Source organism: Oncorhynchus tshawytscha, linkage group LG34 (genome assembly GCF_018296145.1).
Source record: "Oncorhynchus tshawytscha isolate Ot180627B linkage group LG34, Otsh_v2.0, whole genome shotgun sequence".
NCBI classification, from domain to species: Eukaryota; Metazoa; Chordata; class Actinopteri; order Salmoniformes; family Salmonidae; genus Oncorhynchus; species Oncorhynchus tshawytscha.
The window spans coordinates 6,061-78,149 of record NC_056462.1 but is presented as its reverse complement, the minus strand read 5'-3'; the positions used below and the strand labels follow the sequence as shown (position 1 = coordinate 78,149).

Here is a 72,089-nt window from a genome sequence, read left to right as displayed (position 1 = left end):
ACCTGGAGCTAAATTGCAAATAGCACTGCTGGGTGATTTGAAAAGTCCTAGTCAATCGATCAATAATATAATAATAATCTTAGTAAAAAATGTTATCTTTCATTTACAATCTTTAGAAACTATGAGAATAGAAGGGTTCAGAACTTTTCTGAAACGTCACAGCACAGTTGAAAAATATATGGCAAACAAAAATCCAATATGGATGGTTCAGAGATAGATGGGAGGGGTTGGGTGGAGCTGAAGGGTGGGACTAAAAATAACAACATAACTAATGTCAAATATACTGTGTCCGTAAAATATATATAGGTTCAGAACAGCACACTGTCAAACAGTATTCAGACCTCTTTACTTTTCCCCCTCAAAAATACGTTAGTGTTATTTTAAAATGTATTCCCCCCCAAATTTCCCTCATCAATCTACACACAATACACCATAATGACAATGCTAAAACAGGTTTTTAGAAAATGTTGCTAATTTATTAAAAATAAATAATTGAAATACCTTATTACCTTAAGGTCCCCAAGAAAACAGTGGCCTCCATTCTTAAATGGAAGTAGTTTGGAACGACCAAGACTCATCCTAGAGCTGGCCGCCCGGCAAAACTGAGCAATTGTGGAGAAGGGTCTTGGTCAGGGAGGTGACCAAGAACCCGATGGTCACTCTGTGGAGATGGGAGAAACTTCCAGAAGCGCAACCATCTCTCTCCAGCATTCCACCAATCAGGCCTTTATGGTAGAGTGGCCAGTCGGAAGCCAGTCCTCAGTAAAAGGCACTTGGAGTTTGCCAAAAGGCACCTAAAGATTCTCTGTTCTGATGAAACCAAGATTGAACTCTTTGGCCTAAATGCGAAGCGTCTCATCTAGAGGAAACATGGCACCATCCCTAAGGTGAAGCATGATGGGGGAAGGACTTTCAGCAGAATGAACTGGATTTTTATTTAACTAGGCAAGTCATTTAAGAACAAATTCTTATTTACAATGACGGCCTACCAGGGAACAGTGGGTTCAGGGGCTGAATGACAGATTATTACCTAGTCAGCTCTGGGATTAGATCCAGCAACCTTTCGGTTACTGACCCAACGCTCTAACCACTAGGCTACCTGCAGCCTCACTGTTCCCTGGAAGGCCGTTATTGTAAATAAGAATTTGTTCTTAACGGACTTGCCAGGATTGAGGGAAAGATGAACTGAGCAAAGTACAGAGAGATCCTTGATGAAAACCCGCTCCAGAGCACTCAGGACCTCAGACGAGGGTGAAGGTTCACCTTCCAACAGAACAATGACCCTAAGCACACAGCCAACACAATGCAGGAGTGGGTTCGGGATAAGTCTCTGAATGACCTTGAGTGGCCCCACCAGAGCCCAGAATTGAGTCCAATCGAACATCTCTGGAGAGACCTGAAAATAGCTGTGTAACAAAGCTCCCCATGCAACCTGACAGAACTTGAGAGGATCAGCAGAGAAGAATGGGAGAAACTCCCCAAATACAGGTGTGTCAAGCTTGTAGCATCATACCCAAGAAGACTCAAGGCTGTAATCGCTTCAACAAAATACTGAGAAGAGGGTCTAAATACATAAATAGTTGAAGTCGGAAGTTTACACCTTAGCCAATTACAGTTTTTCACAATTCCTGACATTTAATCCTTGTAAAAATTCCCTGTCATTTAGGATCACCACTTTATTTTAAGAATGTGAAATGTCAGAATAATAGTAGAGAGAATTATTTAATTCAGCTTTTATTTCTTTCCTCACATTCCCAGTGAGTCAGAAATTTACATACACTCAATTAGTATTTAGTAGCAATGCCTTCACATGTTTTTATTTGGGTCAAATGTTTTGGGTAGCCTTCCACAATAAGTTGGGGGAATTTTGGCCCATTCCTCCTGACAGAGCTGGTGTAACTGAGTCAGGTTCATAGGCCTCCTTGCTCGCACACGCTTCTTCAGTTTTGCCCACAAATGTTCTATAGGCTTGAGGTCAGGGCTTTGGGATGGCCACTCCAATACCTTGACTTTGTCGTCCTTAAGCCATTTTGCCACACTTTGGAAGCATGCTTGGGGTCATTGTCCATTTGGAAGACCCATTTGCGACCAAGCTTTAACTTCCTGACTGATGTCTTGAGATGTTGCTTCAATATATCCACATAATTTTCCTGCCTCATAATGCCATCTATTTTGTGAAGTGCACCAGTCCCTCCTGCAGCAAAGCACCCCAACAACATGATGCTGCCACCCCTGTGCTCCAAGGTTGGGATGGTGTTCTTCGGCTTGCAAGCCTCCCCCTTTTTCCTCCAAACATAACGGTGGTCATTAACAGTCCTATTTTTGTTTCAGACCAGAGGACATTTCTCCAAAAAGTACCATCTTTGTCCCCATTTGCAGTTGCAAACCATAGTCTGACTTTTTTTATAGAGGTTTTGTAGCAGTGGCTATTTCCTTGCTGAGCGGCCTTTCAGGTTATGCCGATATAGGACTCGTGTTGGTGTGGATATTGTCACGATCGTCGTAAAGAGGAGACCAAGGCGCAGCGTGATATGAATACATGTTCTATATTTAATGAAGAAAGAACACTAAAACAAACGTACAAAACAACAAATGAACGTGACGCTCTATATAAACAGTGCAGACACAGGCAACTAGACATAGACAATAACATACAAAATACCCAAAGAAGATGGCTGCCTAAATATGGGTCCCAATCAGAGACGATACACACCTGCCTCTTAATTGAGAACCAATCTAGGCAACCATAGACATACAGTATATAAACACCTAGATAGTAAACAACCCCAAAACCTACAAAACCCCTAGACAGTACAAAAAACACACACATCACCCATGTCACACCCTGACCTAACCAAAACAATAAAGAAAACAAAGAATACTCAGGTCAGGGCGTGACAGATATATTTTTGTACATGTTTCCTTCAGCATCTTCACAAGGTCCTTTGCTGTTGTTCTGGGATTGATTTGCACTTTTCGCATCAAAATACGTTCATCCACAGGAGACCGAACACGTCTCCTTCCTGAGCGGTATGACGGCTGCGTGGTCCCATGGTGTTTTTACTTGTGTACTATTGTTTGCACAGATGGTACTTTCAGGCGTTTGGAAATTGCTCCCAAGGATGAACCAGACTTGTGGAGGTCTACAATTTTTTTCAAGCGGTCTTGGCAGATTTATTTAGATTTCCCCATGATGTCAAGCAAAGAGGCACTGAGTTTGATGGTAGGTCTTGAAATACATCCACAGGTACACCTCCAATTGACTCAAATTATGTCAATTAGCCTATCAGAAGCTTCTAAAGCAATGACATTTTCTGGAATTTACCAAGCTGTTTAAAGGCACAGTCAACTTAGTGTACATAAACTTCTGACCCACTGGAATTGTGATACAGTGAATTACAAGTGAAACAATCTTTCTGTAAACAATTGTTGTAAAAATTACTTTTGTCATGCACAAAGTAGATGTCCTCACCGACATCTACTTTGTGGTTGAAAAACTAGTTTTAGTGGTTGAAAAACTAGTTTTAATGACTCCAACCTAAGTGTATGTAACTTCCTACTTCAACTGTATGTAAATGTGATTTGTTTTTTATTTTTTATTCATTTGCAAAATTTTCTGAAAACCAGTTTTTGCTCCCGAGTGGCTCATCGATCTAAGGCACTTAATCTCAGTGCAAGAGGCGTCACTATAGTACCTGGTTCAAATCCAGTTTGTATCACATCCGGTCGTGATTGGGAGTCCCATAGGGAGGCACACAATCATTGTAATTAAGAATTTGTTCTTAACTGACTTGCCAAGTTAACCTCTCTGGGATATGGCCAAAAGCCAGGGAAAATGCAGAGCACCAAATTCAAATAAATTACTATAAAAATCAAACTTTCATTAAATCACACATGCAAGATAGCAAATTAAAGCTACACTTGTTGTGAATCCAGCCAACATGTCAGATTTCAAAAAGGCTTTTCGGCGAAAGCAAACGATGCTATTATCTGAGGATAGCACCATAGTAAATAAAGAGAGAAAAGTATTTTTCAACCCTGCAGGCACGACACAAAGCGCAGAAATAAATTATAATTCATGTCTTACCTTTAACGAGCTTCTTTTGTTGGCACTCCAATAGTCACATAAACATCACAAATGGTCCTTTTGTTCGATTAATTCTGTCGATATATATCCAAAATGTCCATTAATTTGGCACGTTTGATCCAGAAAAACACCGGTTCCAACTTGCTCAACATGACTACAAAATATCTCAAAGGTTACCTGTAAACTACTTTTGTAATACAACTTTAGGTATTTTTTTTAACGTAAATAATCAATAAAATTGAAGACGGGATGATCTGTGTTCAATACAGGAAGAAAACAAACTGAAGCATGCTTTCTGGTCACACGCCTCTGTCTAACAGTACACTTCAAGTGACCCTCGTTCAAGATGGCCGTACTTCTTCATTACACAAAGGAATAACCTCAACCAATTTCTAAAAACTGTTGACATCCAGTGGAAGTGATAGGAACTGCAAGAAGGTCCCTTAGAAATCTGGATTCCCAATGAAAACCCATTGAAAAGAAAGTGACCTCAAAAAAAAAATCTGAATGGTTTGTTTTTGGGGTTTCGCCTGCAAAATAAGTTCTGTTATACTCACAGACATGATTCAAGCAGCTTTAGAAACTTCAGTGTGTTTTCGATCCAAATCTACTAATAATATGCATATCTTAACTTCTGGGGATGAGTAGCAGGCAGTTGAATTTGGGCATATATTATATCCGGACGTGAAAATACTGCCCCCTGTCACCAAGAAGTTAAATAAAGGTTAAATCAATTTTAGAATAAGTCTGTAACCTAACAAAATGTTGAAAAAGTCAAGGGGTCTGAAAACTTCCCAAGACACGGTATCTGATCACGGTCTGATACCCCTAGAGTCAATGTCCACTCCCCTGCGGAAATCTAATTAGTATTAAAAAAAAATCCCCATAAAAAAGCATCTGTTTAAGATAGAGATATTTGAATGGTCTATGTCTCAATTACAGGAGGTTGGTGGCACCTTAATTGGGGAGAATGGATAGAGCACTTTTGAGGTGGACAAGTTCATCCAGACTACATTTTACAGATCCTTTATTATTGAGTCCACCTTTCATTTATTTTTAATGTATTTCATGAAATTGGACAGTACCGGTCAAAAGTTTTAGAACACCTACTCATTCAAGGTTTTTATTTAATTTTTTACTATTTTCTACAATGTAGAATAATAGTGAAGACATCAAAACTATGAAATGACACATATGGACACATGTAGAAACCAAAAAAGTGTGGCCCACCAAATCAAGGTCATCTGATACAGCACTCCACCACTCTCCTTCTTTGTAAAATAGCCCTTACACAGCCTGGGGGTGTATTTTGGGTCATTGTCCTGTTGAAAAACAAATGATAGTCCCACTAAGCCCAAACCAGATGGGATGGCGTATCGCTGCATAATGCTGTGGAAGCCATGCTGGTTAAGTGTGCCTTGAATTCTAAATAAATCACAGACAGTGTCACCTGCAAAGCCACCCCACACCATAACACCACCACCTCCATGCATTACGATGGGAAATACACAAGCAGAGATCATCCGATCATCCAAAGATACGGCGGGTGAAACCAAAAATCTCTCCTTTCTTGGCCCAAGCAAGTCTCTTCTTATTGGTGTCCTTTAGTAGTGGTTTCTTTGCAGAAATTTGACAATGAAGGCCTGATTCACAGTCTCCTCTGAACAGTTGATGTTGAGATGTGTCTGATACTTGAACTCTGTGAAGCATTTATTTGGGATGAAATTTCTGAGGCTATTAACTTTAATGAACTTAACCTCTGCAGCTGAGGTAACTCTGGGTCTTCCATTCCTGTGGCGGTCCTCATGAGAGCCAGTATAATCATAGTGCTTGATGGTTTTTGCGACTGCACTTGAAATGTTCAAAGTTCTTGACATTTTACGGATTGACTGACCTTCATGTCATAAAGTAATGATGGACTGTCATTTCTCTTTGCTTGAGCTGTTCTTGCCATAATATGAACTTAATATGAACTATTTGGTCTTTTACCAAATAGGGCTATCTTCTGTATACCTACCTTGTGTTGGTAAAGTAGGGGAATAGCCTTAAAACACTGAAGTGCATTTTGTGTAACATAATAAGGTAACTTTTGGTTTTGATGCAATTGTGTGTGACTGTAGCTGAACTGTGAGCCACGCTCTTTTTGCTCCGTTAGCCCTCTATTTTATTTTGTCATTCGGAACACCATAATGATGTACAATTTGTAATAAAAGTTAACTACTTCAGTGAAATTCCAGACTAACTCGTCATTAGCAGCGGATAAGATCCCCAAATGTGAGAATTACCCCAGAACATCCCTAAGTTGCTCTGGCCATGGAGCTAGCAAGTGAAGGCTCCTCTGAGCCACCCCGACTACAATCTGGAGGACAGCCAGGAAAGGTAACATTGGGGATTAATCCGGGATTTATCCTGACTGCATCGGTGAGTTATTTACATTCTTCCGGAATATCAAAGAGAAATCAAAATGAAAAAAAAAAAAAACACAAAATAAATTGAATTTGACTTTCACGAGACAACGGCTAATAAAGTTAATCATCATTGTCTGAGTGGTTGCTGATGTTCTAGCTAAAGCTGTAAAATGGTGACTTCACACAGGAAATGTATTATTACGAGAGATAAATCGCCTGAGGATTCAATGTGCTACTCAAACCCATTCATGTCGCTAAATACAGCGACTGATGAAAGGCAATCACAAATCTCATTAGCCGACTGGATGAACGAATGATGTTGCAAATGCTAACAGTAACTGCAATCCATGTATGCCAAGTTCAGATGTAGCTAATATGCAGCTCACCGCAGCTAATATGGCTGACTCATGCTATGAGTCAAAGACGTCAGCTAAACAGCCAAGGAGTGAAACGAATCCCTTCAAGTCTCATGTGAAAAACGGAATTGGGGGTGACAGTGGAAGTTAGAACCAAAACTATGCCAGCTGGCATGATAGATGCTCACCGAAAAATGCTATCTCTGGAAATGTGTTTCATCCAATTACTGAAATGCTGTATGCACTAACCCTTTCAACTCTGCCAACCATATACTCTATGCAGCGAGTACCCCGTAGATGCTGTTTACTCCCATTACCCACACAGGATGCCAGGAGCACTGCCCTCCTCTCCAGTCATGCCTCCTGTGGAAAACCACCGCTCAAAGTCGCAGGACAGCCATGGATGTATCCGTAGTGATGCTCTGCACACTGAAGGTAATGATGAAAACAGTCTCGCCCCAAGTGAGCAAGATCCAGTTCACGTGGTAGGCAGCCCAGGCGTGTACATTAAGATATCTCATCTGACAGTGAAGACGAATAAGCTACTCAGAAGGAGCAGTCATGGGCATGCCTTGATTTCGGGAGCCAGAGGACTGTGCTGTTTGGTGAATAGGTGCCCTACTTCAACGCAAAGAACAGACCAAAGGTGCATGTCATAAGAATAGCACGCGCAGCCGTTCACTAATCAGGGTGTGAGTACATTGTGTCCGGGAACGCACACTTCCGTGAACCTGTCAGAGGCGACGTGGTACTAAACCCAACTAAAGGATTAATTGAAAAGCATTGTCTACTGGTGGCACGGGTTGTGGTTGACGAACAGACCAATAATCAAATCCCCAATCAGGCTCTACAACAGAGTCAGTGAAAGTAAAAAAGGGCAGTATCAAATCAAATTTGATTGGTCACATACACATGGTTAGAAGATGTTAATGCGATTGTAGCGAAATGCTTGCGCTTCTAATTCCGACTGTGCAGTAATATCTAACCATTTCACAACAACTACCTTATACACACACAAGTGTAAAGGAATGAATAAGAATATGTAGTGGGGCAAAAAAGTATTTAGTCAGCCACCAATTGTGCAAGTTCTCCCACTTAAAAAGATGAGAGAGGCCTGTAATTTTCATCATAGGTACACTTCAACTATGACAGAAAAAATGAGAAAAGAAAATCCAGAAAATCACGTTGTAGGAATTTTTATGAATTTATTTGCAAATTATGGTGGAAAATAAGTATTTGGTCACCTACAAACAAGCAAGATTTCTGGCTCTCACAGACCTGTAACTTCTTCTTTAAGAGGTTCCTGTCCTCCACTCATTACATGTATTAATGGCACCTGTTTGAACTTGTTATCAGTATTTTTTATTTTTTTATTTCACCTTTATTTAACCAGGTAGGCTAGTTGAGAACAAGTTCTCATTTGCAACTGCGACCTGGCCAAGATAAAGCATAGCAGTGTGAACAGACAACACAGATTTACACATGGAGTAAACAATTAAGTCAATAACACAGTAGAAAAAAAAGAGAGTCTATATACATTGTGTGCAAAAGGCATGAGGAGGTAGGCAAATAATTACAATTTTGCAGATTAACACTGGAGTGATAAATGATCAGATGGTCATGTACAGGTAGAGATATTGGTGTGCAAAAGAGCAGAAAAGTAAATAAATAAAAACAGTATGGGGATGAGGTAGGTAAAAATGGGTGGGCTATTTACCGATAGACTATGTACAGCTGCAGCGATCGGTTAGCTGCTCAGATAGCAGATGTTTGAAGTTGGTGACGGAGATAAAAGTCTCCAACTTCAGCGATTTTTGCAATTCGTTCCAGTCACAGGCAGCAGAGAACTGGAACGAAAGGCGGCCAAATGAGGTGTTTGCTTTAGGGATGATCAGTGAGATACACCTGCTGGAGCGCGTGCTACGGGTGGGTGTTGCCATCGTGACCAGTGAACTGAGATAAGGCGGAGCTTTACCTAGCATGGACTTGTAGATGACCTGGAGCCAGTGGGTCTGGCGACGAATATGTAGCGAGGGCCAGCCGACTAGAGCATACAGGTCGCAGTGGTGGGTGGTATAAGGTGCTTTAGTGACAAAACGGATGGCACTGTGATAAACTGCATCCAGTTTGCTGAGTAGAGTGTTGGAAGCTATTTTGTAGATGACATCGCCGAAGTCGAGGATCAGTAGGATAGTCAGTTTTACTAGGGTAAGTTTGGAGGCGTGAGTGAAGGAGGCTTTGTTGCGGAATAGAAAGCCGACTCTAGATTTGATTTTCGATTGGAGATGTTTGATATGAGTCTGGAAGGAGAGTTTACAGTCTAGCCAGACACCTAGGTACTTATAGATGTCCACATATTCAAGGTCGGAACCATCCAGGGTGGTGATGCTAGTCAGGCGTGCGGGTGCAGGCAGCGAACGGTTGAAAAGCATGCATTTGTTTTTACTAGCGTTTAAGAGCAGCTGGAGGCCACGGAAGGAGTGTTGTATGGCATTGAAGCTCGTTTGGAGGTTAGATAGCAGTGTCCAAGGACGGGCCGGAAGTATATAGAATGGTGTCGTCTGCGTAGAGGTGGATCAGGGAATCGCCCGCAGCAAGAGCAACATCATTGATATATACAGAGAAAAGAGTCAGCCCGAGAATTGAACCCTGTGGCACCCCCATAGAGACTGCCAGAGGACCGGACAGTATGCCCTCCGATTTGACACACTGAACTCTGTCTGCAAAGTAGTTGGTGAACCAGGCACGGCAGTCATCAGAAAAACCGAGGCTACTGAGTCTGCCGATAAGAATATGGTGATAGACAGAGTTGAAAGCCTTGGCAAGGTTGATGAAGACGGCTGCACAGTAGTCTTTTATCGATGGCGGTTATGATATCGTTTAAAGTATAAAAGACCCTGGATCTGGGTGGCTGACTAAATACTTTTTTGCCCCACTGTACATGTGAGATGAGTGATGTAGGGTACGTTTAAAGTGACTAGTGATACATTTATTACATCCAATTTTTTTATTATTAAAGTGGCTAGATTAGAGTCAGTATGTTGGCAGCAGCCACTCAATGTTAGTGATGGCTGTTTAACAGTCTGATAGCCAAGAGATAGAAGCTGTTTTTCAGTCTCTCGGTCCCAGCTTTGATGCACCTGTACTGACCTCGCCTTCTGGATGATAGCGGGGTGAACAGGAAGTGGCACAAAGAACGCACCCTTATGGGGCCCCAGTGTTGAGGATCAGCGGGGTGGAGATGTTGTTTCCTACCCTCACCACCTGGGGGCGGCCCGTCAGAAATTCCAGGACCCAGTTGCACAGGGTGGGGTCGAGACCCAGGGTCTCACACTTAATGACGAGTTTGGAGGGTACTATGGAGTTAAATGCTGAGCTCTAATCGATGAACAGCATTCTTACATAGCTATTCCCCTTGTCCAGATGGGTTAGGGCAGTGTACAGTGTGATTGCGAGTTGCTTCGTCTGTGGACCTATTGGGGCAGTAAGCAAATTGGAGTGGGTCTAGGGCAGTGCTTCTCAATTATTTTCTGTTACGCCCCCCAGGAGGAACATTTCGCACCCCCAACTCTCCGCCACGACTGTAAATAGTATAATTTGTCTATAAAATTGTTATAAGTACACCTCTGCATAACATTGTATCCTTATTAGCATTAAACAAAACAAAAAAACAAAAAAGAAAGAAATAAAGATCAACTTACAACAAAGAATAACTTTATAAACATTGTTTTTTAGTATGTAACAGAAAAGACTTAAAGTGCATCAATTTGCCTGAAAAAAATAATTTAAAAAATCAAATGAAATATAATCAATAAATAATAATAAATTCAAATTGATCAGCAACATTAACTCAGGAGCAAAATATATGAAACACTGACCTATAAAATAAAAATGAATAAAACAATTTGTGCTGATTTTTTAAAATCAAAATGAGGAAGTCAGGATTAATGGCTACAATGAGCACGTTTTGCAGAGCACAGCTTTTCGAAGCGGGGTTTGAAGCATGATACTGCAACTCTCAGCTCCTGCTCACTGTATAGCTAGGACCTGTACTTGGTCTTCAGTGCAGCAACAGCAGAGAAGCCAGTCTCACAAAGATAAGATGTTGCAAAAGGAAGAAGAATGCCCATGGCCCTCTGCCCTAAGAGTGGATACTGCCTCTCTACACTCAGCCAGAATTCACTCAGTGTCTATGATGTGAACCTCAGTCTCAATGTGGAGTCAGACGTCATATCAATGAACCGGTCCTCCTCTGCAGAGCTGAAACCAGTTGGAGCTGGTGCATTGAAAGGATCTCTCACCCAGTCATATTGGGAACTGTTTTCAGGGAAGTACTTTTTAAAGAATCCCATCAGTGATGAAATATGCTCCTTAATATATGGAATCACTGAGGTGGCATCATAGTCAGTAGTGTCAACAAATTCATGCAGGTTCTCGAATTAATCAGTATTTCCTTCATCAAGTTGCCTGCCCCACATTGCAAGCTTTCGAGTGAAAGAGCTGATCTTGTTTGTGACCTGAGGGAGGTGTTTATCTTTCCTTTAAAGCTGTATATTTAATTAATTTAGCTTTCCAAATATGTCACTCAGATAGGCCAGTTTTTCCAGAAAGTTCTCATCACTAAATTTTTCTGCAAGGTCGTGCTCCTGCTCCGAAAACATTATCTGCTCTCTGAGCTCAAAAACGAGACAAGACTTTTGCTCGTGACAGCCACCTTGCTTCACTGTGATACAGCACAGCTTGATGTTCAGCTCCCATCTCCTCACAGATAGCAGAGAAGACTCTTGTTTTTCTTTTAGTGGTCTGATCTTTATAAAATTGACTACACCTACAATGTCAATCATAACCTCACTTAATTCAGAGGAAAGGTGCCTTGATGCCAGTGCTTCTCTGTGTATAACACAGTGTGTCCACTCAGCATTCGGTGAGGCCTTCTTGATGAGTGCCCGAAGTCCTTTTCTCATCCCTGCCTTGGTCTGTGCACCATCACTGCAAACACCAATGGAGTTCTTCCACTTTAGCCCATTCTCAGTCAGGAAGCAGTCCAGCATTTTGAATAGCTCTTCAGCTGTGGCTCTGTCTCTGACATATTTACAAAAAAGTAGATCCTCATACAGGGAGTTTGTCATGTCAAAACGTATATAAGCGATAAACAGTCTTTGTTGCTGTCAGTTGCTTCAAACTTTAAGGCAAAACATTTGTCTTTGAGTTAATCTACCAGCTGTTCTTTAAGATCGTTAGCAATGTAATTTATACGTCTGGCGACAGTGTCATTGGACAGAGGGATGGTTTTTTATTTTTGCAGCACTTGCGTCATTCAGCAGTTTAAATGTTTTACTCACATTGGCTGCAGTGAAGGAGAGCCCTTGGTTTTGGAAGCGGGCCGTGTCAGTGGCACTGTATTGTCCTCAAAGCGAGCAAAGAAAATAAGTTGTTTACTTTGTCTGGGAGCACGACGTCGGTGTCCGCGACGGGGCTGGTTTTCTTTTTGCAATCCGTGATTGACTGTAGACCCTGCAACATACGTCTCGTGTCTGAGCCGTTGAATTACGACTCTACTTTGTCTCTACACTGACGCTTAGCTTGTCTGATTGCCTTGCGGAGGGAATAGCTACACTCTTTGTATTCGGTTATGTTGTTTTCGGTCGCCTTGCCATGATTAAAAGCAATGGGTTCGCGCTTTCAGTTCTGTGCGAATGCTGCCATCAAAATAAACTCGCTCACCAAATCAGCGTATACATCAATGTCTGAGGCTATCTGGAACATATCCCAGTCCACGTAATCGAAACAATCTTGAAGCGTGGAATCAGATTGGTTGGACCAGCGTTGAACAGACATGAGCACGGGCGTTTCCCGTTTTAGTTTCTGTCTATAGGCTGGGAGCAACAAAAATGGAGTCGTGGTCAGATTTGCCGAAAGGAGGGCGAGGGAGGGCTTTGTATGCATCGTGGAAGTTAGAGTAACAATGATCCAGAAATGCTGCCAGCCCGGGTCGCGCATTTGATATGCTGATCAAATTTAGGGAGCCTTGTTTTCAGATTAGCTTTGTTAAAATCCCCAGCTACAATAAATGCAGCCTCAGGATGTGGTTTCCAGTTTGCATAGAGTCCAATGAAGTTCTTTCAGGGCCGTCGAGGGAGCTGCTTGGGGGGGGGGGATATACACGGCTGTGATTATGATCAACGATAATTCTCTTGGTAGATAATGCGGCCGGCATTTGATTGTAAGGAATTCTAGGTCAGGTGAACAAAATGACTTGAGTTCCTGTATGTTGTTATGATCACACCACGACTCGTTAATCATAAGGCATATGAGAAGACCACCAGAAGACCGCTCCGTCTGCGGCGCCTTTGTTTTGGGTCGCCTACTGGGATCCGATCCATTGTTCTGGGTGGTGGTCCAAACAGAGGATCTGCTTCGGGAAAGTCGTATTCCCGGTCGTAATGTTGGTAAATTGACATTGTTCTTATATCCAATAGTTCTTCCCGGCTGTATGTAATAAGACTTTAGATTTCCTGGGGTAACAGTGTAAGAAATAATAAAACATAAAAAAACAAAATACTGCATCGTTTCCTAAGAACGTGAAGCGAGGCAACCATCTCTGCCGGATTCCTCCACTGATATTTCTTCCATGCCACCACAAACTAGTCTCGTCTCCCCAGCAGTTCCTGATCACTTACAGTCGGTGTAAACAGAAAACTCTACTGCGCTAAGTGCAGACAAAGTTGTGGGCTGGCTCAACTCCTTAGTATCTACGGGGATTTCTTCTTCTTCCCACTGATATTGGTCGCACTAGTCTTGTACAGCATGACATTTAGACATTTCCTGGGTTACCCCTGTGATGCAGTAACTGACCAGTAGATCCAGCAAAGTCTTGAAACTGGAGTAGCCTCTCCAAGCCACAAAAGGACCAGACATACCGTCTATGTGTGGACTTTTAGGGCTCTAAATGAGTGTACCGTTAACTTCTTGCATCGAGCAATCCCGTATCCGGGAGCGTAATCGTAGCCTCAAGCTCATTACCATAACGCAACATTAACTATTCATGAAAATCGCAAATGAAATGAAATAAATATATTGGCTCACAAGCTTAGCCTTTTGTTAACAACACTGTCATCTCAGATTTTCAAAATATGCTTTTCAACCATAGCTACACAAGCATTTGTGTAAGAGTATTGATAGCTAGCATAGCATTAAGCCTAGCATTCAGCAGGCAACATTTTCACAAAAACAAGAAAAGCATTCAAATAAAATAATTTACCTTTGAAGAACTTCGGATGTTTTCAATGAGGAGACTCAGTTAGATAGGAAATGTTCAGTTTTTCCAAAAATATTATTTGTGTAGGAGAAATCGCTCCATTTTGTTCATCACGTTTGATTAAGAAAAAACCCCGAAAATTCAGTCATTACAACGCCAAACCTTTTTCCAAATTAACTCCATAATATCGACAGAAACATGGCAAACGTTGTTTAGAATCAATCCTCAAGGTGTTTTTCACATATCTATTCGATGATAAATCATTCGTGGCAGTTTGGTTTCTCCTCTGAACCAAATGGAAAAATGCACGCAGCTGGAGATTACGCAATAATTTCGACGAAGGACACCAAGCGGGCACCTGGTAAATGTAGTCTCTTATGGTCAATCTTCCAATGATATGCCTACAAATACGTCACAATGCTGCAGACACCTTGGGGAAACGACAGAAAGTGTAGGCTCATTCCTGGCGCATTCACAGCCATATAAGGAGACATTGGAACACAGCGCCTTCAAAATCTGGGTCATTTCCTGTTTGAAATTTCATCTTGGCTTCGCCTGTAGCATCAGTTCTGTGGCACTCACAGATAATATTTTTGCAGTTTTGGAATCGTCAGAGCTGTCAATTATATGCAATATTCAAGCATCTTTTCGTGACAAAATATCTTGTTTAAAACGGGAACGTTTTTTTTATCCAAAAATTAAAAGAGCGCCCCCTATATCGAAGAAGTTAAGGATGTATATCCTCTTCCTCGTATCCTCGATACCCTGTCAACGGCCAAATGGATTAGCACATTGGACCTAGCGTCAGGCTATTGGCAGGTAGAGCTTACCCCCAGGTTCCGTAAGGCAGCCGCTTTCTGCAGCAGGAAGGGCCTCTGAGTGGAATGTGATGCCTTTTGGGCTCTGCAACGCACCAGCGACGTTTCAACATCTAATTGAGGGCATCCTGGCTAGAATGCAATGGGAGACCTGCCTTGTATATGTAGATGACATCATCATCCTGGGAAGGGATGTCCCGGAGATGCTCCAATGCCTGGCACAAGTGGTTGATCGGTGACGCCAAGCCAGCCTGAAATTGAAACCCTCCAAGTGGGTTCCGACAGGTTACCTACCTTGGACACATAGTTTCTGAACATGTTATCGCCACAGATCACCAGAAAAATCTGAAAGTCCAAGAATGCCCCCAGCCTACCTGTGTTTCAGTAGTCCGTCAGTTCGTAGCCTGGCCTCGTACTGCCGACAATTTGTCAAAAACTTTGCTGCTGTAGACAAGCCCCTTCATGAGCTTACAAAGAGACATGCTCGTTTCCAGTGGACGCGAGAGTGCACGGAGGCGTTCAAAGAATTAAAGAAGCTACTCACCACCGCGCCCAATTTGGGCTATCCACTCAACAGCGGCGACCTCATACTCTATACAGACGCCAGCAACTTCGGTATTGGAGCCGTCTTGTCCCAAATGCAGGACAGTGAGGAACGTGTACTAGCTTATGGGAGCCGGCGGTCATCAATACCTGCTCAGAAGACCCTTCATCGTGCGCACTGACCACAGCAGCTTTTGGTGGCTCATAAGGATGAAGGAACCAGAAGGTCAACTGGCGGGGTGGCTCGAGAAGCCTGGTCTTGCTTTCACGGTCATGCATCACCTAGGACTCCACCACTAAAATGTTGACGTCCTGTCCAGGAGGCCCTACCGCCAGACTTTCCCCTGCACTATACAGGACCCTACCCAGAACAATGACTGTTTCAGGCACCAGGAAGTGCACTGTGACTTCAGCTCCAGCATAGCAGATAATGCTGTGGAAGCTACTTCTACGGAGCTCTGTTCAGTGGGGGTAAGGGAAGACCCCAACCTACACTCCCTGGAGCTGCCGTTGACGTGGAGTCAGGTGTTCGGGAGAGTGAAGATGACACATCGGACATGGAAAAGATTTGCCTCACTGAAGCAAGTGACACTGTTCTGTTCCATGGATGGACTACTGAGGAATTATGTCAAGCTCAGATGGCTGACTCTGATATAGGCCCCGTCAAGAGATGGCTCGAGGAAGGACCGCCCATCGTGCCAGTGACTAAGGCCTATTGGAGCCAGTGGAAGAGACTGTATGTCAAAGACGGCATTCTCTTACGACACTTCTACTGTACCGAAGGTGCAGTGTTTTACCCACAGATACTCAGACCTCTTGTCGGACATCATGAAGCAGATGCATGACGGCCCAGTAGCCGGTCACTTTGGCGTGGAACGCATACTTGCCCGGCTGCAGACAAGATCCTACTGGTACCGAATGAGAGAGGATGTCACACTATGGTCTCGTACATGTACCAGCTGTGCAGCTAAAGCCAGACCTCAGAGGAAGCCCCAAGCACCCATGGGCACTGTCTGCATGGGAGTACCCATGGAGAGGATCGCCATTGATCTCATGGGCGCCATGAATGAGACAGAATGCTACAATCGCTACATATTGGTGGTTCAAGACTATTTCACAAAGTGGGTGGAAGCCTACCCTCTGCAAAACGATCAAGCTGACACAGTGGCTGAAGTTCTGACAGCTGAATGGTGGTGTCGCTACGGAGCCCCACAGACACTCCACAGCGATCAAGGCTCCAACTTCGAGTCTGAAGTTTTCCAAAGAATGTGTGGAATAGGAATCAGACCACAATCAGAAAGGCAAGTCGAAAGATTTAATGCCACTCTACAGAATATCTTAGCCACCACCACAGAACATTGTCATTGGGACCGGGACCTCATGATTCCATTCTCCGTGATGGTCTATAGAGCAACAAAGCACAGCTCAACAGGGTTCACTCCGAACATGACGCTCCTTGGAAGTGAAGTAACAGAACCCATCGACCTGGTGGCTGGCTTGCCACCCGATCATGAGCACACCAAGACCCCTCCACAGTATGTGGCACAGCTACAAGACAGATTAGAACTTGCTCACCAGAATGCAAGGGAAGAGCTGGGTCAGTCTGTGGAGCGTGCCAAAAAGCAGTATGACAAGAATGTTGCAAGGATACACAACAACGTTGGTGACACAGTATGGTATTTATAATCGTATAAAGTGGGTGCGGGACAAAGCCCCTACCATCCTATGAGGGTCCTTACGTCATACAAACTCAAGCCGTCAACTCCAGGACGACTCTAGACAACAGCTGGGTGTTCACACACGCCGAAGCATGGCAACCTGCAGAGATCTTGTAGCCTGATTTGGATGCAGGCCTCCACGATTCTGATCTGGATCTACCCAACCTGATCATGGATGAACAAAAGTGACAAAGGTAGTGAGAAGGACACAGAGCTTGCTTCTGATACCACTTATTTTGTGAGTGGGTCTGCGACAACAGATGGAGTTCAGTCTAGTGGGGGTAGCATAATGCAACAAGACCAAGGATGGACTGTTACTCACCCTGCTTTGGGTCAGACTCCCACAGGGTGGCCAAAGAGGAACAAAAGTTCACCGAACCGGTTAGGTGATTGGGTGTTGATGTTGAACTGAACTGTTACAAACAAACTTTTCTGGGACGTAAACAATGCTGTTTTTTGCTCATATATATATATATATGAATCAGACTGGAATTCCATATATAATATATAAATATATATATATATTTGTGTTAAAAAAAAAAAAAAAGAACAAAACACACTGAAGTAGTTGGGCCTATAAATTGTGACAGTTTTATATTCTATGCATTGAGACGTGGGCCATTTATGTTTTGGGAACTTCCAGGTACTGGAACCACTGACTTGCCTTCCTTTTCTCTAGGTATCCTCCTCTTAAACCAACAGCCCTTGTATGGTGCTACCCACCGCTCCATGTGCTTTCGGGAAATTAGGGAAAATTGACTACTTGCTCCTTCAAGTGGAGTTATTACTGAACAGGACAAGTTCAGAGGTCTTTGTGGACTGAAAAGAAGAAGAGAACATTTTTACTTTCAAGAACCCAAGGGGTAACAGATCTAATGTCCATGTAACTGAAATGAAAACCATTGGGTATTGTGCCTTTGTATGAGTGTTGGAGTGGTGTTAGATCTAATCACCATCCAGAGTGGGGGTAGTGTTGGTAAAGTAGGGTTATAGCTTTAAAACACTGAAGTGCATTATGGGTAATGTAGTAAGGTAACTTTTTTTTTGACGCAATTGTGACTGGGACGAAGCTGAACTGTGAGCCACGCTCTTTTTGCTCCATTAGCCCACTATTTTATTTTGTCATTCGGACTACCTCAAATGATGTAGAAGTTTTAATAAAAGTTAACTACTTCAGTGGAATTCCAGAGTAACTCATCATTAGCAGCTGATAAGATCCTCAAATGTGGGAATTACACCATAACATCTGGCCCTGGAGCAGGCTAGTGAAGGCTCCCCTGGGCTGTCCTGACTAGGGTCTGGAAGCGAGGCACACAACTGATTGGCTCAAACCCATTAAGGAAAGAAATTCCACAAATGAACTTTTAACAAGGCACACCTGTTATTGAAATGCATTCCAGGTGACTACCTCATGAAGCTGGTTGAGAGCCAATTGTGTGCAAAGCTGTCATCAAGGCAAAGGGTGGCTACTTTGAAGATTTGTTTAACACTTTTTTGGTTACTACATGATTCCGTATGTTTTATTTCATAGTTTTGATGCCTTGACTATTATTCTACACTATAGAAAATAGTAAAAAATAAAGAAAAACACTTGAATGAGTAGGTGTCCAAACTTGACTGGTACTGTACATTTTACATATAATTTTGACAAACATGGTACTTTTATATACAGCAATCACATTACAATAATATATTACCTAACATAAGCACTTTAGTCCCACCTATCACCATAGACCACCCTCGGTTGGTTTCCATGTGCCATATACTTTTTAATTGTGCTGTAAATGTTTTACATACATTTTGAACCATTCTAATTGCACTAAAACATTTCCTACGAGTATTATTATTGACCGACTTGGCCTTCCAAATTGCCCACCACTGCTATTTTGTAAGGTTCATTTTAAGGGAATGTTGTGATTTTCTAACTATTCCTGAACTTGTGATCAGAAACAAGCTACATAGGGGAATTACCAGAATAAATTATTAAGTGATTCCGTCTCTTTGCAGGAAAATATCTCTCCCTATATCTATATCTATATACAGTGGGGAGAACAAGTATTTGATACACTGCTGATTTTTCAGGTTTTCCTACTTACAAAGCATGTAGAGGTCTGTATTTTTTATCATAGGTACACTTCAACTGCGAGAGACGGAATGAAAAACAAAAATCCAGAAAATCACATTGTATGATTTTTAAGTAATTCATTTGCATTTTATTGCATGACATAAGTATTTGATCACCTACCAACCAGTAAGAATTCCGGCTCTCACAGACCTGTTAGTTTTTCTTTAAGAATCCCTCCTGTTCTCCACTCATCACCTTTATTAACTGCACCTGTTTGAACTCGTTACCTGTATAAAAGACACCTGTCCACACACTCAATCAAACAGACTCCAACCTCTCCACAATGGCCAAGACCAGAGAGCTGTGTAAGGACATCAGGGATAAAATTGTAGACCTGCACAAGGCTGGGATGGGCTACAGGACAATAGGCAAGCAGCTTGGTGAGAAGGCAACAACTGTTGGTGCAATTATTAGAAAATGGAAGAAGTTCAAGATGACGGTCAATCACCTTCGGTCTGGGGCAAGATCTCACCTCGTGGGGCATCAATGATCATGAGGAAGGTGAGGGATCAGCCCAGAACTACACGGCAGGACCTGGTCAATGACCTGAAGAGAGCTGGGACCACAGTCTCAAAGAAAACCATCAGTAACACACTACGCCATCATGAATTAAAATCCTGCAGCGCATACAAGGTCCCCCTGCTCAAGCCAGCACATGTCCAGCCCCGATTGAAGTTTGCCAATGACAATCTGGATGATCCAGAGGAGGAATGGGAGAAGGCCATGTGGTCTGATGAGACAAAAATAGAGTTTTTTGGTCTAAACTCCACTTGCCGTGTTTGGAGGAAGAAGAAGGATGAGTACAACCCCAAGAACACCATCCCAACCGTGAAGCATGGAGGTGGAAACATTATTTGGGGATGCTTTTCTGCAAAGGGGACAGGACGACTGCACCGTATTGAGGGGAGGATGGATGGGGCCATGTATCGTGAGATCTTGGCCAACAACCTCCTTCCATCAGTAAGAGCATTGAAGATGGGTCGTAGCTGGGTCTTCCAGCATGACAACAACCCGAAACACACAGCCAGGGCAACTAAGGAATGGCTCCGTAAGAAGCATCTCAAGGTCCTGGAGTGGCCTAGCCAGTCTCCAGACCTGAACCCAATAGAAAATCTTTGGAGGGAGCTGAAAGTCTGTATTGCCCAGCAACAACCCCGAAACCTGAAGGATCTGGTGAAGGTCTGTATGGAGGAGCGGGCCAAAATCCCTGCTGCAGTGTGTGCAAACCTGGTCAAGAACTACAGGAAACGTATGATCTCTGTAATTGCAAACAAAGGTTTCTGTACCAAATATTAAGTTCTGCTTTTCTGATGTATCAAATACTTATGTCATGCAATAAAATGCAAATGAATTACTTAAAAATCATACAATGTGATTTTCTGGATTTTTGTTCTAGATTCCGTCTCTCACAGTTGAAGTGTACCTATGATAAAAAAATTACAGACTTCTACATGCTTGTAAGTAGGAAAACCTGCAAAATCGGCAGTGTATCAAATACTTGTTCTCCCCACTGTATATAGCATTCTGTTGGTGGCAAGAATTTATAATAATTTAAATTGAAAAAATTTAAATTTAAAAGTTAATAAACCATGTGTCAGAACATTAAAAATCCTTTCCCATTTATTTTGCAACCTGTATGGTGCAGCTGTCAACCTTTTTGTCCTCAAATGTAACTGGTATATTTTTCTATTTATGCCAATTATTTTCAGCCAATTTGTATCTTTAATATATGGCAAACAAGTTGAGTCCATCTTAATGTTTTCTATGATATGAACTAAACTGCAGCTAGGGTAGTCAACATGCATTCTAAGATTACAGGGGTCAGCCTAAGCAGCCTTCCGTACCTGTTAAACAAACGTGTTATGCAAGGTTTTGTATTTTTGATGGATATCCATTAGCTGTAGATATGTGATAGTGGTGGAGTCGGGGCCTGATGGCACACAGTGTGCTGTGAAATTTGAATGGATTGTAATGTTTTCAAATTCTATAAACTGTCTTAATTTTGCTGGACACCAGGAAGAGTAGCTGCTGCTTTGGCTAATGGGGATCCATAATAAATACATCAGCCCAATCTGATCATCAGATAGAATGAGAGGGACAGAAAGAGATGGCTTCTCTACCTTATTTTTCCTATGTTGTGGGATCAGAGGATAAGTGTCAGAGGATCAGTGAGTGAGTGGTGAGTGGAGATTGTCAAACATTTAAGTGATCTAAACTAGACCGTACTCATTTCCAAGTGGCCTCACACACTCCCTAATGTGAGTAAGAGGGACGAGGGAGATCATATTTCTATTCTCACTTGGGCTTCAGAGTTGCGCAGTGGTCTAAGGCATGGCATCTCAGTGCTAGAGGCATCACTACAGACCCTGGTTCGATCCCAGGCTGTATCACAACCGGCCATGATCCGGAGACCCATAAGGCTGCACACAATTGTTGTCCTGGTTAGGGGAGGATTTGGCCAGGGTAGGCCATCACTGTAAAATAATTTGTCTTTGTCTTGACTTGCCTAGTTATATAAAGGTTAACTCTTAAGGATCCGCCCCTTTTTTCAATTTTCGCCTAAAATGACATACCCAAATCTAACTGCCTGTAGCTCAGGACCTGAAGCAAGGCTATAAATATTCTTGATACCATTTGAAAGGAAACACTTTGAAGTTTGTGGAAATGTAAAGTAGGAGAGAATACAACACATTAGATCTGGTAAAAGACAATACAAAGAAAAAACAAGTTTAAAAAATAATAATTGTATCATTATCTTTGAAATGCAAGAGAAAGGCCATAATTATTCTAGCCCAGGTGCAATATAGACTTTGGCAACTAGGTGCCAGGAGTGTGTGGCAAAGTTTTAGACTGATCCAATGAACTATTGCATATCTATTCAAAATGTTGTATCAAGACTGCCCAAATGTTCCTAATTGGTTTATTCATACATTTTCAAGTTCATAATTGTGCACTCTCCTCAAACAATAGCATGGTATCCTTTCACTGTAATAGCTACTGTAAATTGGACAGTGCAGTTAGCTTAAATTCTTGTTAATCTATCTGCTCATATCAGTTATGTCTATGTCCTGGGATTTATTTTTGTTTCCTACAACCTCATGCTAATCACATTAGCCTACATTAACGCAATCATCCCGAGGACGGGATATCGTTCCTCTAGAGGTTCAATTTTTAACAGATATTATTAAAAAGTTGTTTAGAATACACACAGAACCTCATGAATATAAAAAGTAGATTTTAATAACAGTCACAAACATATGTGATGTGGTAAAACATTCAAACAGCTTTTTAACAAAAACGTCATCTCCACGCCCCCCCCCTTCCCTGCCACCCCCTTCTGCCCCTCATACCCGGCACCTGACCCCTCACCCCGGACCCCTGACTAGTTACCCGGGACACTCCAGAGTTACGGAGGAGTGGTTCGCTCTTCTTCAGGCGGCTCGGCTTCTCCTCACACTCACCATCAGACCTATACAGACCGGACAGAGGATTTTTATAAATGAAGAATGTGTTCACTTCGTTTTGTAAATATTGTGTACATGTGTGTTTCTCTGTTCAATAGGTAGTGTGCTGTATTTTATTTGTTTGATATTGTATTTTACTTTTTATGTATTTCATGAAATTGGACAATACTGGTCAAAAGTTTTAGGACACCTACTCATTCTTGCGGTTTTCTTTATTTTAATTATTTTCTACATTGTAGAATAATAGTGAAGACATCAAAACTATGAAATGACATATGGAATCATGTAGAAACCAAAAGTGTAAAACAAATCAAGGTCATCTGATGCAACACTCCACCACTCTCCTCCTTTGTAAAATAGCCCTTACACAGCCTGGAGGTGTGTTTTGGGTCATTGTCCTGTTGAAAAACAAATGATAGTCCCACTAAGTGCAAACCAGATGGGATGGTGTGTTGCTGCAGAATGCTGTGGTAGCCATACTGGTTAAGTGTGCCTTGAATTCTAAATAAATCAGCGTCATCAGCAAAACAACCCCACACCATAACATCACGCCGCGTTACGGTGGGAAATACACATGCAGAGATCATCCGTTCACCCACACTGCATCTCACAAAGACATGGGCAGGTGAAACCAAAAATCTCCAATTTGGACACCTGACCAAAGGACAAATTTCCACCGGTCTAATGTCCATTGCTCTTGTTTCTTGGTCCAAGCAAGTCTCTTCTTATTGGTGTCCTTTAGTAGTGGTTTCTTTGCAGAAATTCGACCACGAAGGCCTGATTCATGCAGTCTCCTCTGAACATTTGAAGTTGAGATGTGCCTGTTACTTGAACTCTGTGATGCATTTATTTGGGCTGCAATTTCTGAGGCTGGTAACTCTAATGAACGTATCCTCTCCAGCACAGGTAAACTCTGGGTCTTCCTCTCCTGTGGCGGTCCTCATGAGAGGCAGTTTCATCATAGAGCTGATGGTATTTGCGACTGCACTTGAAGAAACTTTCAAAGTTCTTGAAATGTTCCGTATTGAGTGATCTTCATGTCTTAAAGTAATGGACTGTTGTTTCTCTTTGCTTATTTGAGCTGTTCTTGCAATAATATGGACGGGTGGCTATTTGAAGAATCTCAAATATAAAATATATTTGGATTTCTTTCACACTTTTATGGCTACTACATATGTGTTATTTCATAGTTTTGATGTCTTCACTACTATTCTACAATGTAGAACATAGTAAAAATAAAGAAAAACCCTTGAATGAGTAGGTGTTCTAAAACTTTTGACTGGTAATGTATATGCAGGTCTCCCTCCAATGAGACACTGGTCACAATGGTGACTCCTTGATTCAATTAAGGTAAATTAAAAAAATAGACAATATGAAACACAAACCTTAATACACACACAATTTACAGCCACAATGAATGCTCAGAGCTCCAATAACATTCTGAAATACAGCTTGTTAAATGTTTGTTGTGGAAAGGTAGGTTCATAAGGGGTGTGTGTCTGTGGTTTACCCATGGGTCAGCATAGAGAGCAACTGCAGAGAGCGCGCCGCCCTGTCAGGCTGGGAGGGGAACTGCGCCAGGAGAGACCTGAGCTGGGCTGACACCTGACCTGCAAACACACAGGGGTGGAGGTGGGTTTATAAACTGAAATTATATATATATTCTCAGGCTATTTTTGTGTTTGTATATTTGTGTGTATGCAGCACACCTGTGCTAGTTGGATTGCATGTGGGGTGTCTGGTTTGGTCTCCAGGGGAGGAGGGAGTTTCCAGAGGGGCATGAAGCTGAATCTTCACACTGTCCCACGATGACCCCAGACCTAAAAACACACACAAACACACACACACCATCCAGGTAAATAAAACACACATAATGCTTCACCACCCTTGAGATAAATAAACCTTGTAATATTAGAATACTAGTTGCCAAGGTTACCTGTGTTGTCCTGAGCTGGACTCTCCACGGGCTCTCCCGGAGAACGATCTAACAACTGATAGAAAGACAGATGGAGAGAGGGGTCTCATTGGTTTTCCTTAATAGACAGTTCATAGCAGGGTTAAAAAGTGGGAACCGGGTTACCGAGACTTACTAAGATTTAACACCCAAACCCACTCGCTTTCTACGAATAAATAACTGTGAAAAGCCGGTAAATAAGCTTAACAAGTCACATAATAAGTTGCATGGACTCACTCTGTGTGCAAAAATAGTGTTTAATATGATTTTTGAATGACTACCTCATCTCTATACCATACACATACAATTATCTGTAAGATCCCTCAGTCGAGCAGTGAATTTCAAACACAGATTCAACTACAAAGATACAGGCGTCCTTCCCAACTCCCTTGCCGGAGAGGAAGGAAACCACTCAGGGATTTTACCATGAGGCCAATGGTGACTTTAAAACAGTTAAGAGTTTAATGTCTGTGACAGGAGAAAACTGAGGATGGATCAACATATTAGTTACTCCACAATACTAACCCAATTGACAGAATTGTACAGAATAACAATATTCCAGAACATGCATCCTGTTTGCAACAAGGCACTAAAGTAAAACTGCAAAAAAAAAAGTGCTCTCAGGCCCATACTCCACTTACCACATATCTACAATACAAAATCCATGTGAATGTATGCATGTTATCGTGTGTGTCTGTGCCTATATTTGCGGTTGTATCAGTTACCTGACGTAGAATAGAGCTCCATGTAGTCATGGCTCTATGTAGTACTGTGCGCCTCCTAAAGTCTGTTCTGGACTTAGGGACTGTGAAATCTTGTCTTGTGGGGTATGCATGGGTGCCTGAGCTGTGTTAGTCGTTTAAACAGACAGCTCGGTGCTTTCAACATGTCAATACCTCTTACAAATACAATTTGTGAAGTCAATATCTCTATTTTGAGCCAGGATAGATATTATTAATGTTTTCTGTGTACATCCAAGGGCCAGCTGTGCTGCCCTGTTCTGAGATAATTGCAATTTTTCTTAGTCCCTCTTGATGGCACCTGACCAATTGACTGAACAGTAGTCCAGGTGTAACAAAACTAGAGCTTGTAGGAGATAAGTGTTTCCAGTTTCAGAGATTTTTGTAGTTCGTTCCAGTCATTGGCAGCAGAGAACTGGAAGGAGAGGCGGCCAAAGAAAGAATTGGTTTTGGGGGTGACTAGAGAGATATACCTGCTGGAGCGTGTGCTACAGGTGGGAGATGCTATGGTGACCAGCGAGCTGAGATAAGGGGGGACTTTACCTAGCAGGGTCTTGTAGATGACATGGAGCCAGTGGGTTTGGCATTTTTTTTTTTTGCAAATGTATAAAAAATAATATGGAAATCTTATTTACATATGTATTCAGACCCTTTACTCAGTGCACCTTTGGTAGTTATTACAGCCTCGAGTCTTCTTGGGTATGACGCTACAAGCTGGGCACACCTGTATTTGGGGAGTTTCTCCCATTATCCTCTGCAGATCCTCTCAAGCTCTGTCAGGCTGGATGGGGAGCGTTGCTGCACAACTTTTTTCAGGTCTCTCCAGAGACGTTCAATTGGGTTCAAGTACGGGCTCTGGCGGGTCCACTCAAGGACATTGAGACTTGTCCCGAAGCCACTCCCACATTGTCTTGGCTGTGTGCTTAGGTATTCAGGCCAAAGAGTTTAATCTTGGTTTCATCAGACCAGAGAATCTTGTTTTTCATGGTCAAAGTCTTTAGGTGCCTTTTGGCAAACTCCAAGAGGGCTGTCATGTGCCTTTTAACTGAAGAGTGGCTTCAGTCTAGCCACTCTACCATAAAGGCCTGATTGGTGGTGTGCTACAGAGTTGGAGACTGCATGAATCAGGCCTTCATAGTCGAATTGCTGCTAAGAAACCACTACTAGGTGAATGGATATTCTCATGTGTGGTTCCCACCGTGAATAATGGAAGAGAAGGTGTGATGGTGCTTTGCTGATGACGCTGATTTATTTAGAATTCAAGGCACACTTAACCAGTATGGCTACCACAGCATTCTGCAGCAACACACCATCCCATCTGGTTTGCACTTAGTGGGACTATCATTTGTTTTTCAACAGGACAATGACCCAAAACACACCTCCAGGCTGTGTGAGGGCTATTTGAACAAGAAGGAGAGTGAGTGATGCATCAGATGACCTGGCCTCCGCAAATCACCCGACCTAAACCCAAATGAGATGGTGTGGGGTGAGTTGGACAGCAGATGGAAGGGAAAGCAGCCAACAAATGCTCAGCATATGTGGGAACTCCTTCAAGACGGTTGGAAAAGCATTCCTCGTGAAGCTGGTTGAGAGAATGCCAAGAGTGTGCAAAGCTACTTTGAAGAATCTGAAATATATTTGGATTTGTTTAACACTTTTTGGTTAATACATGATTCTATATGTGTTATTTCAAAGTGTTGATGTCTTCACTACTATTCTAAAATGTAGAAAATAGTAAAAAATAAAGAAACACCCTTGAATGAGTAGGTGGGTACAAACTTTTGACTGGTACTGTATATAGATGTCATAGCCTACCTCTTTTAGGTGATACATTCAATGCAGTATTAGCCTTATATTTAGCTAATGAATGTGTTATACATAAGCTTCTAACTTATAGCATCTTGTCTTTTGCACCTGCTCTCCACTGACCTTTCTCCTTAAAAAACACTGCTTAGCTCTTGGAGTTCCATAGAATAACTTGAAGGGAATTTTGTTGTTGCATTTCTTATCATGTTGGGGATAGGGGGCAGTATTTTCACTTTGGATGAATTGCGTGCCCATAGTGAACTGCATCCTACTCTGTCCTAGATTGCTAATATATGCATATTATTATTACTGATTTGTGGATATAAAGCCACGGAATGGTTTTATCTTCTCATCTTTTTAAGTGGGAGAACTTTCACAATTGGTGGCTGACTAAATACTTTTTTGCCCCACTGTATGCATAGTCACTTTAACTATACATTCATGTACATACTACCTCCATAAGCCCAACTAATCAGTGCCCCCGCACATTGGCTAACCGGGCTACCGCCATTGTGTCCCGCCACCCGCCAACCCTTCTTTTAAGCTACTGCTACTCTGTTTATCATATATGCATAGTCACTTTAATCATATCTACATGTACATACTACCTCAATCAGCCTGACTAACCGGTGCCTCCCTACTGTTATAGCCTTTATTTACCTATTGTTCACCTAATACCTCATTTTTGGGGGGTTGAAATTACACTGTTGGTTAGAGCATTTCACTGTAAGGTTGTATTTGGCACATGTGACAAATCAACGTGATCTTCCTGTCTGGGTTGTGCCGTGGCGAGATCTTTGTGGGCTATACTCGGCCTTGTCTCAGGATGGTAAGTTGGTGGTTGAAGATATCCCTCTAGTGGTGTGGGGCTGTGCTTTGGCAAAGCAGGTGGGGTTATCATCAGATGGAGCCACAGCGCGCCTGCCTGCCTGACCTGTTCACCGGATGTGCTACCTGTCCCAGACCTGCTGTTTTCAACTCTCTAGAGACAGCAGGAGCGGTAGAGATACTCTGAATGTGATCGGCTACGAAAAGCCAACTGACATTTACTCCTGAGGTGCTGACCTGTTGCACCCTCGACAACCACTGTGATTATTATTATTTGACCCTGTTGGTCATCTATGAACATTTGAACATCTTGGCCATGTTCTGTTATAATCTCCACCCAGCACAGCCAGAAGAGGACTAGCCATCCCTCATAGCCTGGTTTCTCTCTAGGTTTCTTCCTAGGTTCTGGCCTTTCTAGGGAGTTTTTCCTAGCCACCATGCTTCTACACCTGCATTGCTTGCTGTTTGTGGTTTTAGTCTGGGTATCTGTACAGCACTGAGATATCAGCTGATGTAAAGGGCTTAATAAATACATTTGATTTGAGATGTATGCTCTTCACAGATGAATTCCAGTTTCAACTTTACCGGGCAGATGGCAGACAGCATCGTGTGGGCAAGCGGTTTGCTGATGTCAATGTTGTGAACAGATGGTGGGGTTCTGGTATGGGCAGGCATAAGCTACGGACAATGGACACAACTGCATTTTATCGATGGCAATTTGAATGCATAGAGATACCGTGATGAGATCCTCATGTCCATTTTCATACCATTTAGCCATCACCTCATGTTTCAGCATGATAATGCACGGCCCCATGTCACAAGGCTCTGTTCCTGGAAGCCGAAAATGTCCCAGTTCTTCCATGGCCTGCATACTCACCAGACATGTCACCCATTGAGCATGTATGTTCGGGATGCTCTAGATAGACGTGTAACACAGCATGTTCCAGTTCCCGCCAATATCCAGCAGAGCCATTGAAGAGGAGTTGGACAACATTCCACAGGCCACAATCAACAGCCTGACCAACTCTACACGAAGGAGAGGTGTCACGCTGCATGAGGTAAATGGTGGCCACACCAGATATTGACCTTTTTTAACCTCTCTAGGGTATGTGGGACGCTAGCGTCCCATCTGGCCAACATCCAGTGAGGTTGCAGAGCTCCAAATTCAATTACAGAAATGCTCATTATGAAAATTCAGTAAACAAAACATATTTTACATAGGTTTAAAGATTAACTTCTTGTTAAACCAACCACAGTGTCATATTTATAAAATGCTTTTTGGCGAAAGCATACCTAGCCCAGAACATACCTAGCCCAGAACATAGCCCAGTTGACAAATTATTACAAACAGTAACCAGCCAAGCAGAAGCATTACAAAACTCAGAAATAGAGATAAAATGAATCCCTTATATTTGATGATCTTCATATGGTGGCAATCAGAAGACATAAATTTACTCAATAAATGTTCCTTTTGTTCGATGAAGTCTCTCTATATCCAAAAACCTCCATTTTGCTAGCGCGTTTTCTTCAGTAATCCACAGGCTCAAACTCAGTCAAAACAAATCAGACAAAAAAATCCAAATTGTGTCCGTGAAGTTCATCGAAACATGTCAAACAATGTTTATATTCAATCCTCAGGTTGTTTTTTAGCCTAAATGATCTATAATATTTCAACCGGACAAAACTACTTCCTGAATGGATTTTTCTCAGGTTTTCTCCTGCTAAATCAGTTGTTATACTCACAAACACTATTTTAACAGTTTTGGAAACTTTAGAGTGTGTTCTATCCAAATCATATCTTTTGGGCCCGAGTAGCAGGCCGTTTAATTTGGGCATGCTTTTCATCCAAAATTCCAAATGCTGCCCCCTACCCTAGAGAGGTTAAAGGTATTTTATTGTACCTTTATTTAACTAGGCAAGTCAGTTAAGAACAAATTCTTATTTTCAATGAAGGCCTAGGAACAGAACTGCCTGTTCAGGGGCAGAATGACATATTTGTACCTTGTCAGCTCGGAGGTTTGAACTTGCAACCTTCCGGTTGCTAGTCCAACGTTCTAACCACTAGGCTACGCTGCCGCCCCAACCACTAGGCTACCCTGCCGTATCCGTGACCAACAGATGTATATCTATATTCCCAGTCATGTGAAATCCATAGATTAGGGCCTGACAAATATATTTCAATTGACTGATTTCCTTATATGAACTGTAACTCAGTACATTTTTTGTAATTGTTGCATGTCGCATTTATATTGTTGTTCAGTATATTTTATTAGTGTAAAAAAGGTATGGAATGTTGCACAAGCCCTGCACTTTTAAAATGGCTGTTACTCAATGGGAATTTGCATGTTTAGAGTGCCACCATTAGTTAAGATCTGAGAAAGAGAAAAAAAAAAAATATATATATATATATATATATATATATATATATATAGTGGAACAGTAGTTGGTGACATATATCTCAAACCTAGACTTTTAAATCTCTTAGGCACCCCCTACACAAAAAAAACTGGAAATGTATGTTTTTATTTGGTTTGCTGCATCTTGGGCTCTGTCGTCGTCACATTTGGATTCAGATAAAGGTGTCAGAAACACAGTTATTACCTTTCTAACAGTACTAAGCAAGGGTTTGTAAGACAGTTTTAAAACCAAAATGTACTTTGAGGGTATTATACAATATTAGGCGTTGTTTAGAAAATTCCACCAGAGTTTAACAGGTGAATGTCTGGATCAGCATCAGGCTTAAATCAAAGCGCTAATCAAATCCAGACATTTACAGTCCATCCTTTAAGTATTCAAACCCCTTGACTTTTTCCCACATTTTGCTACATTATTTTAAAATTGATTAAATAACAAATAAACACCCCATACTGACAAAGTGAAAACAAGTCTAGAAATATTTGCAAATGTATAAAAAAAAATTAAGAGTAAAACCAGTTTATGTAAAACTGTACATGTAAGGTCCCACAGTTGACAGTGCATTTCAGAGCCAAAACCAAGCCATGAGGTCAAAGGAATAGAGCTCCAAGACAGGATTGTGTCGAGGCACAGATCTGGGGAAGGGTAGCAAAACATTTCTGCAGCATTGAAGGTCCCCAAGAACACAGTGGCCTCCATCATTCTTAAATAGAAGAAGTTTGGAACCACCAAGACTCTTCCTAGAGCTGGCTGCCTGGCCAAACTGAGCAATCGGGGGAGAATGGCCTTGGACAGGGAGGTGACCAACAACCTGATGGTCACTCTGACAGAGTTCCAGAGTTCATCTGTGGAGAACCTTCCAGAAGGTGGCAGCATCAGGCTGTGGAGATGTTTTTTAGCGGCAGGGACCAGAAGACTAAGTCAGGATCAAGGGAAAGATGAATAGAGCAAAGTACAGAGATATCATTGATGAAAACCAGCTTCAGAGTGCTCGGGACCTCACACTGGGACGAAGGTTCCCCTTCCAACAGGACAACGACCCTAAGCACACAGTCAAGACAAAGCAGGAGTGGCTTTGGGACAAGTCTCTGAATGTCCTTGGGTGGCCCAGCCAGAGCCCGGACTTGAACCCGATCTAACATCTCTGGAGAGACCCGAAAATAGCTGTGCAGTAACACTCCCCATCCAACCTGACAGAACTTGAAGATCTGCAGAAGAAGAATGGGAGAAACTCCCCAAATACAGGTGTGCAAAGCTTGTAATCGCTGCAAGAGGTGCTTCAACAAAGTACAGACTAATGTGTCTGAATACTTATGTAAACGTGATATTTCCTATGCTTTTTTGTATAAATTTGCAAGAAAAAATGTAAACCTGTTTTTTCTTTGTCATTATGGGTAGATTGTGTGTAGATTGATGAGGGATAAAAACTATTTATCAACTTTAAAATAAGGCTGTAACGTAACAAAATGTGGAAAAAGTCAAGGGGTCTAAATACTTTCCGAATGCACTGCATATGCTTTAGTAATACACTTACAGTTTTGGCAGAAAATACAGGGAGAAAAGTGATTAATTCTCGGGATGTAAAATAACAGGGAAATATTCAAACCTAGTTCATAGTTTTAGAGAACTGTGTGTAAGTGAAAGTAAAGAGAACACAGACAGAGTGTGTGTGAGTTTGTGTGTGTCACAGATAGCAAGAGAGAGGTACTCACCATGGAGACATAGTACTGTAGTTCACTCCTCCTTCCGGGGTCAAAGCTAGGGCTGGGGCCAGAGGTGAGGCTGGGACCCCTCTCCGCCCACTGTTGCCTCTCTCCACTCTCAGCTCTCTGTCTTTCTCCCTTATGCTCCTCTTCCTCCACCACACATCCCCTCAGATCTCCCCCTCTGTCACACAGCTCCTCAAGTCCTGCTACACAAACACACAGAAAAGTGGCAATGTAGACACAAGCGTAGAGTATATTTAGCTGTGTAGAGAGATTAACCCAGGATGTGTGCGATTGTGCTTTTTTGTTCATTTATTTGCATTTGTAAGAAAAAGGGGCCGGAGTGTGGGCTGCCTTCTGAGCATTTGTATGTGATCAACAATGAAAAACACTTCCTTCCATTCTGCTAGCAAACTTGCAATCTTTGGACAATAAAAATAGATGACCTACGCGGAAGAATAAACTACCAAAGGGACATTCAAAACTGTAATATCTTAATGCTTCACAGCGACGTGGCTGAATGAAGACACTATCAACATACAGCTGGCTGGTTATACGCAGCACCGGCAGGATAGAACAGCGGCATCTATGGGGCGGCGGACTATGAATTTTTGTAAATAACAACTGGTGCACGATATCTAAGGAAGTCTCGAGCTATTGCTCGCCTGAGGTAGAATATCTCATGATAAACTGTAGACCACACTACCTACCTAGAGAGTTTCTGTATTTTTCATAGCTGTTTTACATACCACCACAGTCAGAGGCTGGCACTAAGACAGCATTGAATGAGCTATATTCCGCCATAAGCAAACACGAAAACACTCACCCAGAGGTGGCGCTCCAAGTAGCAGGGGAATTTAATGCAGGGAAACTTAAATCAATTTAACCAAATGTATATCAGCATGTTAAATGTGCAACCAGAGGGGAAAGTAAAACTCTGGACCACCTTTACTCCACACAGAGACGCATACAAAGCTCTCCCACCATTTGGCAAATATGACCATAATTCTATCCTCCTGATTCCAGCTTACAAGCAAAAATTAAAGCAGGAAGCACCAATGACTAGATCAATAAAAAAGTGGTCAGATGAGGCAGATGCTAAGCTACAGGACTATTTTGCTAGCACAGACTGGAATATGTTCCAGGATTCCTCCGATGGCATTGAGGAGTACACCACATCAGTCATTGGCTTCATCAATAAGTGCATCGATGACGTCGTCCCCACAGTGACCGTACATACAGTGGGGCAAAAAAGTATTTTGTCAGCCACCAATTGTGCAAGTTCTCCCACTTAAAAAGATGAGGCCTGTACATTTTCATCATAGGTACACTTCAACTATGACAGACAAAATGAGAAAAAAAAATCCAGAAAATCACATTGTAGGATTTTTAATGAATTTATTTGCAAATTATGGTGGAAAATAAGTCAATAACAAAAGTTTATCTCAATACTTTGTTTTATACCCTTTGTTGGCAATGACAGAGGTCAAACGTTTTCTGTAAGTCTTCACAAGATTTTCACACACTGTTGCTGGTATTTTGGCCCAGTCCTCCATGCAGATCTCCTCTAGAGCAGTGATGTTTTGGGGCTGTTGCTGGGCAACACGGACTTTCAACTCCCTCCAAAGATTTTCTATGGGGTTGAGATCTGGAGACTGGCTAGGCCACTCCAGGACCATGAAATGCTTCTTACGAAGCCACTCCTTTGTTGCCCGGCGGTGTGTTTGGGATCATTGTCATGCTGAAAGACCCAGCCACGTTTCATCTTCAATGCCCTTGCTGATGGAAGGAGGTTTACACTCAAAATCTCACGATACATGGCCACATTCATTCTTTCCTTTACACGGATCAGTCGTCCTGGTCCCTTTGCAGAAAAACAGCCCCAAAGCATGATGTTTCCACCCCCATGATACACCGTAGGTATGGTGTTCTTTGGCTGCAACTCAGCATTCTTTGTCCTCCAAACACGACGAGTTGAGTTTTTACCAAAAAGTTATATTTTGGTTTCATCTGACCATATGACAATCTCGCAATCTTCTTCTGGATCATCCAAATGCTCTCTAGCAAACTTCAGACGGGCCTGGACATGTACTGGCTTAAGCAGGGGGACACGTCTGGCACTGCAGGATTTGAGTCCCTGGCGGCATAGTGTGTTACTGATGGTAGGCTTTGTTACTTTGGTCCCAGCTCTCTGCAGGTCATTCACTAGGTCCCCCCGTGTGGTTCTGGGATTTTTGCTCACCGTTCTTGTGATCATTTTGACCCCACGGGGTGAGATCTTGCGTGGAGCCCCAGATCGAGGGAGATTATCAGTGGTCTTGTATGTCTTCCATTTCCTAATAATTGCTCCCACAGTTGATTTCTTCAAACCAAGCTGCTTACCTATTGCAGATTCAGTCTTCCCAGCCTGGTGCAGGTCTACAATTTTGTTTCTGGTGTCCTTTGACAGATCTTTGGTCTTGGCCATAGTGGAGTTTGGAGTGTGACTGTTTGAGGTTGTGGACAGGTGTCTTTTAGACTGATAACAAGTTCAAACAGGTGCCATTAATACAGGTAACGAGTGGAGGACAGAGGAGCCTCTTAAAGAAGAAGTTACAGGTCTGTGAGAGCCAGAAATCTTGCTTGTTTGTAGGTGACCAAATACTTATTTTCCACCATAATTTGCAAATAAATTCATTAAAAATCCTACAATGTGATTTTCTGGATTTTTTTTCTCATTTTGTCTGTCATAGTTCAACTGTACCTATGATGAAAGTTACAGGCCTCATCTTTTTTAATTGGGAGAACTTGCACAATTGGTGGCTGACTAAATCATTTTTTGCCCCACTGTACATACCCCAACCAGAAGCCATGGATTACAGGCAACATCCACACAGAGCTAAAGGCTAGAGCTGCCGCTTTCAAGGCATGGGACTCTAACCCGGAAGCTTATAACAAATCCCGCTATGCCCTCCGACGAACTGTCAATACAGGACTAAGATCGAATCATTCTATGATGCTCGTCGGATGTGGCATTAGACTACAAAAGGGAAGCATAGCCGAGAGTTGCTCAGTGACACAAACCTACCAGACAAGATAAAATACTTCTATGCTCTCACATGCATGAGAGCATCAGCTGTTCCGGAAGACTGTGTGATCACGCTCTCTGCAGCGGATGTAAGACCTTTAGACAGGTCACCATTCACAAGGTCACAGGGCCAGACGGATTATCAGGACATGTACTGGAGGCATGCGCTGACCAACTGGCAAGTGTCTTCACTGACATATACAACCACTCCCTGTCCAAGTCTTTAATACCAACATGTTTTAACCTCCCTGCGCACGGAACCCGGTAGCGGGCTGAAATTCCACAACATACGGTGATCGCTACATAAATAGTCATTAAACATTCATGAAAATACAAGTGTCTCACATGTATCGAAAGCCTAGAATCTTGCTAATCCAACTGCGTTGTCAGATTTAAAAAAGGATTTACTGCGAAAGAATACGATGCGATTGTCTGAGGATAGAGCTCCATAAAAAAAAACTATTTCAACCAGCACGTAACAGGCGTAACAAAATCACAAACTGCATTAAAATTAATCGTTTACCTTTGACGATCTTCGTCTGTTTACAATCCCAATGCTCATTGTTACACAATGAATGATCTTTTGTTTGATAAAATCCGTTTTTATAGCCTAACACGAAACATTTTGTGAACAGCTTGTGTCGTGAATTCCGTCTCATTCCATTTTCGACGACACATTCCAGGGTAAATACCCACACAAAACGTGACTTTTCCAGTCATGTTTGGTTTCATTGCAATCAACTGGTTTGTTTTTAACACAACCAAATCTGATGGGCCATTTCGCGGGATGTATTGACTGAAAGAAACCGATTTGAAGACAACAAGTAATGACATCACTGTACACCAATGATATGACCACTGTTTCGTTGATTGACTGTATTTTAACCCAATGACCACTGATCGTCTTGAAATCTAGCTGGGTAGATAGCCAATGAGCGGAGGTAAACGGCAATATGCAATGGTCATGTGTTGGAAGACCAACCCATGTAGTAAACTCAGGCGTAAAGAGAGTCAATCGCTATTGAAGTTTTATACCGGAAGGAGCTACGCATATTACGCACAGCATTGTTTGGTAAACGCGCAGATTCAGCTGTTTATACACTGCTCAAAAAAAATAAAGGGAACACTTAAACACAATGTAACTCCAAGTCAATCACACTTCTGTGAAATCAAACTGTCCACTTAGGAAGCAACACTGATTGACAATAAATTTCACATGCTGTTGTGCAAATGGAATAGACAACAGGTGGAAATTATAGGCAATTAGCAAGACACCCCCAATAAAGGAGTGGTTCTGCAGGTGGGGACCACAAACCACTTCTCAGTTCCTATGCTTCCTGGCTGATGTTTTGGTCACTTTTGAATGCTGGCGGTGCTTTCACTCTAGTGGTAGCATGAGACGGAGTCTTACAACCCACACAAGTGGCTCAGGTAGTGCAGCTCATCCAGGATGGCACATCAATGTGAGCTGTGGCAAGAAGGTTTGCTTTGTGTGTCAGCGTAGTGTCCAGAGCATGGAGGCGCTACCAGGAGACAGGCCAGTACATCAGGAGACGTGGAGGAGGCCGTAGGAGGGCAACAACCCAGCAGCAGGACCGCTACCTCCGCCTTTGTGCAAGGAGGAGCAGGAGGAGCACTGCCAGAGCCCTGCAAAATGACCTCCAGCAGGCCACAAATGTGCATGTGTCTGCTCAAACGGTCAGAAACAGACTCCATGAGGGTGGTATATGAGGGCCCGACGTCCACATGTGGGGGTTGTGCTTACAGCCCAACACCGTGCAGGACGTTTGGCATTTGCCAGAGAACACCAAGATTGGCAAATTCGCCACGGGCGCCCTGTGCTCTTCACAGATGAAAGCAGGTTCACACTGAGCACGTGACAGACGTGACAGAGTCTGGCGACGCCGTGGAGAACGTTCTGCTGCCTGCAACATCCTCCAGCATGACCGGTTTGGCGGTGGGTCAGTCATGGTGTGGGGTGGCATTTCTTTGGGGGGCCGCACAGCCCTCCAAGTGCTCGCCAGAGGAAGCATGTGGCCAATTACATTTGATTTCACCCTGGTCACACCCAGGGCAGCATTATCGTATATTTAGCTCAGGTTGCAGAAGAGACAATTGTGTTAGTGTGTGTGTGTCATTGTGTGTTAGTGTATATTTGGCTCTGGTAGCAGAAGGACAAGGGCAGACAAAATTGTGATAGTGTGTGTTAAGTTTGTATTAGTGTGTGTAAGAGTGTGTTGGCATTACTGTATATATTTTGGGCTCTGGTGGCAGGATTCAGGGAGACTGCATAAATCCAATTCCGACATTAACAGATTAGAGGTGAGATGACAATTAGGCTACTGCACAGTCATGTCACATACACTCGAATGTGTGAGTGCAATTACCTACCAGTGGAGGCTGCTGAGGGGAGGACGGCTCATAATAAAGGCTGGAACGGAGCAAATGGAACGGCATCAAACACGTGGAAATCATGTGTTTGATGTGTTGAATGTGTTGAATACCTATAATACCTATATATATTACCACGAGCCCGTCCTTCCCAATTAAGGTGCCACCAACCTCCTGTGATACCGACACAATATACATACACACCTGAGTTCTTGTCAGGTTGGTAGTTTCTGGCTGTGTGTGTGTGGTTGGTTCTTCTATCCTTGTAGGGACCGAAAATTCCCAAAGGTTCCCGCATGGAAAATTCTCCCTCGTGGGGACATTTCCCACGTCCCCATGAGGACAAATGCTATTTTAAACTCAGTGGTTAGGTTTAGGGTTAAAATTAGGGTTAGGATTACAATGAGGGTTAGGGGTAAGAGAATTTAGGCTGTGGGTTACAGGTTAGGGTAAATGAGATTTTGAATATAAATTCATTTTATGTCCCCACGAGGATAGAAGAACAAAACATGCAAGTGTGTAACCGATCGGGGGGGGTGTGATAGTTAAAATAAAAGGATACTATTTTTGACAATATATCGTATTGTATGGACTATAATCGCAATATTATTTTTTGCGCTAGTTGGCTGTACTTGCACCAAAACTCCAGTATTTTTCCTTCATAGCCTGTTCTCCATCTTTTTAAATAGGGAGACAATTTGTTTTCAGCACTTTTATTTCGATGACTGATCAAAACTTGTTTTCTCTCTTTTGCCCCTGAGCAGCAGACATATGATGAGCAATAAGATTGGAACAACGAATATCGTATCGTGAGGTGCCTAGCAATTCCCAGCCCTTACCGTCATGTTGGTGGTTTCTAGCTGGACGTGTGTGGGTACCTGTCATGTTGGTGGTGTCTAGTTGTGGCTCCAGAAGGTTGAAGGAGAGTGTGTGGTTCAGCACGCTGAGGTTTCCACTCCCTTCTCTTCCTGCCCCTCTCTCCCAACTTCTCTCTCTTCCCTCTGTTATCGCTCTTGCTTCACCCTCTCCACTTAATTCACCTCTCTCTCTGGAGAGTCGGAGGACCACTGCTTGAGCGTCTGGTGAAACAAATATAATAATAACTATACTAACAAAAATATAATAACAATAACAATAGAGAAAACACTTCTCTCAACAAAGACACTGCAGGACTCTACAGTGCAATCATTATACACGCTTTTGGGCCGGTGCAAACCATATTGATGTTACATGAGCACATTTGCAAAATAATTTTGGAGCTTAGAAATGGCAAAATAAAAGTGACTGACAAAAAAAGATGGCAATGGGGGCTTGTGGATTTGCCTCCATTTACCTTGAAAGTTAATGTTTGATTTGAATGTAGTCTCAGACAGACATCAACACCGTATTCTTGGGAATAGAGAATCAGTGCTTGATCTCTGGCATGATCTCTGGCACCGTTTGAAGGTTTGAGAAGCTAGCGCTTTCAGGATTGAGTGGTCCAATCAGTGAGTTTAAGCAGAGTGTTTTAAAACATAAGGTCTAATCAGTGAGTTTAAGCAGTGCGGTTTAAAACATAAAATGTTCCTATTGATTACCTTGTGCCAAGTGAGCAACTTCCTCCCCCTCCTGCTCTCTCTGCACCATGTGCGTGTCAGCTGCCGCTCTGTACTGTACTGTAATGTGTGAACTAGATGATGGTTCCTGTAGTAGATGTTGGTTCATCCAGTCTTTGGGCTCGTCCCACAGCGAAGGAAGAGAAGACCCTTCTGCCTGCAAAACAAACACACACAGGTACCTCTGCTGGCTGGCTCAGAAGGCCTTGACCATTGAAAAAAGGATGATAGCACATCAACTACACCACAAGCCTAATTCAAGAGTCCCATAAGTATAGTTTTTGGCATGCTACACAGAACCAACATTTGCAGAGGCAGAAAGCAAAAGTGCAAGTCAGTATCTCTCTTAACAGGAGGCGACAGAAATGATCTGTGTAGAAACACTGTTTGAGTGTGAGTATATGTACCTGTGTGCTGAGCAGTCTCAGTGCTTCTGTCCAATGGGAGCGTAGTAAACTCTGCAGTCTGCTCACAAGCTCCTCTCTCTGCCCTTCGAGCCTCCTCCTGCTCTCCTCCAACAAAACAGACTGCTGCTTGGAGTGGGCCAGCCTGAGACACACACACACACACAAAATGGGCAGAAACCACTACGAGTGCAAAAACCAACCTGGTGTGATAAACTTTCCGTGTGTGTGTGTGTGTGTGTGTGTGTGTGTGTGTGTGTTACCTGGTCTGGTAGTCCTGGGTGAGTGTCAGTATGTGCTGCTGGTGTTGCTGTAACTGGGAGGAAAGTTCTCTCTCATGGCGAGCACTCAGATCCAGCAGCTGATTCCTGAAAACACACGTCAAACACTGTGGAAGTGTGTGGGTTCAAGTTTCAATGTCACATGCACAAGTACAGTGAAATGCCTTTCTTGCAAACTAAAAACCCAACAATCAATAACAATGAAATACTATAAACATACTATAAACATACTACAACACACGAGAAAGAAGAAGTATGGAGAACACAACAAGTAAGTAAATAAGCGTACTATATACAGGGTCAGTTCCAAAAGCATATTTACAATGTGCAGGGATATTGGAGTGATGGAGGTAGATATGTATAGGGGTAAGGTGACTAGGCAACAGGATATAAGACAACAGAGTAGCAAGCAGCTTGTATGTGAGTGGGTGTGCGTATTTGTGTAGTCACTATTAATGTACAGTGCCTTGCGAAAGTATTCGGCCCCCTTGAACTTTGCGACCTTTTGCCACATTTCAGGCTTCAAACATAAAGATATAAAACTGTATTTTTTTGTGAAGAATCAACAACAAGTGGGACACAATCATGAAGTGGAACGACATTTATTGGATATTTCAAACTTTTTTAACAAATCAAAAACTGAAAAATTGGGCGTGCAAAATTATTCAGCCCCCTTAAGTTAATACATTGTAGCGCCACCTTTTGCTGCGATTACAGCTGTAAGTCACTTGGGGTATGTCTCTATCAGTTTTGCACATCGAGAGACTGACATTTTTTCCCATTCCTCCTGGCAAAACAGCTCGAGCTCAGTGATGTTGGATGGAGAGCATTTGTGAACAGCAGTTTTCAGTTCTTTCCACAGATTCTCGATTGGATTCAGGTCTAGACTTTGACTTGGCCATTCTAACACCTGGATATGTTTATTTTTGAACCATTCCATTGTAGATTTTGCTTTATGTTTTGGATCATTGTCTTGTTGGAAGACAAATCTCTGTCCCAGTCTCAGGTCTTTTGCAGACTCCATCAGGTTTTCTTCCAGAATGGTCCTGTATTTGGCTCCATCCATCTTCCCATCAATTTTAACCATCTTCCCTGTCCCTGCTGAAGAAAAGCAGGCCCAAACCATGATGCTTTCACCACCATGTTTGACAGTGGGGATGTTGTGTTCAGGGTGATGAGCTGTGTTGCTTTTACGGCAAACATAACGTTTTGCATTGTTGCCAAAAAGTTCAATTTTGGTTTCATCTGACCAGAGCACCTTCTTCCACATGTTTGGTGTGTCTCCCAGGTGGCTTGTGGCAAACTTTAAACGACACTTTTTATGGATATCTTTAAGAAATGGCTTTCTTCTTGCCACTCTTCCATAAAGGCCAGATTTGTGCAATATACGACTGATTGTTGTCCTATGGACAGAGTCTCCCACCTCAGCTGTAGATCTCTGCAGTTCATCCAGAGTGATCATGGGCCTCTTGGCTGCATCTCTGATCAGTCTTCTCCTTGTATGAGCTGAAAGTTTAGAGGGACGGCCAGGTCTTGGTAGATTTGCAGTGGTCTGATAGTCCTTCCATTTCAATATTATCGCTTGCACAGTGCTCCTTGGGATGTTTAAAGCTTGGGAAATCTCTTTGTATCCAAATCCGGCTTTAAACTTCTTCACAACAGTTTCTCGGACCTGCCTGGTGTGTTCCTTGTTCTTCATGATGCTCTCTGCGCTTTTAACGGACCTCTGAGACTATCACAGTGCAGGTGCATTTATACGGAGACTTGATTACACACAGGTGGATTGTATTTATCATCATTAGTCATTTAGGTCAACATTGGATCATTCAGAGATCCTCACTGAACTTCTGGAGAGAGTTTGCTGCACTGAAAGTAAAGGGGCTGAATAATTTTGCACGCCCAATTTTTCAGTTTTTGATTTGTTAAAAAAGTTTGAAATATCCAATAAATGTCGTTCCACTTCATGATTGTGTCCCACTTGTTGTTGATTCTTCACAAAAAAATACAGTTTTATATCTTTATGTTTGAAGCCTGAAATGTGGCAAAAGGTCGCAAAGTTCAAGGGGGCCGAATACTTTCGCAAGGCACTGTATGTGCATATTATGTGTGAGATGATGGAGTGAGTGTGTAGGGCGCACAGTAACATCCAAGATGGCATAGCAGTTCAGACGTATTTTGTCCTCGTCTTGTCGTGTCCCGTAATAATTTTGATCTATTCAGATAGCAGCCGATAAGACAGCTAACGGTTAGCGGGCCGCAGGTGGGCGTTCAGGTAACGTCGCGACGGAGGAGCCAGCCGGATAACTCCTTCGGGTAGATAACATCGGCAGTCCAGTTGTGAAGGCCCGGTGGGGCTCCGCATAGGCAGTAAAACGGGTCCGGATAGGTGATTGTAGCCCAGGAGTGATTGATGGAACTCTTCAGCTGGCTAGCCCCGGAATAATTGATGTTTGCTCCGGAATCGACGAAAGCCGATAGTCACACGGATAGCAGCTAGCTAGCTGTGAGATCCAGGTATGAATGTCCAGAGTTAGCGGTTGAAATCCAGGGACATGGAGAGAAAAATTGGTCCGGTATGTTCCGTTCCGAGCCGCGCTGCGCCGTACAAAACTGGCGATAGATTTTCGAGCTAAAGGATAGCTGATGACCACAAACCGTGGTTAGCTGAATACTAACGATTAGCCAGTAAAGAAGCTAACTAGCTTCTGATTAGCTTCTGGATTAGCTCCTGGCTAGTTTCTGGCTAGCTTCTGGCTAGTTTCTGGCTAGCTTCTTGGAGGATTACAGATTTGAGGTAAATAATACTTTTTTTATGAATATAAATTGGTGAGGTGGGTTGCAGGAGAGTGTTTTGAAGATGAGTTTTTGGAAAATTTAAAAAAATATTTATAAAAAGGTATGTGAAAAAGGTTGTGTGTATATATATATATACACATTTACAGTGCCTTGCGAAAGTATTCGGCCCCCTTGAACTTTGCGACCTTTTGCCACATTTCAGGCTTCAAACATAAAGATATAAAACTGTATTTTTTTGTGAAGAATCAACAACAAGTGGGACACAATCATGAAGTGGAACGACATTTATTGGATATTTCAAACTTTTTTAACAAATCAAAAACAAATCAAAAACTGAAAAATTGGGCGTGCCAAATTATGTGTGTGTAATCAAGTCTCCGTATAAATGCACCTGCACAGGCAGTTAGAAAAAATAAGGCTAGCTTTTTCAAGCAGAAATTTGCTTCCTGCAACACTAACTCAAAAAAGTTCTGAGACACTGTAAAGTCCATGGAGAATAAGAACACCTCCTCCCAGCTGCCCACTGCACTGAAGATAGGAAACACTGTCACCACTGATAAATCCACCATAATTGAGAATTTCAATAAGCATTTTTCTACGGCTGGCCATGCTTTCCACCCGGCTACTCCTACCCCGGTCAACAGCACTGCACCCCCCACAGCAACTCGGCCAAGCCTTCCCCATTTCTCCTTCTCCCAAATCCATTCAGCTGATGTTCTGAAAGAGCTGCAAAATCTGGACCCCTACAAATCAGCCGGGCTAGACAATCTGGACCCTTTCTTTCTAAAATTATCTGCCGAAATTGTTGCCACCCCTATTACTAGCCTGTTCAACCTCTCTTTCGTGTCTTCTGAAATTCCCAAAGATTGGAAAGCAGCTGCGGTCATCCCCCTCTTCAAAGGGGGGAACACTCTTGACCCAAACTGCTACAGACCTATATCTATCCTACCATGCCTTTCTAAGGTCTTCGAAAGCCAAGTCAACAAACAGATTACCGACCATTTCGAATCTCACCATACCTTCTCTGCTATGCAATCTGGTTTCAGAGCTGGTCATGGGTGCACCTCAGCCACGCTCAAGGTCCTAAACGATATCTTAACCGCCATCGATAAGAAACATTACTGTGCAGTCGTATTCATTGATCTGGCCAAGGCTTTCGACTCTGTCAATCACCACATCCTCATCGGCAGACTCGACAGCCTTGGTTTCTCAAATGATTGCCTCGCCTGGTTCACCAACTACTTCTCTGATAGAGTTCAGTGTGTCAAATCGGAGGGTCTGCTGTCCGGACCTCTGGCAGTCTCTATGGGGGTGCCACAGGGTTCAATTCTTGGACCGACACTCTTCTCTGTATACATCAATGAGGTCGCTCTTGCTGCTGGTGAGTCTCTGATCCACCTCTACGCAGATGTGACCATTCTGTATACTTCTGGCCCTTCTTTGGACACTGTGTTAACAACCCTCCAGGCAAGCTTCAATGCCACACAACTCTCCTTCTGTGGCCTCCAATTGCTCTTAAATGCAAGTAAAACCAAATGCATGCTCTTCAACCGATCACTACCTGCACCTGCTCGCCTGTCCAACATCACTATTCTGGACGGCTCTCACTTAGAATACGTGGACAACTACAAATACTTAGGTGTCTGGTTAGACTGTAAACTCTCCTTCCAGACCCATACCAAACATCTCCAATCCAAAGTTAAATCTAGAATTGGCTTCCTATTTCGCAACAAAGCATCCTTCACTCATGCTGCCAAACATACCCTTGTAAAACTGACCATCTTACCAATCCTAGACTTTGGCGATGTCATTTACAAAATAGCCTCCAATACCCTACTCAACAAATTGGATGCAGTCTATCACAGTGCAATCCGTTTTGTCACCAAAGCCCCATAAACTACTGCGACCTGTACGCTCTCGTTGGCTGGCCCTCGCTTCATACTCGTCGCCAAACCCACTGGCTCCATGTCATCTACAAGACCCTGCTAGGTAAAGTCCCCCCTTATCTCAGCTCGCTGGTCACCATAGCATCTCCCACCTGTAGCACACGCTCCAGCAGGTATATCTCTCTAGTCACCCCCAAAACCAATTCTTTCTTTGGCCGCCTCTCCTTCCAGTTCTCTGCTGCCAATGACTGGAACAAACTACAAAAATCTCTGAAACTGGAAACACTTATCTCCCTCACTAACTTTAAGCACCAACTGTCAAAGCAGCTCACAGATTACTGCACCTGTACATAGCCCACCTATAATTTTGCCCAAACAACTACCTCTTTCCCTACTGTATTTATTTTATTTATTTATTTATTTTGCTCCTTTGCACCCCATTATTTTTATTTCTACTTTGCACATTCTTCCACTGCAAATCAACCATTCCAGTGTTTTACTTGCTATATTGTATTTACTTTGCCACCATGGCCTTTTTTTGCCTTTACCTCCCTTATCTCACCTCATTTGCTCACATCGTATATAGACTTGTTTATACTGTATTATTGACTGTATGCTTGTTTTACTCCATGTGTAACTGTGTCGTTGTATGTGTTGAACTGCTTTGCTTTATCTTGGCCAGGTCGCAATTGTAAATGAGAACTTGTTCTAAACTAGCCTACCTGATTAAATAAAGGTGAAAATAAATAAATAAATAAAGCCTGTAACAGAGGTGGTTAGCTTGTCAATGTTTTCGGCACAGTCTCAAAACATATTCCAATCAGCATTAGCAAAGCAGTCCTGAGGCATAATCTCTGTTTCTGGTGACCATTTATCAATGGAGCAAGTCACGGGTACTTCCTGTTTTAGTTTCTGCTTGTAAACAGTTAGCAGGAGTACAGAGTCATGATCTGTTTTGCCAAATGGCAGACGAGAGGGCCTTGTATGCTTGCTTGTGGGTAAAATAACTGTGGTCTAGGACTTTATCACCCCTAGTGGCGTTTGTGTTTACCTGTGCTGTTCTTTCAGGGCAATGTGTTCCTGCTGTGAAGCTGACAGTCTCTCAGTCTCCTGTTTCAGCTTTACTTCCAACTGAGAATGCTGGGCTTCAAATCGGGCCTACACACACCCACACGCGCACACAAATTTTGTAAACAAACCCCCAGACCCCCAAATTTGTAAACAACACCCCCAGAGTCATAAGATCTTGTAAACACAGACAAATAGATATGTACCTGTTCCAGAGCCCAGTCCATGCGCTCTGTGTCCCACTCTCTCCGCGCCTCCAGTTTCTCCTCCTCCAGCTGTAGCAGTCTCCCCCTCATTTTGGCCAACTCTCCCCTCACCTCCTCCAACACCTGTCTTACCTCCAACAAATGCTGCTCCTCTCGCTGCTTGCACTCCTACAAACAAACACATGCACATACACACACAGGATGGTGTCAATTTAGAATGAACTCCAATTCAAGATGCTTTGAGTTATTTAAAGGACATTGATTCCATTAGGTACACTTCATGCACAATTTTTAAAAAACACTTCATAAATGGAAATGCTAGTTAGAGACTGCTGTTAATTGCTAAATAAGAGCTGCTTTCAAGGCTTCCGTTTGTGGCAAACATGTTACTTAGTAACAATTTCAGTTGAATGATTTAAACGGACATTCCAAAATGTTGGACAGGAGAGACAAACCCACCCTCTCCTCTTGCAATTGATTGGCTAGCTGGACTGTCTGGTCCTCCAGCGATCTTCTCTCATTGGCTGTTTGCTCCTGGAGGCAGGTCAGAGCAGTCTGGGCTTCCTGGGCATGTAGATGCAGCCCGTCTCGCTCCACACACAAGAGCTCACACTCACGCCTACAATCACACAGAGACCCTTCCAACTCCACCAGCCGCAGCTCCTACACACACACACACACACACACACACACACACATAGCTGTAAATGATAGTTCGAGAGAATGTGACTGTGTGTGTGAGTTACTCACCAGCTGTCTGTTGGTTCTCTGTAGTTCCTCAGTGTGTTTCTGCTCTTGCTCCAGGGCCTCGGCAACCTGAGCCAGAGACTGCTCTAATTGACCAAGGGTCTGGAAAACACACATGCACGCACACACTCGTAGCGACATTTGTGAATCCTATGTATATGTGATAACAACAGCCAATGACAGTCGCGCCACTTGGTTTGGTATAAAGATGTGGGATGGTGGTGTGGAAATGTAACCACTGTCAAATTCAAACAGAGCTATGGATGCAAGGCAGCAACATGTTAAATCTTTGTAAGCACATAAATACTGTGTTTGTGCTACCTCTTGCTGCTTTGTATGTAGTCTCTCCGCCAGCTCCTTCTCTTGCTGTAGTCTCTTCACTCCCTCACTCTTCTCCTGCTCATGTTTCCTCCAGCCTTCAACCACCTTAGCCAGGGTCTGCTAGATAGACACACACAGGTTATTAGTAATATATGGTGACAGCTCCACCCTTGGCCTCTGATATTTTCATCATATACAGTATGAGTCAAAAGTTTGGACACACCTACTCATTTGTATTTCTATTTATTGGGGATCCACATTAGCTGCTGCCTATTCTTCCTGGGGTCCAAACACACCAAAGCACCCACATTACATATAAAACAAAATATAAAACAGTGAACTATATTTGTACTGAATGAGCTAAAGATAAAACCCTACACCACCGCATATCCACAACAGAACATTTTCAATACCACCATACAACATCAATGTGTGCATAAGCATGTTTTTGTACCTGTGTCTCTCATTCAAGGGTATTTCTTTATTTGTACTATTTTCTTCATTGAAGAATAACAGTGAAGACATCAAAATGATTAAATAACACACATGGAATCACGTAGCAACCAGAAAAGTGTTAAACAAATCAAAATATGTTAAAAGTTAATTTGTGGAATTTCTTTCCTGAATGCATTTGAGCCATCAGTTGTGTTGTGACAAGGGAGGGGTGGTATACAGAAGATAGCCCTATTTGGTAAAAGACCAAGTCCATATTATGGCAAGAACAGCTCAAATCAGCAAAGAGAAACGACAGTCCATCATTAACTTTAAAACATGAAGGTCAGTCAAAACGGAAAATGTCAGTAACTTTTAAAGTTTATTCAAGTGCAGACGCAAAAACCATCAAGCGCTAGGATTAAACTGGCTCTCATGAAGACCACCACAGGAAAGGAAGACCCAGAGTTAGACCCAGAGTTAGACCCAGAGTTAGACCCAGAGTTACCTCTGCTGCAGAGGATAAGTTCATTAGAGTTAACTGCACCTCAGATTGCAGCCCGTCACAGAGTTCAAGTAACAGACACATCTCAACATCGACTGTTCAGAGAAGACTGCGAGAATCAATGGATATTAAACGGGTGAAAATCTGTCCTTTGGTCTGATGAGTCTAATTAGTAGATTTCTGGTTCCAACCGCCATGTCTTTGTGAGATGCAGAGTAAGTGGACAGATGATCTCTGCATGTGTGGTTCTCACGTGAAGCATGGAGGTGATGTGATGGTACTTTTCTGGTGACACTGTCTGTGATTTATTATATTTATTTAGGCAAACTTAACCAGCATGGCTACCACAGCGATACACCATCCCATCTGGTGTGCACTTAGTGGGACTACCATTTGTTGTTCAACAGGACAATGACCCAAAACACACCTCCAGGCTGTGTAAGCGCTATTTGACCAAGAAGGAGAGTGATGGAGTGCTGCATCAGATGACCTGGCCTTCACAATCACCCGACCTCAACCCAATTGAAATGATTTGGGATGAGTGGGACCGCAGCGTGAAGGAAAAGCAGCCAACAAGTGCTCAGCATGTGGGAACTCCTACATTTCAGTTGAAGCTGGTTGAGAGAATGCCAAGAGTGTGCAAAGTTGTCATCAAGGCAAAGGGTGGGTATTTTGAAGAACCGAAAATCTAAAATATATTTTGATTTGTTTAACACTATTTTGGTTACTACATGATTCCATATGTGTTATTTCACAGTTTAGATATCTTCAATATTATTCTACAATGTAGAAAATAGTACAAATAAAGAAAAATTCTTGAAAGAGTAGGTGTGTCCAAACTTTTGACAGGTACTGTAGATCCTAAAGATTTGCATGTGTGTGGGAGAGAGCTAGAGAGAGAGAAACATAGAGAGAGCAAGAGTGTGTATGAGTGTAAGGTGTGTCCACACCTTATCCAGCTGCTCGATCATGACGTCCTTCTTCCGGTCAGCTGACAAAGCGAGAGCCAATCTTTGCTGCAGCTCCAGAGCCTTACTCTGCAAAACCAGCACGTGCCGCTCACACTGCTAGAGACACACTTAACGTCACAAACCTGCAGCCCCTGCACGTCACACTGCTCCTGACTAGGGTTGTCCCGATACCAATATTGGGATAGTGGTACCGTGACAACCCTACTACAGACGCAGTTACACACCAGGCAGCACCTGCCCCACACACACACATCTGCCCCTCATACTGGCACATAGAGAGGGGTTAGAGACTGACCAGGCTAAAGCAGGGCTGATCCTCAGGAATTGGAAGGTATTGGGGCCAAAGATCATATCAGGATCAGTGTTCATGTGTTTACCTTGCGGCTGGTCCTCTCCCTGTCTAGGCTCTCCCTAAGGACAGTGGCTTCCGGGGAGGAGAAGACACCATCAGAACGTAGACGAGAAGAATAACGCGGGAACAACTCCTCTAAACCTCCTACCCCACCACTGGAGAAGAGAATAAGAAAAGTGCAATTTGTTTTACATTTAGTCAAATACGTACCGCCTACATAGCTATTAGAGAACACACAAACGTATCAAAATCTAAAATAGAGAAGGTGTATAGTGTTACCCGAGTAGCTGTGAGGTGCTGTCACTGTTAAATGACTGGTTGGGACTCTCTGTAACACTGCTGCCTCCTGCAGGACAATAGAGGGAATACCATATTGGTAAAGTTTGTGTGTGTGTGTTTGTGACAGTGGCGTGTCTGTCTGTCTCCTTTTTCTTCAGTGTGTGTAATCCATTCCCTGAATCCCAAATACAAATCAGCCCCTACCCCCTAGGCACAGATCTAAGAGGATTGGATAGGTGTAAGCAATATGGTGGTGGTTCCACCTAGGGTTGGGTGATGTCAACCTCTGTCCTATCGTGATTATGTTCCCATAAAACATTGTTATATACGATGCAATCACCCCCCCAAAAAGTGTGCTAAAACTACAGTTGTGCTATAGCGCAAAATAAAATGCAACTGGACGTATCATGGCGAAAGATAACGTTGTTGAAAGCCCGAGCTGAGGCTAAATGCAGGCAATGGCAAATATTTTCTAATATTCCTTTCTTGTGGAGGAGCAGAAAAGGTTTGTGTGTGGCGCACACATGATGCAGCAGTGACCGATGAGGAACGGGCTGTCTTATCATAGTGAGCTAGGTTATAGGCCTACAGGCTGGGTAGAAGCGGTCTAGTCGTCAGAACTGGATAATAATATTGTTTGTTCCATCTTTCATAAAGCTTTGTTCCATCTTTCATAAAGCTGTAATTGAGAATACACTACGCCTAGTCTATGAACTTTCATTCTTGTTATTTTTGAAAGCCACAACTTTAGGACATCTTCGTAGGTTAGAATATTTGGGAAATAAGCTAGTATTGATAAGTTAAAGTTATCTTAAAAGATTTTATGATAGTCGGAGAACAGCTTCAGGATATCTCGCAGGTCCCATGAAATTCAATTTAAGACGAGACCTTTTTTTAATGCCACTTAGAATGCAATTTAATAAAAATGATCAGGCCTGCGTGTGCCACACAACTGTCTATATTCCTTTCTAGAAAGAAGCCCATGTTGGCAAAAAGTTGTATTTTTAGGGCTGGCTCGTTCACCAAAGGATACGGCCTACATGGCTCATATCAGGCAGGTGTGCTATTTTAGCAATGAACAATCTCCTGTAGCCTGTTGTAGCATAGTGGCTAGACTATAGATGGCTGAAGCATGGGGTTTCCCAATGACTAATCATTCACTAGATAAACTAAGTGGTCAAAATGTTTCCTTTGATACCAATATCAGCTTAGAATGATAATACCACTTTGTAAAAAATGCCTTAAAGTAAAATATACAGCACTGTTACTGAATAAAACATGGTCAGAATCCGGAGAGCTAGGGTTCTGGGTGTGCAGCCTTTTGATCCAGCACTGCTCAAACACACCTGAGTCAGCTTGACAAGTTCCTGCTGAGCATTTGATTTGTTGAAGTGGGTATATAAAAGAGTAGGGCTGGAACAGAAGTCTACACAACCAGTAACTCTCTTGGAGGTATTATGCTATAACATTAGAACATTGGCCTACAACCAAAAAGTAAAAAATAATTCCCTCATTCACTGAATTTCATATCAATGGCTATACTTTTAAGCAAAGTAGCTAAGCGTGAGGACTCTAGAATGACTTTTTCCAGTGCCAAGTAAGACATGGAAGTAGTTAGCTATTTCATCTAACATCTTCAGGGAAAGCATGACCGATATTTTGATTTGCAACATGTCAAAATAGGATCCAGAATAATATATTTTTGGGCTCTTCAGATTCGTTTGCCTGCATTTTGTTTTTTATATTGGCCTAGGTTTTGCATATATGCTACATAATTTACCACCTGAATAAGTGGGAACTCATAAAACCATTACAGTGCCTTCAGAAAGTATTCCCTTTACTTTTTCCAAATGTTGTTGTGCTACAGCCTGAATTTAAAATGGATTGAGATTTTTTTGTCATTAACATTATGGGGTAGGCCAAAGTGGAAAGTTTTTCTGTTTAAATTTTTTTTTATTTTTTTTACTAATTAATTAAAAATGAAAAGCTGAAATCCCCATTTATTTTTAAGGTCTCTCAGACCTCTCAGTGAATTTTAAACACAAATTCAACTACAAAGGCCAAGGAGGTTTTCCAATGCCTCACAAAGGGCACCTATTGGTAGATGGGTAAAAATAAATAAAAAAGCAGCATTGAATATCCCGCTCAAGGATTTCACCATGAGACCAACGGTGACTTTACAGAGAGTTACAGAGTTTAATGGCTGTGATAAGATCAAATGGATAAACAACATTGTAGTAACTCCACAATACTAACCTAATTGACAGAGTGAAAAGGAAACTTGTACAGATTATTTGAGAGGGGGTTCTCAAAAACATGCATCCTGTTTGCAACAAGGCACACTAAAGTGATACTGCAAAAAAAAATTGGCAAAGCAATGAACTTTTTGTCCTGAAAACAAAGTGTTTTAGTGGATTTGTCCCAAACATAACACATTACTGAGTACCTCTCCATATTTTCAAGCAGGATGACACCAAGGTTGTGTGCCCAGGGGAGGGAAGGAGAGACAGTGGTGTCATCAATGATAAGGTTGCCAGCTTTGGTGAGGTTAGATTTGGTGCCTATGAGGAGGAGTTCTGTTTATCACTGTTGACCTTGAAGTTTCTTTGCATTCATTTTTTACTGCAGAGGCACGATTCAATGAGGGTCAGAGGTGGGATATGGTGACGAGGTAGATCTGGGCGTCATCGGCATAGCAGTGGAAGTCAAGGTTGAAGTGACAGAGAATCTGACCAAGGGGGAGGATGTAAATGAAGAGCAGCTGAGTCTGACATGTGGTCATTGAGGGAGATGTAGTGGGTCCAATTTGTGAGGTATGATTGTAGCCAGGAGAATGTGGTGCTCTCAACACCCAGACCCTCAAGCCCAGTGAGGAGGATTTGATGGCTCATTGTGTCAAAAACCACACTCAGGTCGAGGAGAATCAGGATGTTGAGGGCATCAGCAGAGGTGGTCATTGACAACTTTGAGGATTGCAGTTTCAGTACTGTGGAGGGAGTGGAAACCAGAATGGGAGGGCTCTGAATAGGTTGATGATTAGCAGGTGGGTTTGTAATTAAGAGGCAACAGTCCGTTCCAGAGTCTTGGCAAGGAAGGAAAGGTTGGTAATGGGGTGGAAGTTATTGAGGATGGTAGGGTCTAGCCCTAGCATTTTTAAGATGGTGGTGATAGCAGCTGTTTTGCAGTTGGAGGGGACAGTTCCGTGGGCAAGGGAGAGATTAGAGATGTGTACGATATATGGACAGCGAGCAGACTTTGATGAGAAAAGTGGAGAGGATCCAGGGAGCAAGTTGTAGTCTTGGATGACATGAGTTTTGAGATGGGGCGAATTCTGAGACGGGTTTCAGGGGTGACGGTTGGGAGGTTAACAGGGGAAGGTGCGGCTGAGGGAGAATTATCAGTCAGTGATGAGTTTATTTGGGTGAACTTGTCCTTGAAAAACTGAAGGAAGGAGTTGCAGAGTTCAGTGGAGGAAGTAGAGAAGGTGTCATCATGGGCTGAAGTGGTTTGCTGACAGTCGAGAACAGTCTGGGAGTTCTTATTGAATGATGTTTGAGAAGTAGGCAGACCTGGCAGCATCTGTTGGTGGAGAGGTAGTTTGTAGGCCTCAGCGTGGGCAGTGAGCCCAGACTTCCAGCTCAGGCGCTCCAGTTGGCAGCCAGCTTGCTTCAGGGCGCAGAGCTCAGGGGTAAACCAGGGGGAGGAGAAGGAAACAGGTTTAGTTTGGATTGGGTCCAGAGAGTTGAGGGAGACAGAGCAGTGTTTGAATTGAGCAGATAGTTCACCAGGTGTGTTGGGGGGTGTGGTCAAGGGGCAGGGCAGCGCAATTGGCATCAGAGTTGGAGGAGGCCAACAGCTTTGATGTTATGGAAGGAGATAAGGCATTTGTCAGTGTTGTGGGGTGAGTATGAGGGGAGAAATTAAGTATCTTGTGGTCAGATAGTGGGAACAGAGAGGGGGAAATATTAGTTAAGTTGAGGCCAACAGAGAAGATGAGATCTGGTATGTGTCCCTTGATGTGATCGGGAAAACTGACAAGTTGGGTAATATTAACAGTCCAGAACAGCAATGAAAGAGGCAGGTTTTGAGTGAGATGAGTCCATGTAAATATGAATCATCTCCAAGCAGGGGGAGAGTGGGACAGCAATGGTGAGTAGTCCAGACAGGAATGATTCATTAGCTTTAGGAAGACAGTACACAAGGATAGTGGTAATAGAGCAGGATGATTTGTAAGCAATGTATTCAAATGAGATAGTAGGGACAGAGTTCAGCTATTTTGATTTACAGTTACAGTATACAGTAGAGCAAGGGCGCCACCACGGCTGGTGGAGTGGGGGTGACACAGGTAGCCATAACCAGCAGGAGTAGCTTGGTTAAGAGAAAATAAATCACTGGGTTGTTGCCAAGTTTCAGTTAGGAGGAGGAAGTCTAGCTTGTTGTCAGATATTAGTTCATGGAGCAAGGGGGCTTTGTTCATTGATCGAGTGTTGAGGCGAGCAAAGTTAGTATTGTGAAACAGAGGTGAGTTTATGGATAGTGGTACAGTAGGTTGAAGGGGACGTAGGCAGTCATGGTTTACTGTACAAGATGGATTGGAAGTAGGGTGTGAGTGAGACGAGAGAGAGTTAATGTTGCTACCAGTAGTATAGTTGACAGACCGGTTGCGACGTGAGCTATGATGCAGGTAGCAGCGTCTACGTAGGATGCCCGATGAGTGGGCGGGATAAGGACATCATAGGAGAGCCGGAGCCGATAGTTATTATTCATGCGACGAAAATCAGGGGGGAGTAGTATTTGGTCGGGATAAAACAGGGAGTGGGAATCCATACTATTCCAGGGCAGAGAGCAAACAGGAGGAACAGAGAGGAGCCCGTGGGCAGGTGCATGACAGCAATTTAGATCAAATAAAATTACAGATGAATCCACACAGAAACACCCATGGTTAGCAAAGCAGCAAGCCAGAGCCCAACTAGCCTACTCTAAACCAGCTAGCACTAGAACCCACAGTCAAAAACAAGTGAAATACAATCCTCGCCAGCAGAGCAAAAGAAAGAGAGCGGAAACCTAAATGAGATTGACGGCGGGGGTCCATGCGATGGCAGAAGAGTGGAGGCTAGGTCGGGAAGCGCTTCGGTGGAGAGGCCCTATAACTAACCAGAGAAAAAGCAGGTGGAGAAGAGTGGAGCCAGGTAGGGAAGCGCTTCAGTGGAGAGGCCCTATAACTAGCCAGAGAAAAAAAGACACTGTAAATGTTTTGCTGATACAGTGGTTCAGTTATAGGTTTCTAGCTTTCTAGTCAAATAGAAAGCTAGCTTACACTAATAAGCCAAGGTTGTCTAAGTCACAGAACTTTGGTAGGCCTACTTCAAACAGGCCGAAAAGTTTATAAAAAAAAAAAAACATTTTTAAAAAAGGTAAACTTACATGAAAAACAGAAGAATAACTAACAAATAAAAGTTAACGAGTAAACACTGTTGCTAAACAGGTAACAAGGAGAAGCAGCAGTCTAGCACAATGCTAGCCCATACTCTCGCACAAAAATGATCGTGTTGTCGTCTATCTAATTGTTTAGGCTACCTTGCTCTGGCAACCACCCGACTAGCACTGGCACCCAAAGAGGCATCTTGAAAGTGTGCCTGGAGTATTTTTTGTATACGTTTTCCTCTTTTTTTTGCCACAGTGGAAACAATTAAATTGCGGCACAATATAACGGAAACACTTTAGTCACCACTGTCGCATTTAAGAAAACTTTGAAAACTGAATTTAATACATTTTAAGATTTAAGGCCTTTAAAGCAGATAAACTCATTTAAGAGTGTTTAAGATCCCATGGACCCCAAGGTTATTCGCCATTTGGATTTCAACCTTGCATGTAGGGGTTTTCCCAGCCCGCATGGATTTCTTTCTTAATAAGCTTACCCCTTGTGTAGTGTTCATGCTGTTATTCACCCAATGTTCGCAGCTGTAGCCAGTCACCAGCTTGTCTAAATGGTCCACCCTCCTTTTGTGGCATTATAATCCATTGCGATTATTTTTTTATTTTTCAGGGCACTCATGAGTACCACATTACTCCTTTCTTTGGCACGTAAGACACGTCGGCCTAGCTTCCTTCTGTTCCAATCTGGGTTCAACGCCATATAGTGTGGCTCATTCCCCAGGAATGACAATATTTCTCCTCCTGCAGGCTGCTGATGAGCTGGTCCTGGGGCTGGCTGAGGGTCAGTCTCCTCCTCTTCTTTCAACTCACTGTCAGACTCCGAATTGACAGACACATGAAAATTCTTAATCTTCCAAAGTGGAAGACACTCCGCTCTATACAAAAATCATTTCTAAGGCCCTCTGAGCAGAGCTCATTTTTGCCATACTGATTGATTGTGGTAAGGAGTCACACATGCAAAGCTATTTATTTTTTGTGCTCCTCCCCTAAATTGCACCTGGTTGAGGTAGTGTGGGGAAAGTACTTTATTTTGATAAATTCAGTTTTGTAATAAAATTGTGCAGGTTCCTGCAAGACGTTGTGTAGCTTCACATACTACAAAAGTGAAAAAGTGTGAGAAAAGATGAAGACAGACAGCGCCAAGAACCTGTTGAAACAGCAGGCCCAGGGATGAGGAAAACAGAGTGAAGGCACACAGCAAACCTACTTGTTTTCACCTAGCTAATTTTACCAACATCGGACACCCCCTAACTTCAGACACTCTTTAGCGGTTGAAGGATTAAAATCACCTCAAGCTCAACATAAAAAAAATTCACAACTCCTGACATTTAATTCTAGTTCAAATGCCATGTCTTAGGTCAGTTAGGATCACCGCTTTATTTTAAGAATGTGAAATGTCAGAATAATAGAGAATGATTTATTTAATCTTTATTTCTTTCATCACATTCCCAGTGGGTCAGAAGTTTACATACCAAAATACTAATTGAGTGTAGCAAAACCTTTCAATTGTTTAACTTGGGTCAAATGTTTCCGGTAGCCTTCCACAAGCTTTCCACAATAAAATGGGTGAATTTTGGCCCATTCCTCCTGACAGAGCTGGTGTAACTGAATCAGGTTTGTAGGCCTCCTTGCTCGCACACACTTTTTCAGTTCTGCCCACAAATTTTCTATAGGATTGAGGTCAAGGCTTTGTGATGCCCACTCCAATACCTTGACTTTGTCATCCTTAAGCCATTTTTCCACAACTTTGGAAGTATTCTTGGGGTTAATGTCCATTTGGAAGACCCATTTGGGACCAAGCTTTAACTTCCTGACTGATGTCTTGAGATGTTGCTTCCAATACATCCACATAATTTCCCTTTCCTCATGATGCCATCTATTGTGAAGTGAACCAGTCCCTCCTGCAGTAAAGCACCCCCACAACATGATGCTGCCACCACCGTGCTTCACAGTTGGGATGGTGTTCTTCGGCTTGCAAGCCTCCCCCTTTTTCCTCCAAACATAACAATGGTCATTATGGCCAAACAGTTCTATTCTTGTTTCATCAGACCAGAGGACATTTCTCCAAAAAGTATGATCTTTGTCCCCATGTGCCCTTGCACACCATAGTCTGGCTTTTTTATGGTGGTTTTGGAGCAGTGGCTTCTTCCTTGCTGAGCAGCCTTTCAGGTTATGTCAATATAGGACTCGTTTTACTGTGGAATTATCAAATCAAATTTATTTATAAAGCCCTTCTTACATCAGTTGATATCTCAAAGTGCTTTACAGAAACCCAGCCTAAAACCCCAAACAGCAAGCAATGCAGGTGTATAACTTTTGTACCCGTTCCCTCCAGCATCTACACAAGGTCCTTTGCTGTTGTTCTGGGATTGATTTGCACATCTCGCACCAAAGTACGTTCATCTCTAGGAGACAGAGCGCGTCTCCTCCCTGAGCGTTAATGACGGCTGCGTTGTCCCATGGTGTTTATACTTGCGTACTATTGTTTGCACAGATGAACGTGGTCCCTTCAGGCATTTGGAAATTGCTCCCAATGATGAACCAGACCTGTGGTCAACAATTTTTTTCTGAGGTCTTAGCTGATTTCCCCATGAAGTCAAGCAAAGAGGCACTGAGTTTGAAGGTAGGCCTTGGAATACATCCACAGGTACACCTCCAATTGACTCAAAAGATGTCAATTAGCCTATCAGAAACTTCTAAAGCCATGACATAATTTTCTGGAATTTTACAAGCTGTTTAAAGGCACAGTCAACTTAGTGTATATAAATTCTGACCCACTAGAATTGTGATACAGTGAATTATAAGTGAAATAATCTTTCTGTAAAGATTGAAAAATTACTTGTGTCATGCACAAAGCAGATGTCCCAACCGACTTGCCAAAACTATAGTTTAACAAGAAATTTGTGGAGTGGTTGAAAAACAAGTTTTAATAACCAAGTGCATGTAAACTTCCGACTTCAACTGTATATGAATGGTTAATGAGTAATAGGCCTGTGGAAATATTGAAAAATGTATTATGACTTATCAATGACAGTTGCACTTCTGATTATACTATTTACATAATTAAATTAATACTTTGCTTGTGACTGACAGGTAACAAAATAAAGAACATCAAAGTGGAACTCCATTGTGGCCTTGTTTTCTGTAATTTTTTTGCAAGAGGTAGATCTTGGTTTACATTTGGACTTGGCATATGATCTTAGGCTTGAAAAGGTTGGTGACCACTGGGCTATAGCAAATAGGAATAGGCAAATTAGAATGTCACTTGTCCTGCGATACTTTTTACTCCACGGCACCAGTCAAGTTCAAATACGCTAAACCATCGTCGATCACATGTCGTCGCCATAGACGATGGCTGGCAATCATCGTCAATAGATAATGCCATCATAATATCGCCCAATCCTAGTTTCACCTCCATCATGCCCTCTGACAAGTCAGGTGGATTTTTTAATATATATTTTTTTTTACATATTGTGGACATCCATCCATTCCTCTATGATCTGTGCCTATGGGAGGGGTACAGGCTATGGGTTGGTTTGGGATAGAAGGAGAGTCTCCAGGGTCTCACCCTCTGTCTCCAATGTGGGTGTGCTTCTCAGCATGGTTTGAAGGTGAGCTCTGACATTCTCCATGTCCTGGATATGTCTCCTGCCATTCTGCAACCAACACACCAACATGAAGTCACACACAATCGCACACATACAACAAACACGTGTCGGATGTAAGGGGTTAGTTACAGTGAGTCTGCTGCTGTAGTCCACACTGGTGTTGAGATTATCACCCATCTCCTCTACCAACACCCTATCTTCCTCTCCCTCCTCCTCCTGTCTCCCACCGGGGGAGGGGGTGTGAAGGTTCAGGGGGGATCTAGCCATACCCCCTTCCTCCCCCCCAGCTGAGGAGAAGAAAACTGAAATGACACCTGTCTGGAGACACACAGAGATAGTTAGAGTGAGACATGACACTGTCCATCAACCAGTCTGTCTATTTGCATGTTGAAAACCCAGTCTTATTTCTGGGCAAGAGGGGGGTGAGGTTGTTTCTGGGAGCATAGGGATTGTTTCTGGACAGGGCCAGGGTTACCTGTGAGTGTGGCCTGGTGATGGTTGACCTTTGGCCTGGAGATCTCGGGTGAGTTGCAGCGAGGAGTAGAGGCGGGCTGTGACCTCACAAGACTCATCCCACGGGGAACGGTGCGAGGAAGGCCAGGAGCGGATCAGAGAGGGGGAGGGGGGGCTTGTTTAGAAAGGGAAGCAGTGAGGATAGAAATGGGGGGAGGAGAGGTGGGGGCTGATATATGCAAAGGTTCTTTGTCACTTAGTAGTTCTTCACACCTGGTTGATGCCATCCCTGAACAGAGTAAACACAGTCAGTGTAGAAAATACTGAATCAGTCAGAGTTTCTGTATAATCACCAAACACATGAGCTAGTTACAGTTGAGCTAGTTACTTATGTTCACAAATAATAACTTTCGCAGTGAACTCGTTCGTCAGCTAACGTTACTTAGCTAGCAAACTAACCAACGTTAACTGTTGCAGTACATTTGATTGTTCTAAAAAAAAGTTCCTATTTAATTCGCTAGTTAATTAGCAACTAAATAAACCAAAACATTAACCAACTTAGTGAGCAAATAACACAGAGGTAATGTTAGTCAACTAACGTTAACTAGGCAATTTTGATGCCGTTTGTTTGTTGTGGCAACGTCGGTAGTCCAGCAACAGGAAAGTGACTAACCCTAAGATTTGGCTGTATAAAGTTATGACGACAGCTAGCAATGTATGGGAGACCAACAAGTGATACATTACTAGCTAACTAGCTACACATTTTCAAATCAAGCTAGCGTACTGTAGATTATAGTGACCGCATAACGGTAAAACAAGCTCAGCTAGCTAACAAGCGACATTAGTTTAGTATGACTCTGGTTAGGCTAACAAACACACAATCCCACCCTACCTATCGGTTGAGAGTGGCTGTGTACGTACCCGCTACAATTGGAAAACTCCCGGGCGCGAAAAGGTAGTGGACAGCTAACTACTGTACCAAGCTATCCTTCAGTGGTAGCTTCTAGCTAACGTTACCAGGAGGCTATCAACATCTAGTCAGTATATTGATGCTCTTTGGTACAGTACTAACGTTAGCTAACGGGAAGAAGAAGAAAACAACTCCCGGTGCCTGATTTTAAAAAACAATAATAAAAAAATCGCGCTTAGTTGTGTTAACTAGCGGCACTTCGCTTGTTTAAGATACGACACGTCCGGTATTGAAGTCCACACACCAGCAGTTTCCTTCTTCTTCTCTGATATAATAATGGCGTTCGAATGTGGCATGCCGCCACCTACTGCGCATGTTGAAAATAAAAATATCCCAAAAACGGAAAATATTTGTGGTGGTTGGGGAACCTTCATACAAACAGTTGTGTAAAGTACTCAAGTAAAAATAATTTCAAGTACTACTTAATAGTGGCGGAACTAGAGTTTTATACATGGGGTGGCCAGGGGGTGTCCAAGGCTACTTCGGGTGTCCAAATGTTGGTTATGTTTCCACTTGCCTCTAAAGAAAGGTGTATTTAAAGCATTCTTATTGGTTGGTTCAACTCTGATTTTATTTATTTCACCTTTATTTAACCAGGTAGGCAAGTTGAGAACAAGTTCTCATTTACAATTGCGACCGGGCCAAGATAAAGCAAAGCAGTTCGACACATAAAACAACACAGAGTTACACATGGAGTAAAACAAACATACAGTCAATAATACAGTAGAAACAAGTCTATATACGATGTGAGCAAATGAGGTGAGATAAGGGAGGTAAAGGCAAAAAAAGGCCATGGTGGCAAAGTAAATACAATATAGCAAGTAAAACACTGGAATGGTTGATTTGCAGTGGAAGAATGTGCAAAGTAGAAATAAAAATAATGGGGTGCAAAGGAGCAAAATGAATAAATAAATAAAATAAATACAGTAGGGAAAGAGGTAGTTGTTTGGGCTAAATTATAGATGGGCTATGTACAGGTGCAGTAATCTGTGAGCTGCTCTGACAGCTGGTGCTTAAAGCTAGTGAGGGAGATAAGTGTTTCCAGTTTCAGAGATTTTTGTAGTTCGTTCCAGTCATTGGCAGCAGAGAACTGGAAGGAGAGGCGGCCAAAGAAAGAATTGGTTTTGGGGGTGACCAGAGAGATATACCTGCTGGAGTGCGTGCTACAGGTGGTGATGCTATGGTGACCACTCTCAGAGGGAGTTGTGCGCAAAAGAAAAGGTGGCCATTGTTACTCCCGGTCCTTGTGAAAAGCCAACTGTCCTGGTTGATATATTATCGAATAGATATTTGAAAAACACCCTGAGGATTGATTATAAAAAACGTTTGACATGTTTCTGTGGACATTATGGATATAATTTGGAATATTTGTCTGTGTTGTCTTGACCGCTCTTTCCGGTGGATTCCTTGGCATAACGCACCAAACTAACTGAGGTATTTGGATATAAAAAATATCTTTATGGAACAAAAGGAACATTTGTTGTCTAACTGGGAGTCTCGTGAGTGAAAACATCCGAAGATCATCAAAGGTAAACGATTAATTTGATTGCTTTTCTGATTTTCGTGACCAAGTTACCTGATGCTAAATGTACTTATTGTTTTGTCAAGCAATCGATAAACTTACACAAACACTTGTATTGCTTTCGCTGTAAAGCATAATTTAAAATCTGAGACGACAGGTGGATTAGCAAAAGGCTAAGCTGTGTTTTTCAATATTGCACTTGTGATTTCATGAATATTAATATTTTCTAGTAATATTATTTGACAGTGGCGCTATGCTATTCAGCGTTGCTGATGACAATTACACCGGATCCGGGATGGGTGGTTCAGAGAGGTTAACATGCATGATACCAAGGCTATTACGGTTACAGAAGTCATCAAAAGAGAGCGCCTGGGGAATAGGAGTGGAGCTAGGCACTGCAGGGCCTGGATTCACCTCTACATCACCAGAGGAAAAGAGGAGGAGTAGGATAAGGGTAATGCTAAAAGCAATGAGAATTTGTCGTCTAGAACGTCTGGAACAGAGAGTAAAAGGAGGTTTCTGGGGGTGATGAAATAGCTTCAAGGTATAATGTACAGACAAAGGTATGGTAGGATGTGATTACACTGGAGGTAAACCTAGGTATTGAGTGATGATGAAAGAGATTTTGTCTCTAGAAACATAATTGAAACCAGAAGATGTCATCGCATGTGTGGGTGGTGGACCTAATAGGTTGGATAAGGTATAGTGAGCAGGACTAGAGGCTCTACAGTGAAATAAGCCAATAAACACTAACCAGAACAGCAATGGACAAGGCATATTGATATTATTAAGGAGAGGCATGCTTAGTCAAGTGATCAAAAGTGTCCAGTGAGTAGTGAGGTTGGTTGGGGTCACGGCGATTCAGACAGCTAGCCGGGCCATCGGTAGCAAGCTAGCATAGGATGGGGGTCTGTTTTTAGCCACCTCGTGCGTTTCTGTCAGTAGGATTATTGGGGTTCCGTGTGGTAGAGGGGATCAATCCAATTCGCAAAAAAAATAGATATAGTTATAGAGGCCCAAGAAAAAAGAAAAAAAATTGTCCTATAGATCTATTCAGATAGCAGCCGATAAGACAGCTAACGATTAGCGGGCCGCAGATGAGCGTTCAGGTAACGTCGCGACGGAGGAGCCAGCTGGATAACTCCCTCGGGCAGATAACGTTGGTAGTCCAGTTGTGAAGGCCCGGTGGGGCTCCGCGTTGGCAGTAAAACGGGTCCGGATAGGTGATTGTAGCCCAGGAGTGGCTGATGGAACTCTTCAGCTGGCTAGCTCCGGAATAATTTATGTTTGCTCCGGGATCGACGTAAGCCGATAGTTACACGGATAGCAGCTAGCTAGCTGCGAGATCCAGGTATAAATTATGACAATAAGGCGTGTTGTGATTGGCCCCGCATGCAGATAGGGGGAGATCGCGAACGTCAGTCTCCCCAGTATGAAAATGTGATGCAAGGGCTTTTACAATCGACAGCCATCAACATTGTTGAGCCCTGCACAACTAACGTGCTGTTTCATATTTAACAACATAAATAAATAATGCTTAACTGGGACCACTGGCTGAGGTGATTTATTTGGACAAAACACAACGCAAGGAGAGTACGATTTACATCTGTTAGACATAGACCATGACAGAAAATGTATGCAACTCTAACCTGGCATCTAAGGAGCATGAATGAATCCTATGATTGGTGATTAGAGATAGAATTGATAATTCACTTAATCCAGAGTTTTTCAATGTGGCAGATAGTGTGGTCACTTCACTAGAATTCTTTATCATACTATGAATAGTCAGTGTCTCTAGCTCGGAACTGCAGCTCAATTTATTTCTCTCTCTCACACACACACACACACACACACACACACACACACACACACACACACACACACGCACACACACTCTGTTTTCATGAATATATAATCTGGGTCTTCTAAGTGTTGAAAATCCAGAAAATAAAGTAGATAAGATAGCATTTGTGTGTTACATAAATTGCACAGTTTATTTACAAAAAATTATATTGACAAAAAAACACACTGCAATTTGACATACCAGGTATGAAGCAGAAATGGGCTTGAAAAATAAAAATAATTTTGATGCCCATCAGTATTACAAATTTACTGTATCATATTTACGCTCCTATATATTATGTTAACTAATAACAAAGAAAAGTTTTGGAATTGGCCTAATCAAGACCAAATTAAATCTGTGGATTTATCATTTTAGAATGTCAGTGTACTAGTTAGTACACAGTGCAGGTTTTAATCATGACCAGAGGGACTGCCTAAGTGCCAAATTATCCTAGGTAGATTTAAAACAGCATAATTCTGTGGTTCTAGTGAGAACTGGCAAAATGTTTCACAAACTCCTCCATGTTGAGGGAGCTTGCCCTCCTTGACTCAACACTGAGAATTCCCTGGTGACTTAACCTGTCATCAACCATCGTTGTCCTAAGGTGGGTTTTAATCAGTTTTAGAGCTGAGAACTTTCTCTCGCAAGAAGCATTGCTGACTGGTGTAAACAACAGAAATCTTACAAATTCGAAATAGCTCATGGAAGTCCTCTTTACAAGGTTCTAGAAACACAACAAAGTCAGGGAGAGTAGACGGTCTGTCCCTTCCACTTATCTCTCTCCTATAAAGAAGCTGCTTGGTTTGATGAACCTCATATTTGAGGTCCTCTAAATCTGACTCGAAGGTCTGGGCAAAGGCAAACAGAGGCGCTTCATTCAAGAATGTTGTACTCTTTGTGTTGAGAGACTGGACCCCGCAATTTTTCTTTGAAAAAAATGCCTTTGCAGCTCAGCTGTGAGACTGTCACGCACCTGATAACTCTTTGGAAGCTCTCACCATCACTTTGGTCACTATTTTTCTGTCCTACAGTGCTCATCATCAATGAGTTGTGAAATCTTAAGCTTCTTTTAGGCTGTCTTTTACATACTGTTTCTACACATATTTTGCAGTGCTCTGCAATCTCTTCAACCTATTTCCATAGTTCTCCAAAGTAACCCTCACTTCTGTAGTCCTGTAATGTGACTGTAAGGGCACCCCTCAACTCAACTCAACTCAACTGATCTATCACCACTATTACCACTATATTTTAAAGTGTGATTTCCTGTAGCACTCTCAGAACTGCTGGAAGCCTGTCCCTCAGAATACTGCATGCCATGTATCTGCATGCCCACCTTACATCCGTAAATCTCTGTAGTTCCCTGGGCTGCTGCTGCAGATACAGCTCTTTCTGAACTGCAAGCCATATGAGATGGGCCAGATACAAAGTTATAAAGGTTCTGCAGGAGAGCAAAAAATGTAATTGCCTCAGGCACTGATTTTACAGCATCGACAAGAACCAAATTCAAACTATGTGCATTACAGTGTACGTAAAATGCAAATCTTGCCCTGTTTTTAATCCGTGCAGACACACCAGAATGCTTTCCGCTGATGACGGATGCACCATCATAGCCTTGCCCCACAAGATTATATCTGTAGTCCAGACCATGTTTTTCAAGGCAATCAATTATCATTTTTGTGAGACCTGCTGCATCTAAGATTTCAGCTGACTGAAAGTGTACAAAGCTTTTGTGGATGGCCACGTTTTTAATAGTACCTCACAACTAAAGACATTTGTTATTTTTTTGTTAAATCTTTGGTTTCATCTGCAATTACACTAAAAATGTCACATTCTTTTACTTCTTATCCGTATTTTTTATCATCTGAGCTAAGCCCTCAAGAACTTCGTTCTGGATTTGGTGGCTTGTATACTTAGCATTGCCACATGCATTCGTCCTTTTCTCTATGAGAGGGTCATTTTTTGCAATTTCTTCTAAGATTGTCAAAAGTTACGCTTGCTGTGAGAGTCATCAGACTTGTTCTGCCCCTGCTCTATATTTTGAGTGTCAGTTAATAGGAGCACATCTGCAATTGTTTTAATGTAAGTACAGTTTTCCCCCACATTATTTTTATGGCCCTCATTTATGACATCTAACATTGATGAGTTGCTGTCAACAGCCCTTTTATGCTGATTCCAAGTGGGTTTTCAACGACAGTCTAGGAACAGTGGGTAAACTGCCTTGTTCAGGGGCAGAACAACTGATTTTTACATTGTCAGCTTGGGGATTTGATCTTGCAACCTTCCGAACAGTATAGCTTCCGTCCCTCTCCTCGCCCCAACCTGGGCTCGAACCAGGGACCCTCTGCACACATCAACCACAGTCACTCAGCATCATTACCCATCGCGCCATAAAAGCCACGGCCCTTGCAGAGCAAGGGGAACCACTACCACAGATGTAAACTTAATGTTAGTCTAAATTGGAAACCGATCTCTCTTATCTGATTAACTGTCTGTTAATGGTGTTACGTTCGTTTAAAGATGGATTGGACCAAGGTGCAGCGTGGTAGGCTTACATTTTTTTATTATATGACACCCGAAAATACCAACAAAATACAAAACCGAACGTAAAGTTCTGCAGGGCAAAACAGGATCCCACAAACTCGGGTGGAAAACAGGCTGCCCTAAGTATGATCCCCAATCAGAGACAACGATAGACAGCTGCCTCTGACTGGGAACCATATCCGGCCAACAAAGAAATAGAACACATAGATTTGCCCACCCAAGTCACACCCTGACCTAACCAAATAGAGAATAAAAAAGGCACTCTAAGGTCAGGGCGTGACAGTACCCCCCCCCCCCAAAGGTGCGGACTCCGGCCGCAAACCTGAACCATAGGGGAGGGTCCGAGTTGGCATCTCGGTGGAGGCTCCGGTGCGGGACGCAGACCCCGCTCCGCTTGAGGCTACCCCACTTTGGTGGCGCCTCTGGTGCGGGGATCGTCGCCGGGGACTCCGGACCATAGGTCGTCGTCGCGGACTCCGGACCGTAGATCGTCTTCAAAAGGTGGTGAAAACATCAAAATAAATGCTTTCAACAAGAGGTGAAATGAGATGTCAATCAGCATCAAACTGCCAGTAGTGAATGAAATTCTGCAGTGGCACCCGGGTGGCCACCCTGGTCACCACTCTGGCTCCGCCCTTGTCTGTTCTTTACTTTACTTTTTATATTTTGACAACTTTTACCTCACTACATTGGGGGTGGCAGGTTAGAGCATTGGGCCAGCAACCAAAAGATTGCTGGATCAAATCCCTGAGCCGAGTTTTGCAAGACACTTGTTCCCCAGTAGGCCATCATTGTAAATAAGAATTTGGCCTAGTTAAATTTAAATGTAAACAATTCCTAAAGAAAATTATGTACTTTATACATTTTCCCTGACACACAAAAGCACTCCTTCTATTTTGAATGCTTAGCAGGACAGGAAAAAATGTCAATTCACACACTAATCAAGAGAACATCCCTGGTCATCCCTACTGCCTCTTATTTGGTGGACTCACAAAACACAAATGCTTAGTTTTTAAATTATGTCTGAGTGTTGGAGCATGCCCTGGCCAGGAACTTTACTAGAGATTCATGGATAGGGGGGCTACGACTCTTTTAGGGGGGTCTGGAATACTTCCTCCTGTCCGTTTACTGTTAGCTATTTATGTGGCTTGAGACTGCTAGCTAACGTTAACCAAAATGCTAGCTACAAGTAGGTCTAAGGGTGCACGTACACTAGATAATGATAAATTGCCGTGTGCCGCTTAGGCCGCCCATTGTGACTCGCTTATGGGCATGCTGGCAGCATATGGCAGCATACAGCAGCATGTTCCATTGTGCATCAATAATTCAGCATAGCAAGTTTGTATGAAGGTCTGGTTATTAAATGCTAGCTAATAGTAATAGCAATATCCTCTAAAACGCTCTGGTGACAATCAAACTTTGCTTTCCTGTTTCCAATTGTCCACATGGCTGGTAGAACCTATTCAAGTAAGTAAATACATTTCGAAAATGTATTTTTTTTAATTATTAGCTAACTATCTACAGTGCAGACTAACTCAAATGAGCTGCTAAATGATCTCGTTAGTTAGTTGACTAGCTTGCTATCTAGCCAACTTCACATACTGTATAGATAGCTATGTGAATTAAATATCACCAGCTACCTATCTTGATGTATTTATCAGTGTAAAAACCTAACTCCAAATGCATTTATAGGTAGCTATGGAGGAGCCTTGGAGGAGGGTGAAAGGATAGCAGCCCCAAATGTCAACGTGAGAGAGTAGGCTATTCTGGATAGGGCAGGTACTTGTGTAGTTCCTGTCCCTAGAAGTGAGGATGGAGATAACAGTAACATAATATTCAGTGCGGTGTAATTTCACTATAATGAAGTCTGTTTCTAGTGAGGTTTTCTGTCCTCAGATAAAGAGAGCTATGAAAGCCTGTCTGCATATGAAGAGGTCCCAATGAAGAGCAGTGGTTCTCAGTACTGGTCCTGGGGACTCAAAGGGATGCACATTGTTGTTTTTGCCTTAGCACTGCACAGCTGATTGAAATGATCAACTAATCATCAAGTTTTGAGTGGTATTTCTGTATTAATTTGTGATCCTTGATATGATCCTGCTTTGGTCACATGCTACACATGCACATATGTGTGCCCTGCATCTATCAATCCAATGTTATCATGATTTGTTATCAGGGATATTATACTTTAGTAATCAACAATGACCTGGTGATGTACAGTGCCTTGCGAAAGTATTCGGCCCCCTTGAACTTTGCGACCTTTTGCCACATTTCAGGCTTCAAACATAAAGATATAAAACTGTATTTTTTTGTGAAGAATCAACAACAAGTGGGACACAATCATGAGGTGGAACAACATTTATTGGATATTTCAAACTTTTTTAACAAATCAAAAACTGAAAAATTGGGCGTGCAAAATTATTCTGTTACGGTTTTCTTCCGTTTTTGTAACTGCATTACCACGTGTTTTTCAACCTTCCCAAACAACGGTCGTTTTGACCACTTTCGGAGCATTTTTGAGGAAAAAAGTTCCGCAAGCTAAAATCTTCCCCTGCTTCTCTGCTCTTCATAGAAAAGTGTGAATTTAAATCGGGGCTACCAATCTGTAACTATAGCCGTTTTCGTAACCCATCGCCTCACTTTCAAGTGTCTGTAAATCATGCCAGCAGCAAGGCAATTTATTACTTTCCCAAACAACTATCGTTTTGACCACTAAACAAACAGTTACACAAACATAGTTTGGCATGAAATCTTCCTCTACTTCTCTGCTTCTCAAGGGCGGAAACACTTAAAATTGGGTCTACCGTCCGAGGGAGAGCGATTTAAGAAACCCCTCACCTGTGTCGTGGAAATTCTCTATTTACCAAATCATGAGCGCACACCACACACAAGTCAGAGTTAGTTATCAAAGTCCATCTTTAATTATATGAGCTCTATCACAACCCTGTGACTCTCAGATCAATTCAGTGTCTATCAATGAATTCTCTGAGAGCCCCCACTACATTGCAACTGAGATCCTTTAATAGCAAAGATCCACCCCCCCCCAGACGACATGACAAACCACAGGTCTTAAGAACTTACACAAAGAAAAGACTTTACTTCAGAGAGGAGTATCCCCTAGCCAGACAGTTGGCTATAAATTATCGTTCAGTTTGGTCTCCTAAACAAAGCTCTCATTTCGTACTTGGTACAAAATGGTACCAAGACATTACCCCCACCCTATGATATATATCAAATTGTCATTTAGATACAACCAATCCTCCATATCAACAGGCATATATCAAATCCATCCTATCTTGATCACAGAGACACTCTGACTGGCACACAGACATTGTGGAGCCAAGAGATACACGCTTGACCTCTCCCCTCTCTCCGGCCCAAACAACTTAGTCTTGACAGAACAGATAACTGCCAATGGCCACCACTATAGTACAACAAAATACATTCTTATGAGAAATAACTCATAAACATATGATGAATATAAAACATCTTATGTTACCCACCAATTCTGATTATTCCCCAACATTCCCCTCTCAAGGGACTCAGTCCCTTCTGAAGAATCAGAATAGTAACATGGCATCTTACTAACAGTAGTTGCAGAGTATATAATACAATAAAAAAATCCATAATCAAAATGTAAAGATAAAGAATCAAATCCCTTCAATGTAATTATTCACCCTTCAGAAACTGAGTTTACAATGTTTATACCATAATACAGACTTGCACCTGTTTAAACATATAGAATAATACATTTGTTGAGTAAAAATGAAAATAACAAAACATATAAATGCTCCCAAAATTACAAGAGAACCCGTGTCTAAACACAGGCATCATTACAACCTATAGGACAGTCATCCCTCTAAATCCTCAATTGGGTTCCCCACTATCAGAGATATAGTCAGGAATAGGTCATTGAAATCATTCATATTCCAAATCATAAATAACAACCCAACTATTTATCAAACCAATATTTAGAATAGCATTCCTCAGTGATTCAAATTTGTCTTATCACTCAAAGTAAAAACCTCAATTTAACACACATTAATATTAGCAGATTTACATACAGTATAATTATCCCATAATTCTACTATTAACTTTTTAATCATGATTCTAATACAGATCAGTATCTCAATGCATTCTTTATCTAAATTACTACAATTTACATGGTGTAGACCTCTTCAATCAACCTGATACCACAAAAGTATAAACAATTTTAATGGCACAGTTGACCCCCCCCTCCCTCCCCTGTAAGGAACACAGACGTCGGAGGAGTCTCCTTTTGGCTACTATTTTATTCGTACACTTTTCTTTCCTTAATAGGATTTTTACACAGCTCTAATATATATGCACACACTTCGATGTAGTGGAGTGTGACGTTGTATGCTATCCCTCACACCACTTGTGGGGTTGTATGTGTATGCTTTTGTATATGTAAAAATATGTGTATAGGCACATCCCCTTTATGTTCATGTGTGTATGCATGTGTACCCCCACCCCATCCTTGGTCCCAACCCTACTGACAGACAGACCATTAGTAGGGCCTTTTTTACCAGTAGGCTCCCTAAAAAATATAAAGGTGGCCATTAGGACTGTAAAATAGACCTTTATAGTATTCCAGCGCTACAGTGACTACGGACTCTTAAAAATGTACTTTATATTTATCCTTAATGATCCCTTGGATCCTGTAAAAATAATCACTAGGGAACCAATTTATATTTAACAAAATATCTAATTTTCTTCTCTTGGGGTTACCATGACCATGGAGCCTTGACCAATAGGAAACAACTAAATTTAAAAATGAAAGACAATAAAAATAAAATAAAAAATTAATACATATGTACATAAATATATACATTATTTTATTTTTAAAGTCTCTTGAACTCAGGGTTACCATGACCATGGACCCTTGACGAAAAGAAACAATAAAATAGACCAAATTTAACACAAAAAAAAAATTCACCAACCCACCATCCTTCTAAAACACTTTTTTGAAGATACCCACCAGCACCCCCAACGGACAAGAACCTTTTTTCTCCAACTACTCTGGGGACCCCGACCTTGGCGACTCCCCCGCAGCAATTAGGCCCTTCCATACACCAAGCAAGAAGATAGGAGTTCGGGTAATCCCTGGCCGTGTAATCCCTGGGGTGCCCAGATAATGTCTGGCGGAGAATTGGATCCCACAGAATCATTTCTTACCCCGCCGCACTAAGCCTGGACAACCGAACCACTTTTTTACCTAGACTACAAAAAAAAAAAAAAATCTGTCTTGGGTTGACATACCACTGGAACACTACGATCCTGGAAGAGAGTAGCTCCACGGGTCACTATCGCCCAAACCACTGAATTACCTACGACTGAGATGGTTGGTATGGACACATGGCAATCAACTTCTACTACTGGCAGACGTACGATAAGAAAACCAGAGAAGATTTGCCTGATCCTAAACCCTCCATGCACCTACCGAAACACAGGACTGAACTCCAAGGGCGGATGCATGACAACCGTAGAGAGGGCTCGCCTTCTGAGTTTGTCTGCTCAAACCACTGGTAGTTTAAAGACTAACCACTTGACAGGGACACATGGCAACCAACTGAGGTCCGGACCTGCACAAGGTACGCAACTCGATGGTTTTGCCTGATCCTATGCCGAGTATACCCATACAGACCAGCTGGATTTGACTAGACATGGGTTAATTCAGAGTTAGGATTCTGGAAGGGAACAACTCCTAATTACACACATGATTGAAAACATCCAGGACGAAAAGACTGACAAACACGGAAGTAAAATACATAGACAGCGTGGAGCTAAAAAAGAAGGATCCGACAGAGTAAACTCCTAGGTTGCACTATGCTTTCCACTTCCTGTGAAGAGCGGACCTAGACAGCATGACCGTACCACTCGACATGGACACATGGCAATGAGGTACACAACTCAAGGGTTTTGCCTGATCCTACGCCGAGTTGACAGACCTACCTAAACCTAACCTTAACCATTCTAAAAAAACTATACCTTACCCTAACCCTACAGACAGGCAGTCTTTAAATCCAACCAACGGGTTAATCTACAAGTGGGTAACCATGGGGCCTACTACTTTGGCCCTCCAGCCCGCGCGTATATTATGTGGAGTGCACCCCCTCCGGTTTCCACGTGTCAGAGATGGAAGTGGATCAACCGACTCAAAACTAGAAA

The 72,089-nt window shown here is 42.5% G+C and overlaps 1 protein-coding gene and 1 long non-coding RNA gene across 2 annotated transcripts; both read right to left on the bottom strand.

The window, feature by feature from the left end:
• Positions 1-22,613: 22,613 nt before the first annotated feature.
• cntrob (centrobin, centrosomal BRCA2 interacting protein) lies at positions 22,614-60,257 on the bottom strand. Its single transcript, XM_024406639.2, has 21 exons — positions 59,946-60,257; positions 59,047-59,313; positions 58,701-58,889; positions 58,532-58,619; positions 49,528-49,594; positions 49,274-49,403; positions 48,876-48,992; positions 46,989-47,105; positions 46,671-46,769; positions 46,380-46,583; positions 45,921-46,088; positions 45,698-45,804; positions 39,947-40,051; positions 39,687-39,828; positions 39,262-39,436; positions 38,563-38,763; positions 32,233-32,432; positions 24,714-24,768; positions 24,487-24,597; positions 24,288-24,387; positions 22,614-22,782 (listed from the first exon to the last, which is right to left on the bottom strand). The coding sequence occupies exons 3-21, from the start codon at positions 58,836-58,838 to the stop codon at positions 22,614-22,616; spliced, it is 2,493 nt and encodes an 830-aa protein (XP_024262407.1). The 5' UTR covers positions 58,839-58,889; positions 59,047-59,313; positions 59,946-60,257.
• Positions 51,700-55,581, bottom strand: LOC121841770. Its single transcript, XR_006080746.1, has 2 exons — positions 55,446-55,581; positions 51,700-54,749 (listed from the first exon to the last, which is right to left on the bottom strand). It is a non-coding gene; the product is annotated as an uncharacterized LOC121841770 (long non-coding RNA).
• Positions 60,258-72,089: the final 11,832 nt, after the last annotated feature.

Coding starts and splice junctions, on each gene's coding strand:
- cntrob (XM_024406639.2), bottom strand. CDS start 58,838: ATGGCTAGATCCCCCCTGAACCTTCACACCCCCTCCCCCGGTGGGAGA. Junction 40,052..45,697: donor GCCCTGAAAGAACAGCACAG/GTAAACACAAAC, acceptor GTGTGTTTTCAG/GAATCAGCTGCTGGATCTGA. Junction 24,769..32,232: donor TACAGTACTATGTCTCCATG/GTGAGTACCTCT, acceptor TCTTTCTATCAG/TTGTTAGATCGTTCTCCGGG.